The 69,786-nt window shown below is 49.0% G+C and overlaps 3 protein-coding genes across 5 annotated transcripts in view; 2 read left to right on the top strand and 1 right to left on the bottom strand.

Moving 5' to 3' along the window:
• The window catches only part of GNG2 (G protein subunit gamma 2), a 31,468-nt gene extending 12,945 nt beyond the window's left edge, over positions 1-18,523 (top strand). Inside the window, exons 1-4 of one of the 3 annotated variants that reach the window (XM_058806486.1) lie at positions 6,040-6,159; positions 14,280-14,347; positions 15,800-15,915; positions 17,379-18,523. In XM_058806486.1, coding sequence (XP_058662469.1) covers positions 15,829-15,915; positions 17,379-17,507 — 216 coding nt within the window. In that variant the 5' untranslated portion in view covers positions 6,040-6,159; positions 14,280-14,347; positions 15,800-15,828 and the 3' untranslated portion in view covers positions 17,508-18,523. Of the gene's footprint in view, positions 1-6,039; positions 6,160-14,279; positions 14,348-15,751; positions 15,916-17,378 lie in introns of those variants that run through there. The other 2 variants (XM_058806487.1, XM_058806485.1) reach the window with 2 other exon arrangements.
• A 7,320-nt stretch (positions 18,524-25,843) lies between these two features.
• RTRAF (RNA transcription, translation and transport factor) lies at positions 25,844-45,130 on the top strand. The gene is made up of 8 exons (XM_058807366.1): positions 25,844-26,046; positions 28,508-28,632; positions 32,177-32,276; positions 36,076-36,162; positions 37,031-37,119; positions 40,641-40,709; positions 43,272-43,320; positions 44,812-45,130. Exons 1-8 carry the CDS (start codon positions 25,986-25,988, stop codon positions 44,964-44,966), a joined length of 735 nt encoding a protein of 244 aa, XP_058663349.1. The 5' UTR covers positions 25,844-25,985; the 3' UTR covers positions 44,967-45,130.
• A 209-nt stretch (positions 45,131-45,339) lies between these two features.
• NID2 (nidogen 2) lies at positions 45,340-68,701 on the bottom strand. The gene is made up of 22 exons (XM_058807002.1): positions 68,513-68,701; positions 67,461-67,769; positions 62,036-62,268; positions 61,445-61,794; positions 60,738-60,887; positions 60,413-60,658; positions 60,013-60,213; positions 59,676-59,894; positions 58,438-58,581; positions 57,642-57,770; positions 57,417-57,560; positions 57,216-57,335; positions 56,525-56,758; positions 55,617-55,853; positions 55,303-55,524; positions 55,040-55,209; positions 53,925-54,054; positions 50,528-50,699; positions 47,626-47,783; positions 46,951-47,074; positions 46,200-46,312; positions 45,340-46,108 (listed from the first exon to the last, which is right to left on the bottom strand). The coding sequence occupies exons 1-22, from the start codon at positions 68,699-68,701 to the stop codon at positions 46,098-46,100; spliced, it is 4,005 nt and encodes a 1,334-aa protein (XP_058662985.1). The 3' UTR covers positions 45,340-46,097.
• Between the last annotated feature and the right edge of the window lie 1,085 nt (positions 68,702-69,786).

Below are 69,786 nucleotides of genomic sequence, written 5' to 3'. Positions count from 1 at the left end.
CACATCCCTGTATCCCTGCCTACACCTCTTTCTCCATCCCTGCCCTCATCCCCCTCAGCTTGGGGAACCCCTCTCACAGCCTCAGCTTTGCCAGGCTGTGAAATGTCAGAGCCAGCACAAGCCACAGTAAATTATTTTTCAAAATTATGGATTGTGGAAATACAGAATGCACAGGGAAAAATTTTAATTTTTTCCTTCTTTTTGCCCCACTTTTCCCCTCCTTTTCTGCTTTTTTTTTCTCTTTTTCCTCTTTTTATTTCTCTTTTTTCTCTCCTTTTATACCCATTTTTCCTCTCCTTTTCCTCTTTTTTCCCCCCTCACAAACCTGCTAAACCCTGCCCTGTTCCACGTGGATTCTCCCCCTGCCCATTGTGCTGTGGCCCTCAGCAGATGCTTTACTCACTTTACTGCTCCTCTCAGGGATGTGAAACCCCCACAGCCCCAAGATAACTGTGATAATTTTGGGGGATTTGGTGTGTTTTACCCCACAACCCACACCTAAAACACACCAAATCCCCCAAAATTATCCCAGAACTCCCATCTCCATGTGGTGCAGTCACTATTGGAGTAGTTCTGAAGGCAGCAGCTGTGGAAAATCTGAAAACCCTGAATAGTTTGGGTTGGAGGAGACCTTGAAATCACCCAGTCCCACCCCCTGCCATGGACAGGGACAATTCCCACTATCCCAGGTTGCTCCAAACCCTGTCCAACACTTCCCAGGATGGAAGGAAAATTAATACAAAAAAAAAAAAAAAAAAAAAAAAAAGGGTAAAAAAAATATTCCCAGCCTTGTTCTTTCCATGACAAGGATGGGAAGAGAAATACCAGGCAGGAGCCCTGGGAGTTCTGTCTACACTCTCAGCTGGGCTGTGACCTGTTTGCTGTATTTGAAGCTTGAAATAGAGCCTTATGAGTAATGTGGTTCAGGTGCTTATCACCAATTAATTAATTCTTTTGCACGCTGGATACCTAATTAAAGCAGTCTCAGGTAATTCCTGAGGGGAGAGGGGCTCAGATTAATGGGGCTGCTTAACGGGGTTGTTTCTGTGCTGATGTCACTTGTTGGGTGATTCCCAGAGGCTGGAAAGGGTCATTGGGCTCCCTGTGAGTGTTACTTAAAATAAAATTCTAATAAAGGTTTGATGGGGGTGAAATCATCGGGGGATGATTCCTCATCACGAGGATTTCTGCAGCCCAAGGCTTTGCCTGCTGCAGGAGAGTTTTTTTGGGGAAAATGATGAGGCTCTAGCAAAAAAAAAAAAAGAGATCTAGGGTTTATTTGAGCTGAAAATTGATTTGCAGAGGGCTGGGCCCAGCAGCGTGGCAAAATTCACATTTTCCTCCCCATTTTCTGTGGTCACATAGAGGGTGACCCTAAAATAAAATCTTTTAACTAAATCAGGGCAAGGTCTCGTCCCAGTTCCTCCAGGGTGGCTGTGACCCCACACCAATAAGCGGGGATTGGGAAATCATGGAATAATTTAGGTTGGAGAAAATCCCTGAGATAATGGAGTCAAACCATTCCCCAGCCTTGAATTTGGGGTGATTTGCAGTAATGCATGCTGCAGAAAATTCCTTTTCAGAGTTATGGATTGTGGAAATAGAGAATGCACAGGGGACAATTTTTTTTGCCTTTTTTCACCTCTTTTTTTCCTCTCTTTTTCCCTTTTTATTTCTCTTTTTCTCCCTCCTTTTATACCATTTTTCCTCTTTTTTTTCTCTTTTTTTTCCTCTTTTGTTTTCTCTTTATTTCTCTCTTATTTATCTTTTTTCTCCTTTTTCCTCTTTTTTTTCTCTTTTTCCTCTTTTTTTCTCTTTTTTTTTCTTTTTTTCTCCTTTTTTCTCCTTTTTTTTCTCCTTTTTTTTCTCTTTTTTTTTCTCTTTTTTTTTTTTTTCTCATTTTTTCCCTCTTTTTTTCCCTCTTTTTTTCCCTCTTTTTTTTTTTCCTCTTTTTTTTCCCCTTCTCTTTTTCCCTTTTTTCCCCTCTTTTCCACCCATTCCAAGGTGGATTTGTCCTTTTCCAAATCCTCTTGGAAATGTGATGCTGGGAGGAACAACTCCATTTGCAGCTCTCCCTTCATCTTCCCTTCCCTTTCAATCCTCATTTCCCATCTTCCCATCAAGATCCTTATCTTCACCCTGGCCAATACTTAAGAGCAGGATGTTAAAAACCTGAAACCCATGGCTGGATATGTTAATTAACATGAAATAATAGCTCTTGCCTGCTTGCCTTAATTAAGGGTCAGGAGTTCAGAGCTGGATGAGCATATAAGGGAGAAATTCCTGACTGGGAGGGTGGTGAGGCCCTGGCACTGAATGCCCAGAGAAGCTGTGGATTCCCAATCTGTGGAAAAGTTCAGTGCCAGGCTGGATGAGCAGCCTGGGATGGTGGAAGGGGGTTGGAATGGGGTGAGCTTGGAGGCTGGAATGGGGTGAGCTTGGGGGTTGGAATGGGACGAGCTTGGAGGCTGGAATGGGATGAGCTTCAAGGCTGGAATGGGATGAGCTTGGAGGCTGGAATGGGATGAGCTTGGAGGCTGGAATGGGGTGAGCTTGAAGGTTGGAGTGGGATCAGCTTGAAGGCTGAAATGGAATGAACTTGGAGGCTGGAATGCGGTGAGCTTGGGGGTTGGGATGGGACGAGCTTGAAGGTTGGAATGGGGTGAGCTTGAAGGCTGGAGTGGGATGAGCTTGGGGGTTGGAATGGGACGAGCTTCAAGGCTGGAATGGGATGAGCTTGGAGACTGGAATAGGATGAGCTTGGGGGTTGGAATGGGATGAGCTTGGGGTTTGGAGTGGGATGAGCTTGGAGGGTGGAATGGGATGAGCTTGAAGGTTGGAATGGGATCATCTTGGGGGTTGGAATGGGACGAGCTTGGAGGCTGGAATGGGATGAGCTTGGAGGGTGGAATGCGATGAGCTTGGGGGTTGGAATGGGATGAGCTTGAAGGTTGGAATGGGACGAGCTTGGGGCTTGGGATGGGATGAGCTTGGGGTTTGGAGTGGGATGAGCTTGAAGGCTGGAATGGGATGAGCTTCAAGGCTGGAATGGGATGAGCTTGGGGGTTGGGATGGGACGAGCTTGGGGGTTGGAATGGGATGAGCTTGGGGGCTGGAATGGGATGAGCTTGGGGGCTGGAATGGGATGAGCTTGGGGGTTGGAATGGGATGAGCTTGGGGGCTGGAATGGGATGAGCTTGGGGGTTGGAATGGGATGAGCTTGGGGGCTGGAATGGGATGAGCTTGGGGGTTGGAATGGGATGAGCTTGGGGGTTGGGATGGGATGAGCTTGGAGGGTGGAATGGGATGAGCTTGGGGGTTGCGATGGGATGAGCTTGGGGGTTGGGATGGGATGAGCTTGGGGGTTGGGATGGGATGAGCTTGGAGGGTGGAATGGGACGAGCTTGGGGGTTGGAGTGGGATGAGCTTGAGTGTTGAAATATGATGAGCTTGAAGGCTGGAATGGGACGAGCTTCAAGGCTGGAATGGGATGATCTTTAAGGTTTCTTCCAACCCAGAGCACTCTGGGATTCTGTGATCTGTGTGCTGGAGATACTCTGGTCCATCCATGGATTTTGGGGAATTTCTCAAGCTGTATGTTCTCCTCTCCTTCACTCCTGTGCTGCAGCAGCCTTCTGGTGACCTCTGGGTGTTGTTTAACATTTTATTAAACCTTAAAAACCCAACCCAACCCCCCAAAAATCCCCATGAAACCTTAAGGCATTTTCATTTTCACTCAAGTGCAGCCTGACAGGGCTGAGCCCTGGTGGGGAGCAGGGGTTGGGGTTGGAGGTGATGTGACAGGATGTGTGCCCTTATCTGCCCTGCTGGGGTGTCACAGCATGTGACAGCCTGGCCCCTTCCCTTCTGAGTCACAGCAGGACGAGATGTCAGCCTTGCTCCCCATAGCTGGGAGTCCTAATTCCCCAGTACCTGGGCATCCCAATTCCGTGGTGTTTTGGCATTCTTATTCCTGAAAATTTGGACATCCTTATTCCCCAAAATTTGGACATCTTTATTGTGGGATTCACATTATCTGAACCTGAGGAAGAGAATTGTCTCTCTCTGTTCAGAGAATGTGAATCCCACATCTTCTTCCTCAGGATCTGGGAATCCTTATTCCTCAGGATCTGGACATCCTTATTCCCCAAAATTTGGGTGTCCTTATTCCCCAAAATTTGGCCATCTTTTTTTTTTCCCAGTGTCTGGGCATCCATATTCCCTGGTATTTGGACACTCTTATTTCTCAGGATCTGGATGTCCTTATTTCCCCAAAATTTGGACATCCTTATTCATCAGGATCTGTACATCTTTATTCCCCCAAATTTGGGCATCCTTATTCCTCAGTATTTGGGCATTTTATTTTCCAGTATCTGGGCCTGGTTATTTGGGCATCCATATTCCTCAGGATCTGTATGTCCTTATTCCCCAAAATTTGAGAATCCTTATTCCTCAGGATTTGGGCATTCTTATTCCCCAAAATTTGGACATCCTTATTCCTCAGTATTTGGGCATTTTATTTTCCAGTATCTGGGCATCTTTATTTTCCAGTATCTGGGCATCCTTATTCCCTGGTATTTAGGCATTCTTATTCCTCAGGATCTGGGAATCCTTACTCCTCAGGATTTGGACATCCTTGTTCCCTGGTATTTAGGCATTCTTATTCCTCAGGATCTGGGAATCCTTACTCCTCAGGATTTGGACATCCTTGTTCCCTGGTATTTGGGCATCCTTATTCCCCAAAACTTGAACATCCTTATTCCTCAGTATTTGGGCATTTTATCTTCCAGTAGCTGGGCATCTCTGTTTTCCTCTATCTGGGCATCCTTATTCCCTGGTATCTGGGCATCTTTAACATTCAGTATTTGAACATTCTTATTCCTCAAAATTTGGACATCCTTGTTACCAAGTATTTGGGGATCCTTATTTCCCAAATATCTGGGAATCCATATTTCCCTCTGTATGGGTTTTCTTATCCCTCAGTATCTGGGCATCCTTATTCCCTGTTATTTCAGCAGCCTTGAATTCCCCAATATTTGGCCATTCTTATTCCCTGATATTTGGTCAACCCTGCTCTCCAGTATTTGGACATCCTTATTTCCTAGTATGTTGAAATCCTTATTCCTCAGAATTTGGGCATTTTTGTTCCCCAAGTATCTGGGAATAATTTTTTCCTTTATATGGGTATCCTTATTCCTCAGGATTTGGGTATCCCTGAATTCCCCAGGATTTGGGTGTCCATGTTCCCCAGTATCTGGACATCATTATTCCTCAATATTTCAGCATTTTTATTCCCCAAGTAGGTGGGAATTCTTTATTCCCTCTTTATGGGCATCCTTATTCCTCGGCCTTTGGCCATCATTATTCCCCAGGCATCTGGGAATTCCTTATTTCTCATTTCCCATATGTGGGCATTTGTATTCCTTGGTATTTGGGCACCCTGAATTCCCCAGTAGCTGGGCATTGCTCAATATTTGGGCATCCTTGTTCCCTTGTATTTGGGCATGTTATTCCATCTTGTCCTCAGAATTTGGGCATCCTTTTTCCCTGGTATTTGGGCATATTTGTTCCCTGGTATTTGGGCATGTTATTCCATCTTATCCCTCAGAATTTGGGCATCCTTATTCCTCAGTATTTGGCCAAGGTGAGGGAACACCCAGAGCCTGATCTGCTCTCACCACTGGCATTATCCCTTGTGCACCAGCACTTTTTCCCAGGATTTTCCCCCAGATAACAACCCTAAAGCAGCCTGGGGGTTTGCTCAACTACCAGTGCATTCCCTAGTGGCATTCCCATGGCTCTGAATACCTTTTCCCACCCTGGAGCAGGTCTGTGGCACTGAGGTGGAGAGAGCCAAAACCTTGTAGGAACGGTGGCAGGAGGGACCAGAGCTGCTGATCTTTCACCTGAGCAATATATTAAAAAAAAAAAAAAAAAAAAAAAAACAACCAAAAAACCACAAAACCCCTAAAAAAACAAAAAAAGGAAGTTGAGGTTGGTTCCTGTTTGCTTCAGTTTGAGCCTTCAGTTGGGGCCTGAGAGAAAACAAAAGCAGCTGAGGTTGCCCTGCACGCGATGCCCACGGGCTGCTCCAGGGAGAGGGGGCACAGCAGGAATGTGAGGCTGGAGCCTCCTGACTCCATCTGAGCTTCCCACAAGGTGAGTGAAGGGCACACCCCATCTCTGACAGAGCCAATCCCAGTGCTCAGCTCTGCAAAAATTAGGGAAGAGCAAAATGTGCTTTTGTCTTGGCTTGATAATTCCCATCCTTAAAATTGCTCTGGGAGAGCTGGGGGTGCTCACCTGGAGAAGGGAAGGATCCAGAGAGAGCTCAGAGCCCCTTGCAGGGCCTGAAGGAACCTTCTAAAGGAGGACAGGTTTTTATAGGGCCTGGAGGGACAGCAAAAAGGGTTTTAATCCTAAAGAGAGTTGATTCAGGCACAGATATAAGAAATAATGTTTTTATGGGAGGGTGGTGAAGGAAGGAAGCTGTGGCTGCCCCTGGATCCCTGGAAGTGCCCAAGTCCAGGCTGGATGGGGCTTGGAGCAGCCTGGGATGGTGGAAGGGATCCCTGTGAATGGCAGAGGTGGAACTGGATGATTTTTAAGGTCCTTTCCATCCCAAACCGTTCTGGGATCAGCAATTGGGGCTGAACCAGGTGCCCATCCCAGCTCTCCTGTCTGGGTTTGCCAGGAGGGATGGGATGCAGCCAAAGGGATAAGGAAGCTGTTGCCATGGAAACAAGCTCGGTTTTTCCACTCCCTTGTCTTTTAATTTATTTATTTATTTATCTGCCAGCATCATCTCTGACCTGCAAGCTGCCTCCCAGGGATTTAAACACTGGATTGGACATCCAGGATAAAAAATGACTGGGAAAAGGAATAAAATCCCTGTGGAGAGGGGCTGGGAGCTGGGGATGGAAGCAGCACTCAGGATTAAGGTTTTTTTTGCTCCATGGAACAAATCAAGCTCAGATAATTTTCTTTCCCTAAGGAAAAAGTGAAACATTTGGAATTTGGGTGTATTAAGTCTCCTTTCCCAGCCAGATCTGCAACTCCTGTTGGGATGAGTGGGACTATCCCATCTCTCACCCCCTGGAAAACGTGGCTCTGCTATTTTCTATTTTGCCTGTTGTATTTTTATACTTTTCTGGATATATTTAGCAATTTTTTTTTCAGCTGAGCCACCTATTTTTAGCCATGGCTTTTAGCAAAAGCCACAAGATGCCTGGCAAAAGCATCCAGCCCCTCACGAGGAATTCCCACACTCCAGCCAGACAGTGACCCTGTTCCCAGTTATCCCTTCTGGATCTGCATCCTCGCTGCTTTTGGGGAGAAAAAGGCAGTTTTTGGGAGATCCTGCTTGTCTCAATGGGGATTCAGCAACCTGGGCTGGGCTCAGCTCTTGGGAAGCACAAGGACAGGGAGAAATCCCAGAGTGAATGAGATTTGGGACTAATTTCTTCGTTATAATACCCAGCATGGCCCCTTTTTTGTCCAAAAAAATCCTTTTTTGTCAAAAAAACCTCTTTTCTGTCCAAAAATCCCCTCTTTTCTGGCTCAAACCCCACATGGGTGATGCCTGCCTGGTAGGAACAACCCTGATCCCTGCTCTCCCCAAAATCCTTCCTGTCCCAGTGGGGTTCACCCACTTTGCTATAAATGAGTGGAAAATGCATCAGGATGGAAAATATGACTTTTTTTGCAGGCAAGGAGCAGGGAAGCTGCTGCTTTCACCCCAAAAAGGAGCTGGTTTCGGGGTGGGTGATGCTGCTTTCAGTCTTTGTGGTGAGGGAAGGGAGAGGTTTCAGCCTGGCCAGTGTCAGCACTTTCTGTTTCATTCCTGCTTTTCCTTTTGGTTCAGAGGGGAGAGATGGATATTATGGAAAGCAGAGAAAAAGCTTGCTGGGAGGTGAAAAAAATCTGGAAAATTGAAGCATGGAATCATCCAGGTTGGAAAAGGTTATTCCGCCATAAATGATGGAATGGTTTGGGTTGGAAGGGATCTTCAAGCTCATCTTTTTCCATGCCCTGCCATGGGCTGGGACACCTTCTGCTATCCCAGGTTGCTCCAAGCTCCATCCAACTTGGCCTTGGACACTTCCAGGGATGGGAAAATGCCATTTTCAAAAACATTTAGGAGAATTCCAATCTCCACCCACGCACAACTTGAGCTAAAACCCAACCAAAAGAGGCGAAAAAACTTCTGGAGGTGGTTCAGCTCCGATGCCATGGGTTTGGAGCTGGAGCTGGGGATGGATCCAGCACCAGGCACCCAAATCCAGGATCCTCTGTGCTCCACAGCCTGTGAGCTCAGTGCAGAGCAGGCAGCAGCTGCTGCTGACGAGGAGCTGGCAAATGAAGCTTAATTACTCCTGCAAGCAGAGCTGGCATCTCTGGGGTGCCAGAGCCCCACAGGAGCCCGGGCTGGGAGGGAGGGATGGCATGGCAGCTTAGCAGGAGGGCTCAGCATCAAGAAATGCTCCTTTTGCAGTGCCTGCTTTGGGTTGGATGTGCCATTTGGTGTGGAAATGCTTCCAGGAATCCAGGAGGGTGGGATGGAGGAGGGCTGCTTGGCCCAGAGCAGTGGTGGCTTTTAGCTCAGAGCATTTTAAATCTCAATCTCAGCACATCAAGCTGCTCCACATCCACGTTTGTTGCTCCACATCACAGATAAGAGGTGAAGATTTTGGTGGAGATTCCTCAGGGTTTGGACATCCTTATTCCCTGGTATTTGGGCATCCTTATTTCCCAAAATTTGGACATCCTTATTCCTCAGAATTTGGGCATTCTTATTCCCTAGGTATCTGAGAATAATTTTTTCCTTTATATGGGAATCCTTATTCCTCAGGATTTGGGTATCCCTGAATTGCCCAGGATTTGGGTGTCCATGTTCCCCAGGATTTGGACACTCTAATTCCTCAGTATTTGGGCATTTTATTTTCCAGAATCTGGACATCCTGTTCCCTGATATTTGGACATCCTTATTCCTCAGAATTTGGATATCCCTGAATTCCCCAGGATTTGGGTGTCCATGTTTCTCAGTATTTGGACATCCTTATTCCTCAGTATTTCAACATTTTATTTTCCAGTATCTGGGCATCCTTATTCCCTCATACTTGGACATCCTTTTTCTTCAGTATTTGAGCATCTTTATTTTCCAGTATCTGGGCATTCTTATTCCCTGATGTTTGGGCATCTTTATCTTTCAGTATTTGAACATTCTTATTCCTCAAAATCTGGACATCTTTGTTCCCAAGTATTTGGAAATAAGTATCTTTATTTCCTAAATATCTGAGTTTCTGTATTTCTCCCTGTATGGGCTTTCTTATCCTTCAGTATCTGGGCATCCTTATTCCCTGATATTTGGACATCCTTATTCCTCAGTCTTTGGATATCCCTGAATTCCCCAGGATTTGGACACCCTAATTCCTCAGAATTTGGGCATCTTTATTTTCCAGTATTTGGACATCCTTATTCTGCAGTATCGGGCATCCTTATCCTTCAGTATTTTAACATTCTTATTCCTCAAAATTTGGATATCCTTGTTCCCAAGTATTTAGGCATCCTTATTTCCCAAATATCTGGGAATCTGTGTTTCCCTCTGCATGGGCTTTCTTATGCCTCAGTATCTGGGCACCCTTATCCTTCAGTATTTGAACATCCTTATTCCTCAAAATTTAGATATCTTTGTTCCCAAGTATTTGGGCATTTGTATTTCCCAAATATCCGTCAATCTGTATTTCCCTCTGTCTGGATTTTCTTATCCCTCAGTTTCTGGGCATCTTTATTCCCTGATATTTGGGCAGTCCTGAATTTTCCAATATTTGGCCATTCTTTGGGAAATTTTTGGGAAAGCTAAAATGAGCAGAGCTGCACCAGGGATCAGGGATGTGCCTCACTGTTTGTTCACCTAAATCCCAATTTTTGGTGCCTGTTCAGTCTGGGTGCTGCTGGTGACAGAAAAAAAAATGTCATTCAAATGTACCCAAAGCTCTTCATTCAGCAGGGAGCAACAAATGAGGTGGGTTTGGAGCTTAGCAAAAACCAGCAGCAAAATTTTTATGTCCAGACATTTTTTGCCAGCATTTTTCATGGAATCCCAGAATATTTTGAGTTGGAAGAGACCTTAGAGCCCATCCCACTCCACCCCTGCCATGGCAGGGACACCTTCCACCATCCCAGGTTGCTCCAAGCCCTGTCCATAACTTTATATATATATATAAAATTATGTTTTTATACAAAATAGATTTTATATATATATATATATACATATATATAAATATATATAATATATATATAATATATAAAATATATATAATATATATAATATAAAAATATAATTTTATATTTATATTATTTTTATATATTATAAATAAATATATAAAATATATTTAATTTTTACATTTTCATTTTAATATTCTTTTTATTTTATAATTTCCTTTATTATATCTATAAATTTATTTATATTTACAGTTATAGTTCTATTTATAGGTTTTGTTTTAGGATAATTTTAATTTTAGTTATTTATTTATTTTAATTTTTATTTCCTGGTCTTCCCATTATCACAGGGCTGCTCTCACATCCCCTGCTATTGTGTTGAGCTTGTTTTTATTTTTAAATTTTTTAAAATTTTAATTTAATTTTTAAATTTTTTTCTTCATTTTCTGGTCTTCCTATTATCACAGGGCTGCTCTCACACCTTCTGCTGTTGTGCTGAGCTTACTATTATTTTAAAAAAATTAAATTTTATTTTTATTTTTAAATTTTTTAAAAATTTATTTTTATTTATTTTTATTTAATTTCCTTGCCTTCCCATTATCACAGGGCTGCTTTCACACCCCCTGCTGTTGTGCTGAGCTTGTTTTTGTGTTTAAATTTAAAAAATTTTTATTTTAATTTTTATTTATTTTTGTTTCATTTCCTGGTCTTCCCATTATCACAGGGCTGCTCTCACACCCTCTGCTGTTGTGCTGAACTCATTTCCATTTTTAAATTTTTTTAAATTTTATTTTTATTTTTTAACTTCTTTTAATTTAATATTTTATTTTTATTTATTCATATTTCATTTCCTGGTCTTCCCATTATCACAGGGCTGCTCTCACACCTTCTGCTGTTGTGCTGAGCTTATTTTTATTTTAAATTTTTTTTTTTTTAATTATTTTTATTTATTTTTATTTCATTTCCTGGTCTTCCTATTATCACAGGGCTGCTCTCACACCCACTCGTGCTGTTGTGCTGAGCTTTGCCTGCAATGAGAGGAGTTTTATGGCCCTCCCAAGGGAATTCAGGCAGTGCCTTATTTCCCTCACTTCATGGCACGTGTGTGCCTGGATAATGGGATTCCTGCCTTGGAGCCCACGGGTTAATGAGCCCTTCCTCGTTATTTTCATGCTAATGATGTTTTACAGGGCCAGGACATGGATAGTGTCTCTTTTGGGCTCTGCGCTGTAATTACAGCTCGGGATCTTGCCAGCTTGTTTTGATGTTTGTCTGTAGTGCAGACAAACTACAGAGGGGCCTTGGGTTATTTATTGTGTGTGGAAAGGGCTGGGATTGTTCTGAGGGGTGCAAAAAGCTGGAGAGGGACTTGGGACAAGGGATGGAGGGACAGGACGCAGGGAATGGCAGAGTTGGATGGGATTTTGGGAAGGAATATGAGGGTGGGCAGGCCCTGGCACAGGGTGCCCAGAGCAGCTGTGGCTGCCCCTGGATCCCTGGCAGTGCCCAAGGCCAGGTTGGACGGGGCTTGGAGCACCTGGGACAGTGGAAGGTGTCCCTGCCATGGCAGAGGTGGGATGAGATGGGATTTAAGGTTCTTCCAACCCAACCCATCCCATCTCTCTATGATAAATCCAATCCAAACTGCCCCTGGATCCCTGGCAGTGCCCAAAGCCAGGCTGGACAGGGCTTGGAGTACCCTGGGACAGTGGAAGGTGTCCCTCCCGTGGCAGGGGTGGGATGAGATGGGATTTAAGGTCCTTTCCAACCCATTCCATTCCATCTCTCTATGATAAATCCAATCCAAACCAAAAAACCCATGGAATTTTGGGGTTCCACGCCTTCCCAAGGGCACAGTGGGGTCTCCTCTCTCTGGGGTTTAAGAGCTGCTTTACTGCTGGAGCAGCTCCACAGGGCTGTTGTCCAGGGTGGGACATTCACCAGCTCATTTTGAAGTGTCACCTGCTGCTTTTTTTGTTATTTGTGGTGGAGGAAACACCCCGGGTTTCCCCAGGGGTGGAAGTGCTCTAAACCCATCACTGGCCCCAAAATGCAAAATGTTTCTAATTGAAGCACCTGCAGAGTGGCTGAGCAGGGCCCAGGGTGTGGTGGCTCCTGGGAGGCTCCTCTGAGTTGCCCCAACATTGTCCCAACAGGCCTGTGCTCCTCTCAGGAGGGTCCCACCCTTCCCTCACCTTATTTTTGGGGCTGTTTTCCCCATTTTAGTGTCCCTAGGGCTGGCTGTAGTAAGAGCAAGGGAGGGTTTCCTTGCAGGAGCGTGGCAGCGGGGTTGGATATGTGGAATTATTTAAAATATCAGAGCTGTAACAGGCATACAGATGCTCTCAGCTGCCCTCCCTGCTCCTATGGATCCTAAACAGAAGTCCCTGAAGTGATTCCCTGCCACTGGAGCAGGTCCTTCCACAGAATTCACAGAATCCCTGGGTTGGAAGAGACCTTCAGGATCATGGAGTCCAGTCCAGCCCCCACAGCTCAGCTCACCCCTGGCACCCAGTGCCACACCCAGGCTTTGTTAAACACACCCAGGGATGGGGACTGCACCACCTCCCTGGGCAGCCATTCCAGAACTCTATCACCCTTTCTGGAAAAAACCTTTTTCCTGATATCCAACTAAAATTTCCCTTAGTCCAGCTTAAGACACAATATGAAAGGGCACAACATGGAATTGTTTAGGTTGGAAAAGCCCTCTAAAATTGAGCCCTCATCACTGCCAATCCCACCACTAATCCGTGTCCCCAAGTGCCACAGTCACACACTTTTGGAGCCCTGCCAGGGGTGACATTTGCTGCCTTGGGAAAGTCTCTGTGGCACCCAAGCCAGTCTTGGTTGAACCTGCTGCTATGCCAGAACACAACACATTCCATGGTGTGGGGAATACTGAAGATAAGAAAGAAAGTTGGGAAAGCAGATTTTAAAAATAGAAAGAATAGAGAAATTAGAATTAGTTGTAAAGTGTGAAGGTAGGAAAAAGTTACAATATTATAGTAAGTAAAGTTAATAGTAAATAAGGACCTGAAACAATAGCTTGAGTTTTAGGTTTGGTTAAGATAGACTTTAAGACTGTAGGAAAAAATATATTTACTAACATAGTAGAAGGTTTTAAGCTTAATAATGGTGTATTGTGCATTGTTAATAGAAGTAAGTTCTATTAAGTAAGAAGTATTTCTTACTTAGAAATAAGTAAGTGTTGTGTGAAGTATGTGTACCTCTAGTGATTGGTTAGAACAATTGTTTGTAACTTTAGCGATATGCTATTGGCTAGAAAATTTTTTAAATGTTCTGTAACAAAGAAATCTTTGGCTGCTGCTGGCAAGATGTGAGCTTTTGCTATTTCTCTATTGTCTCAGCTATCTAATGTTGAGAAAATGAGGCTGATGTTGTAATAAAATTTCAAGGAACGTCTCTTGCTAATCTCGCTCTGTTTGTGAAAGACAAAAAGCTTCCCCAACACAAATGGTGCCCTGTGAAGCAAAAGATTCATTTCAGAATCCTTTGTAACCATTCAGTCATCAGTGTTGAGCCCCAGATTAAGCAAATTGAAAGAAGAGGGAAATCGAAAGGAGAGGGAAATCGAAAGAGAGCTGTGCTCTGCTCTGCTGCTCAAACCCTTCCCCAGCCACCAAAAACGAGGGGAGAGGTGAGATAAACACAATGCAGGGGCTGAGCTGAACCTCCAGCCACGGCCTGGGGAGCAGATCCAGGCAGGAGCTGGGCTGGAGCATTTTGGCAGCACTCCCCAGGAGATGGATGCTCCTTCTGTGCACCAGACCTTCAACCCATGCCCTGTGCGCCCTCCAGCCTGCTCGGGGCTGCCAGCAGCCCTGGGCTGCTTGCCCATGACTGGAACCTCTTCCTGTGCTGAAAACCTCGCTGAATGCAAACAAAAAGTGTCCCTGGGGGCTGGGCTGGCACTGCACAGGGCAGGGGGACGCACGGCGGGGACCTGGGGATGTGGCACCCGGCGTCTGTGGGATCCCTGGTGCCAGAAATTATCGTCCCACAGAGCTGAGTTTCATTTTCTGTTCTCTTTATTTAAGGGCAGTGAAGGGCCAAGAGGAGCAGAGCTTCCCTTAGAGGCACAGATCAGCGGAGAGATCAGCTTCTGGTAAAGAACAACCCCTCCCTGCGCTCCCCTCCTCATCCTCAAACACGGCTGGCCCTGGCTGCAAGCACAGGCACCAGTGCCAGGTTGATTCCTCTAGAAATCCCACAGATTTGAGTGGGATCCCATATAAATCCCCTAAACCCCCACAAAAATATATAGTAAATATGATATGATATGATATGATATGATATGATATGATATGATATGATGATATTATATGATATAATAGAATAGAATATATGTCATTAATAGAATATATCATTAATATATCATTAATATATCATTAATATAATATAAATTACACAATATATAATATTATATATTATGTAATTTATATTATAATTACAATGATAATGTTATAATATATAACATTATATATTATAATAATGTTATATAATATTATTATAATATATATAACAACATAATATAATATAATATAAACTACATAATATATAATGTTATATATTATAACATTATTATAATATATAATGTTATATATTATTGTTATATAACATATAATAATGTCAGAATATATAACATTATGTAGTTTCTATTCTATTCTATTCTATTCTATTCTATTCTATTTGTAATCTATATTGTCTAATATAATATCAGTTATCTAATATATAATATCTATTATCTGATATTGATTATATTTATATTATAGATTACATTGATTATATATATATAATTATAATATATAATTTTTTAAAATGTATATATATTTTTTTTTAAATCCCATGAAAAACCCATTTTGGAGCTGGCAGGCAGCCCCAGTCAGCCTCAGCACTGCTGGAAAGCCCTTGCTGCTGCAGGAGCTGGATGCTGGGATTCTGCTGCCTCTGCCAGAGCTCACTGCTGGTAGAAAGTGCTGGAACAACATCCGGGATCCAGCCTGGAGTGACCTTAATGAGCATCCCCCGCCTGCCTGGGGTAGAAATCTCCAGAAACAGGAAACTCCAGCATCCTGTTTAGCATCTCAATGTGCAAATTGGCAGCAGGGACAAAGGCAGGGAGGCTGAGGGACACTGGACACACACTGGGCACCAGCAGGGGCTGGAGGAAGGACAGGGAATGAGCCTGGCACAGAAATCCTGTTCCCTGGTTTTTGTTGCTGTCAGAGGCTGGTGTGGAACAGCAAACAGCAAAGCACAGATCAGCTGGGCTCCTGCTGCTGCAGGCTGGGCTCTGGACAGTCCCAGTGCCACCCAGCTCTGGGGACAGCACTGGCAGCATGTCCCTGCCCTGGGTTGGCATCTGCCATCCTCACCCCCTCATTTTGATGGCTCTAACCCTCCACACAAGCAACCCCAGCCCATCCCTTGGGGGCTGGCATATATAATATGATCTATATTTTATATTTTTTTTTTTTTTTTTAAATCCCCTAAAAAACCCATTTTGGAGCTGGCAGGAGCAGCTCAGAAGCTGATCCCCGTGTGTTCCTGCCCACAGCCCATCCCAAGAGCCCTCCTGGCCTGCCCATGGCTAGCAACAACACTGCTAGCATAGCACAGGCCCGCAAGCTGGTGGAGCAGCTGAAGATGGAGGCCAACATCGACAGGATAAAGGTAGGGGTTCTTGGGAGAGGCCTCTGGGAAGGCTGGGAGGTGGTGGCTGCTGCCCAAAGCTCGTGGAGGGAGCTGGGAGGTGGAGCCAGGTGGTGTTTGTGGGGGACGCTCTTGTTTTAAGTAGACCATTCAGTCATCAGTGTTACGAGCACCAGATTAAGGAAATCAAAAGAAGAGGGAAATCAAAAGAGGGCTGTGCTTTGCTGCTCAAACCTTTCTCCAGCCACCACAAAAAGAAGGGAGAGGTGAGATAAGCAATGCACGGGCTGAGCCGAACCTCCAGCCACGGCCCTGGGGGAGCAGATCCAGGGAGATGGGACTGTAGAATCTGGGAATGGTTTGGGTTGGAGTGGACCTTTAAAGCCCTTTTTGTTCCAACCCCCTGCCAGGGACACCTTCCACCATCCCAGCTTGCTCCAAGCGCTATCCAGCCTGGCACTCCCAGGGGTGAGAGGCAGCTGGAAGCATCCCCTGGAGCCCTGTGGGGTGGTGGGAAGGAGTGACTGTCCCCAAGGCATCTCAGCTCCTTGCTAAGAGCTTAAATCCAGGGAGAGAAGTGCTCCAGGGCTGGGATGAGCTCGGGTGGCTCGGGAGCTGCTGCCATGTCTGGAATAAAGAGTGAGGCTGGTGGGTGAGGGCAGGAAATCTGCTGTGGATGTTCCTGCCAAGGGATGCGTGGGAGAGCCAGCAGGGATGCTGTAGTCAGTCCTTGTCAGGTGAAGGATGGGAATGGGGGAAGGCTGGGAAAGCTGGGAATGGGAATTCAGGCTGACAGAGCAGCTCAGAGCCCACAGGTGAAGAACCAGCCCAGAATCAGCCCCAGCAGGGACGTGCTGCTGCACTGTCAGTCAGGTTCTCATATCAAATCTGATATTCCCTGCCCAAGGATGCTGCCAGCCTGGTGGCACCTCTCCAGGTGGGATGTCCCCAGCACAGCCATGTCACAGACATCTTTTATGAAAAATCCTTTCCTTAGGATTTTTCCTCCTGAGAAGCTGAGAGGCCTCAGGAGCAAAATGTAAATATTGATTATCTGCTGCTGTGGAATGCAACAGGTGCATCTGGGATTGGTCTCATGTGGATGTTTCTAATTAATGGCCAATCACAGTCAGCTGGCTCAGAGAGTCCGAGACAGAGCCTTTGTTATCATTCTTTCTTTTTCTATTCTTAGCTAGCCTTCTGATGAAATCCTTTCTTCTATTCTTTTAGTATAGTTTTAATGTAATATATATAATAAAATAGTAAATCAAGACTTCTGAAACATGGAGTCAGATCCTCGTCTCTTCCCTCAGCCTGATTCCCCTGTGAACACCATCACACAGCCTGTCCCTGACCCAGGGCTCCTCCTTTTGCAGGTGTCCAAAGGGCTCCCTGCCCAGGGATGCTGCCAGCCTGGTGGCACCTCTCCAGGTGGGACATCCCCAGCACAGCCTGTCCCTAACCCAGGGCTCCTCCTTTTGCAGGTGTCCAAAGCAGCAGCAGACCTGATGGCGTACTGTGAAGCCCACGCCAAGGAGGACCCTCTATTGACCCCCGTCCCGGCCTCAGAAAACCCCTTTAGAGAGAAGAAGTTCTTCTGTGTGATCCTGTAAACCCAGGAGGAGCCTGACGGGCACTCAGGCCACCCTGAACACTGATGTAGAGTTTTTAGGAATGGGGACGACCTGCTGGTCCGCAGAATTTAAACAAAAATAAGTAAAAAACACGGCCTGGAAGCTACAGAGATGTGCATGTTTAAAGAACCTGGCCACCTTTGGGGGAATCAGATGATCTGCATTGCAAGGCAAAAGATCTGAAGTCTGTAGAGTTGCCTAGAAAGAGAAAAACAAACAAAAAAAAACCCATGTAAAGAATAAATCTGTGTCACTTTTCTGCTCACAAAATTGTTCGATTGTTCCATATTTAAAGCACCAGAGCTGTGCTGAGCAAAGTTAACTGCTAAGGATGTGTATAACCTTCTTGGAATGATATTGCTGGTTTCTTTCCAAGCTAATATTTTTGATTTAAGTTGTCAGATATATAGCAGACAGGTTAGGTGGCTGTGCTGTTACTCAATGTTTGGTCTTGTGCTTTTTCATTTCTGGCCGTAGCGTAGCAGGGGTGGGTCCAGGGAACACCAGCAGCTCTGTGTCCCCAGCAAACCCCACTTTTTACCATTCTCTCTATGGTTAGCTTTGGTTCTGCAAGTAAAAGTGGTTCCTGTGTCGTGCTTGGTGCTTCCTAGCCCTGTGATGACATTCAGTGGTAGTGCATGAGAGTTTAATTCCGTTCATCCGCTCCAGACTTTTCTTTTCCAGCGTTTGGCACCACGTGCTGGTGGAAGAAGCCGTAGGGAGGGAACAGAGGCGATTCTGAAAGCAAAGAGAGCTCCTGAGATGCCTTAGACGTGCCTGAAATGCCTCCTGCCACAGGGCAGGTGCCAGCCCGGGTGCAGGGCGAGCCAGAAATCCGAAAATCAAAGTCGACCGCTTCTTTCTGGGTCTTTCCTTCCTCCTACACCTCTGTGCCTCTGCTCTCCTCGCTTGGTCCTGCTCTTTTCCCAGTTCCTGGTAGCACTTCCTTCCCTCGGGGCTGGTCTGGAATGTTGCTGGGATGCTGCTCAGTGGTGGGATGCTGCTTCAGGGTGGGATTCTGCTCCGTGGTGGGATGCTGCTCCTCCATGGAATGCTGCTCCATGGTGGGATACAGCCCCATGGTGGAGTGCTACTCCAAAATGGGATGCTGCTTCTCCATGGACTGCTGCTCCATGGTGGGATTCTGCTCCGTGGTGGAATGCTACTCCAGAATGGGATGCCACCTCCTCCATGGTGGGATACAGCCCCACAGTGGAATGCTGCTCCAAAATGGGATTCTGCTCCATGGTGGGATGCTGCTCCTCCATGGGATGCTGCTCCACCATGGAATGTTGCTCCTCCATGGACTGCTTCTCCATGGTGGGATGCTGCTCCTCCATGAAATGCTACTCCATGGTGAGATTCTGCTTCATGGTGGGATGCTGCTCCTCCATGGAATGTTGCTCCTCCATGGGATGCTGCTCCATGGTGGGATGCTGCTCCTCCATGGGATGCTGCTCCACCATGGGATGCTTCTCCTTCATGGGATGCTGCTCCATGGTGGGATGCTCCTCCTCCATGGGATGCTGTCCCACCATGGAATGCTGCCCTACATTGGGATGTTCCTGCCCCTTCCTGCCCCCACCTCCCCTCCCATTCTCACTGTCCCCTCCCCACGTTGGGAAGGGCCAGAGGAGCAGCCCCGGGAGCTGTGGAGCTGCCCCTTCCCAGAGGTGCCTGATTCCCTGTTTACACACAGCCTGGGCTCCTGCCAGGCTGGGCAGTGATTCCCAGGTCTGCTTCATCTGCTCCCAGCTCTCGGGGGACACACGCCACCTTTCTGGGCTCCTCCTCGGGCCCATGCTTCTGTGGATGTGGCTTGTCTCTCCTTTCTGCTGCTAAACACCTCCTGGCTTTCCCCTGTTCATCTGTCCTTTGGGAAACTTTGGGAACCATCCCTTTGGGAACCATCCCTTTGGGAACCATCACTTTGGGAACCATCCCTTTGGGAACCATCACTTTGGGAGCCATCCCTTTGGGAACCATCTCTTTGGGAGCCATCTCTTTGGGAATCATCCCTTTGGGAACCATCTCTTTGGGAACCATCACTTTGGGAATCATCCCTTTGGGAACCATCTCTTTGGGAACCATCACTTTGGGAGCCATCCCTTTGGGAATCATCCCTTTGGGAACCATCACTTTGGGAATCATCCCTTTGGGAACCATCCCTTTGGGAACCATCCCTTTGGGAACCATCACTTTGGGAACCATCACTTTGGGAATCATCCCTTTGGCAACCATCCCTTTGGGAACCATCTCTTTGGGAATCATCCCTTTGGGAACCATCACTTTGGGAATCATTATGTGGGGATTTATGTACAAAATGAGCCGGGGGTCACAAAGGGGTTTTTAGGGGTCTGTGGTGACCCTGCTGAAGCAGTTCTGAATCAGGTGTGAGAGCTTTTAAAAATTCCTGTGGATCTGGGAGGGGAAAAGTCTTTAGGTACCTTTTGGTAACTCTTTCTAGCCCATAAAAAGAAGTGCTTTTTGGTTTTTCTACCTTTTCATACTCTTTTTCTAGTTCTTCTACAGAGAAGGCCAGTTCTTCTCACACTGGACTCCAAACTTTTGGCACCTGGGAATGTTTGTAAGCCACAAGTAACCTAGATGGTCCCAGCCCCCCCTAATTCCCCCAATTTTGATCTTTTTACTACAGCTCCCGTAGCTTTTGGATGAAGGGTGGATGAAGTGGTTTGCTCTGCAGCTGGTTTCACTCTTGGTGTTACCAGGCAGAGATGTAAAAACCCCATCCTGAGTTTTGTCTTTTCTTCTTAATCTGATTTATTGTCACAGAGAGTGAAGTGCAGCCGGTCTGACCCGGGGCTCCCACCCCACCCTTTCTCAAACATTGTCACAAAAGTGGTTTGTAATAATTTTTTTAACGACTTGCCTCTTTTACAACTCGAATTCTTAATACCTTAGAGGACAAAATAAACCTGCATGAATATGGGGGAGCGGGGAGGGGGAGATTTTGAATTAACCCAAACTATTCATTGAAGGTGTTTTATGTTGCTGGGCTTGATTTTTCTGTTGGTTGTAGTGTTGCCATTGGTGTGCTGCCAGGTATTTCACCCCAGTATTTCTATTTACACAGATCTGCCTTTGTTAGCCAAGCAGAGATCTCCTGCCAAGGTTGTTTCCCCTCCTCACAACAAAAATCCCACCCATCCCTCCATCCCCATGCTGGATTTCCAGCCTGGCCTCAAACAACATTCCACTACCCCCAGGCTTTTAAAGAAAAAAAAAATATCTGGAGTACTGAAAAAAGGACTTTTATTGTCTGCAAAGGTTGCTGGTGGCAATTCTGTCCATGGGTTGTCACCCTGCCAGCAGCAGGATTTTGGGGAGGGGGTGGCTGTAGGGCGAAAGCCGGTCGTGGTGTAGCGCATCCCCATCCCACATGGTCTGTGTACTCGTTGGAAATAAACTTTTGGATTTGTTTCAAGCCTTTGGAGATGCTGCTCTGTGCTCCCTGGGAAGGTGGGATCCCGTCCTGGTTGTGGTTGCATGCAGTTCCCAAGGGGTTCTCCCTGTCAGGGAGGGTTTAGCAGGAGTTTTGGGCCTGGGGTTTCAGCAGCTCCACAGGATGGGGCAGGTCAGGGGAGAACGGACTTGTTCAGGGTGGGACATTGCTCCTTGAAATTGAGAGACACCTAAAATTCCCAATTTCATTGTCCATCCTTCTCCCCTCTCCTTCCATCTTCTCCCAGCCCTGGCACTCAGCACAGGAGCAAATCCAGAGGAGGCCATGGAGCTGCTCCAGGGGTTGGAGAAGCTCCGGGAGAGCTGGGGGCGCTCACCTGGAGAAAGGAAGGATCCAGGGAAACTTCAGAGCCCCTTGCAGGGCCTGAAGGAACCTTCTACAGAAGGACAGATTTCTATAGGGCCTGGAGGGACAGCAAAAAGGGTTTTAATCTAAAAGAGGGTTGGTTCAGGCTCAGAAATAAGGAAGAATTTTTTAATGGGAGGGTGGGGAGGCCCTGGCACAGCTGTGGCTGCCTCTGGATCCCTGGCAGTGCCCAAGGCCAGGCTAGACAGGGCTTGGAGCATCCTGGGACAGTGGAAAGTGTCCCTGTGAATGCCAGGGAGTGGGACTGGATGATTTTTAAGGTCCCTTCCAACCCAAACCACTCCAGGATTCTGTGATTCCATCATTCTTACTCTGGACTACCAAAACACCTCCTGATCACATACTCTGCTCCTACCAAATCCCCCACATCCTGAATTTTCCCTCCAGTTTCACAGGACCCTCAGAGGTGAGTGTTTGCCCACACATTTTGAGCCTGCTCGGTCTCAGCTCATTTCTGGGATCTGCTTTGAAGCTGCTCTGATGAGAGAGCAGAAAAGGATGGAGGGGCTGGGAGTTGATCTTGGTGCTTGGAAAAACTGGAATATGAGCACAGATCTGCTCTGGGCTGGGTGCTGGTGGTTTTATGTCAGAACCTATGGCGTTATTTCAGAACCTTACTTGGATCAGCCTGGGATAGCAGAAGGTGTCCCTGTGAATGACAGGGGGGAGAACGGGATGGCTTTTAAGGCCCCTTCCAACCCAAACCATTCCAGGATTTTGTGATTCCATGATTCTTACTCTGCACTACCAAAACATCTGATCATAGAATCAAACACTCACCCCTGAGGTCCTGTGAAACTGGAGGGAAAATTCAGGATGTGGGGAATTTGGCAGGAGCATAGTATGTTTGATTCTGTGATCAGGAGGTGTTTTGGTGGTCCAGAGTAAGAATGATGGACTCACAGAATCCTGGAATGGTTTGGGTTGGAAGGGACCTTAAAAATCATCCAGTCCCACCCCCTGTCATTCACAGGGACACCTTCCACTATCCCAGGCAGCTCCAAGCAAGGTATCCCCATAGGTTCTGAAATAAAACCACCAAAACAGAGCCCAGCACGGATCTGTGCTGATATTCCAGTTTTTCCAAGCATCAAGCTCAACTCCCAGCCCCTCCATCCTTTTCTGTGTCCATCACAGCAGCTCCAAAGCAAAATGGTGTTGCTGGGGAGGAAGGAGCCAAGTCTATCCTGGCCTGCCAGGCAGCTCAGCTGTTCCACGGCTCCCTGGCTCCCCTCCAGCTCCAACACTCTCTCCCTTCCATCCTCACATCCAGGATTTGGCTCTGGAGCAGCATCTGCCAAGCAGGAGGAGGTGAGGAGCTTCCATGGAGAGCGTGGGCGAGGCGCTGCTCCACACGCAGGCCGCAGCCAGGCCCGGCTCCCTAATGAGAATAAACCCATCTGCACTAATTGCATTCATTAGCTGCAGCGGGGAGAGGAGAAGCACAACTCATCTCCTGGGGATGTGTTTGTGCTCCTGCAGGAAGGGTTGGAGCCACCGGGGAATGGGGGAAGGGCTGCTCTGAGGGCGAGGATGGCAGGAGGGGTGGAGAGCGGAGGTGTCACTGCCTCCATAATTGTCACTCTTGGTGGCATGAACAGTGTGTGACACTCGTGTGGCTGAGGGCACTGTGGGGATGAGCTTGAGCTCTTTTTCTCCATGCTGGAGTTGTTGTGCCTGACCTGCTCGCCTCAGTGTCACTGCTTGTCACTCTTGGTGGCATGGACAGTGTGTGGCTGACGGCACCATGGGGATGGGCGTGAGCTCCTTTTGTCCATGCTGGAGTTGTTGTGCCTGGCTTCAATGACACTGCTTGTCACTCTTGGTGGCACGGACAGCGTGTGACACTCGTGTGGCTGAGGGCACCGTGGGCCCAAGCTCCTTTTCTCCAAAAAGCTGGAGTTGTTGTGCCTGTCCTGCTGGCTTCAGTGTCACTGCTTGTCACTTTTGGTGGCATGGACTCATGTGGCTGAGGACACCATGGGGAAGAGCTCGAGCTCCTTTTCTCCATGCTGGAGTTGTGCCTGTCCTGATGGCTTCAATGTCACTGCTTGTCACTCTTGGTGGCACGGACAGCGTGTGACACTCGTGTGGCTGAGGACACTGTGGGCATGGGCCCAAGCTCCTTTTCTCCAAAAAGCTGGAGTTGTTGTGCCTGTCCTGCTGGCTTCAATGTCACTGCTGGCTCCAGCTGTGGGGTGGGAAAGAGACACTCCCTCAGGAACTGCAGCCACAGGACAGGTTCAGACTGAAAGAGTGGAAGTTTAGGTTGGATTTGTGGAATTCTTGGCTGGGAGGGTGGTGGCACAGGGTGCCCAGAGGCTGCTCCTGGATCCCAAGGCCAGGCTGGACAGGGCTTGGAACACCACAGGACAGTGGAAGGTGTCCCTGCCATGGCAGGAGTGGAACTGGATGGGTTTTAATGTCCCTTCAAACCCAAACCATTCTGGAATTCTGGAATTCCAGAAAAGCTGAAGGAGGCTGAGGTGCCAGGGAGCCCCTGCCCTGCTGACGCCACTCCAGGAAGGAGCTGGAGGAGATCCAGTGGACGGGAGGGGAATGTCCTGAAGGGAAAGGGAGGCAGAGCCCCCTGGATCCCGCTGAGGCCATGGCGGGGGCTGGCTCTTCCCGCTGCCATCCTGCAGCCGGTGCCAGCTGGGAAGGGAAGGGCTGGCACGGAGGAAATGTCAGCATGAATATTGCAGTGGCTCGTCACGCTGTCACCGCCTGGCTGCCTGCAAAGTGCCACCCCAGCCATGCGGGAGGGGGGGACACGAGGGACGGGGGTGGCCTCGCTCCCAGCCGGAGCTCATCCCTTCCTTCCCCAGGGAAAAAACCTTCAACTGGAGCCTTCCCAGCGCTGCCCAGCGCAGATCTCTGCTCCCCAGTGCAGATCACTGCTCCCCAGTACACATTACTGCTGCCCAGGGCTCCCCAGTGCAGATCACTGCTCCCCAGTACAGATCACTGCTCCCCAGTGCAGATCACTGCTCCCCAGTACAGATCACTGCTCCCCAGTACACATTACTGCTGCCCAGGGCTCCCCAGTGCAGATCACTGCTCCCCAGTACAGATCACTGCTCCCCAGTACAGATCACTGCTCCCCAGTGCAGATCACTGCTCCCCAGTACAGATCACTGCTCCCCAGTGCAGATCACTGCTCCCCAGTACAGATCACTGCTCCCCAGTACAGATCACTGCTCCCCAGTGCAGATCACGGCTCCCCAGTGCAGATCACTGCTCCCCAGTACACATTACTGCTGCCCAGTGCTGCCCAGTGCAGATCACTGCTCCCCAGTACAGATCACTGCTCCCCAGTACAGATCACGGCTCCCCAGTACAGATCACTGCTCCCCAGTGCAGATCACTGCTCCCCAGTGCAGATCACTGCTCCCCAGTACACATTACTGCTGCCCAGTGCTGCCCAGTGCAGATCACTGCTCCCCAGTACAGATCACTGCTCCCCAGTACAGATCACGGCTCCCCAGTACAGATCACTGCTCCCCAGTGCAGATCACTGCTCCCCAGTGCAGATCACTGCTCCCCAGCGCAGATCTCTGCTCCCCAGCGCAGATCTCTGCTCCCCAGTACAGATCACTGCTCCCCAGTACACATTACTGCTGCCCAGTGCTGCCCAGTGCAGATCACGGCTCCCCAGTGCAGATCACTGCTCCCCAGTGCTGCCCAGTATAGATCACTGCTCCCCAGTGCTCCCCAGTTCAGATCTCAGGGCTCCCAGTGCAGTGCAATGCTCCCAGTACTCTCCAGTACAGCTCAATTCTCCCAGCACAGCTCCCCAGTACAGCTCCCAGAGCTCCCAGCATAGCTCAGTGCTCCCAGGAAAGCACTTCCACTACTCCCAGTACAGCTGCCAGTGCTGCCAATACAGCTCCCAGAGCTCCCAGTACAGATCAGTGCTCCCAGTATTCCCGGAACAGCTCTCAGACATTCCAGTACAGCTCCCAGCGCTCCCAGTAGCCCCCAGTATAGCTCCCAGCTATACGCCGGCTCCCAGTACTTCCAGTACAGCTCCCAGTGTTCCAAGTGCATCTCAGTGCTCCCAGTACCTCCACAATACAGCTCCTAGCTCTCCCAGTACAGCTCCCAGCGCTCCCAGTACAGCTCAGTACTCCCAGTACCCCCAACACAGCTCCCAGTACAGCGCAGCGCACGCCCCACTTCCCCACTGGGCGGACACCGCGCCAAAGCCCCGCCCCCATACAGACCCCGCCCCACACAGACCCCGCCCCTCTCGCGGACCCCGCCCTCTCGCTGACTCCGCCCCTTCACACTGACCCCGCCCGTTACACGCCAAACAGGCCCCGCCCCCTCCGCCGCCGCGTCCATACCCTAGGCAGAGCATCCACTTCCCCTCCCGGCAGCCCATTCCGCTCTTTGATTGGTGGAGATGACCGCCGCTCAGCGCGCTGACCAATGAGCGAGCAGAACGCGGAGCAGGGGGCGGGCGTTCTCCTCCTTCCGGTCCGTGCGGTGCCGTCGGCGCGGCCTGAGCGGGGGAGGCGGCGCCGGCACCGGGATCGGGATCCGGGATCCGGGTCGGGATCGGGATCGGGATCGGGGCCGGCTCCGGCTCCGTGACCGGGACCATGTTCCGCCGCAAGCTCTCGGCGCTCGACTATCACAACCCCGCCGGCTTCAACTGCAGGGGTGAGGGGGCTGCGGGGAACCGGGGGAGGCTGGACGGGGATTGGGATGGGATCCATGGGATGGGATGGGACGGGATTGGGATGGGATGAGAAGGGATGGGATGCATGGGATTCATGGGATGGCATTGGGATGGCATCCATGGGATAAGATAGGATGGGATGGGATAGGATGGGATGGGACTGGGACAGGACAAGATTGGGATTGGGATGGGATCCATGAGATGGGATGGGAGGGGATTGGGATGGGATCCGTGGGATGGGATCCATGGAATGGGATTGGGATTGGGATGGGATGAGATCGTGATGGGATGAGATGGGATGGGATGGGATGCGGTTGATGGGATGGGATCCATGAGATGGGATTGGGATTGGGATGGGATCCATGAGATGGGATGGGATGGGATCCATGGGATGTGGTTGATGGGATGGGATCCATGAGATGGGATGGGATCCATGGGATGGGATGGGGTGGGATCCATGGGATGTGGTTGATGGGATGGGATCCATGGGATGGGATGGGATGGGATCCATGAGATGGGATGGGATGGGATCCATGGGATGGGATGGGGTGGGATCCATGGGATGGGATTGGGATGGGATCCATGAGATGGGATGGGATGGGATCCATGGGATGGGATTGGATGGGATCCATGGGATGCGGTTGATGGGATGGGATCCATGGGATGCGGTTGATGGGATGGGATCCATGGGATGGGATCCATGGGATGGGATCCATGGGATGCGGTTGATGGGATGGGATCCATGGGATGGGATCCATGGGATGCGGTTGATGGGATGGGATCGATGGGATTTGGTTTGGAATGGGATCCATGGGATGGGCTGGCATTGGGATGGGATGGAAGAGGTCCCTTCCCCCCCAGCCATTCCATGGCTGAAGCTCACCCAGAGCCAGCACGGCCCAGCTGGGCTTTGGGCAGCGGTGACACCGCAGAGCTGTCACCTCCCGTGTCACCCAGCCTGGACATCCCTGTGTGCCACAGCCTGGGAAGTGTGGGATTCCAGCCCCCAAAAATCGGGATTTGGGGTCAAGAGGAGTCAGCAGTGAATGGAAAAATGTGCAGCCATGATATTTATGCTGTTTTTTGAGAGGAGCTGGGGATTAGTGCTGCATGTGTCGTGTGTGTGTGCTGAAAACAGAGTTAGAAACTCAAATTCTCTGCTGTTTTTTCACCTTTCCCTCTGTGCTCCATAAGTTATAATTATATTCCCAATAAAAAGAATCTGCTGGCTGATGCCTTTAATGAGGACAGTCAGCTGAAAAATGAGAAACACTCAGGGTTGATTTTTGATCAGAGAATGCACAATTTAAGTGGGGTTTTATATATATTATATACAGTGGGGTTTTATATATAAATATGTATATTTATAACCCACTAATACATATTTATAAATACATGCTAACTAAAATAAATATATAATATATATTTAAATATATATATAAAGACATAGATAAGAAATATTTAAATATATACTAACTGAAATAAATATACACTAACTAAATTGTAAATATATATTATAGATATATAAGTATATACTAACTAAAATAAATATATACCAACTAAATATACAGATAAATAAATATACAAGTAATAATTTACATAAATTCTATAATTTTGTACATTATATAAAATATAGAATATATAATTATGTATTATTTATATATCATTCCTATAATTTATGAATAACAATTTATTATATATAAATATGTACTAACTAAATGCATAAATAAAAGTGTATAGTAACATATATAATAAATATACTAACAAAAATAAATATATACTAAATATATAAATAAATATATATTATAGATATAGAAATCTATACTAACAAAAATAAACATACTAGCAAAATATGTAAGTAAATATATATTATAAATGTATAAATATATACTAACTAAAATATGTACTAACTAAACACATAAATAAATATATTTTCTAAATATATAAACATATACTGACTAAATAAATATATACTAAGTATATAAATATATACTAACTAAAATAAATATATACCTGCTAAATGTATAGATTAATATATATTCTCAATATATACATATATACTGACTAAAATAAATATATACCAACTGAATATATAAATAAATATATATTATAGACATATAAATACATACTAGCTAAAATAAATATATACTAACTAAATATATAAATTAATATATATTTTAAATATATAAATATATGCTGACTGAATTATATATTAACTACATAAGTAAATATTTATTATAAATATATATTAACTAGTAAATATATATTAACTAAATATATATATTTGTCACCCACTAAATACCTCTTTAGTGGGTTTTCTATATGTTTGTATATGTGTGTTGTTTTTAATGGGAAAAGTGCTCAGAGGCATCAAGATTTGTATGAATCAGATGAAAACTTGAGATATTTTTGAATTCCTGCTCTGTTTGCTCCTCCCCACAGATGAAACAGAGTTCAGGAATTTCATTGTCTGGCTGGAGGACCAGAAAATCCGACACTACAAGATCGAGGACCGAGGGAATCTGAGGAACATCCACAGTGAGGACTGGCCCAAGTCCTTTGAGAAGGTATTTCCTTGCTCCAGACATTGCTGTCCATGATATTTCACAGCTGCTGTGGCTGTGCAGCACAAATAAATAACTGAATATTTGTCCTGTTACATTTCTAGGAATTTAAATGTATTATTGGAGCCAAACTGGGGGAGTTTATGACAATGGGGGAATTTTGTGCATAGTTTTCCCTCAGCTTTGTTTGTTTAATAGGTGGAGTGTCCATCCCAAACTGGTTTTTGTCTTTTTTTTTCTTTTTTTTTTGCCTGATTTGATTCAGCTCTTGAAGCAGAAGCAAGACTGCAAATAAACAAATTTTTTCTGCATTAATGCTCCTTTTGTCCCAAAAGGAGGTGGATGAGGCTCCTGCAGGCCTTGCCAGCATGTGGGGGAAGCTCATCCCTGCACCTCCTGCCATTCCTGGTAGATTTTTCTGGTTCCAGATGGATTTTTCTGGTTCCAGATGGATTTTGCTGGACCTAGGTGGATCTTTTTTCTGGACCCAGATGGATTTTTCTGGACCCAGGTGGATTTTTCTGCATCCAGGTAGATTTCTGGACCCAGATGGATTTCTTTTCTAGTTCTAGATGGAATTTTTTTCTGGACCCAGATGGATTTTTTCTGGTTCCAGATGGATTTTCTAGACCCAGATGAATTTTTTTTTCCCCCTGGTTCCAGATGGATTTTTTGTCTAGACCCAGATGGATTTTTTTTTTTTTTCTGGATTTCCTGAGCTGGAAATGTGATGGATTTTCTGGTTCCAGGTGGATTTTTCTGGTTCCAGGTGGATTTTTTTTTTCTGGACCCAGTTGGATTTTTCTAGACCCAGATGGATTTTTGTGCATCCAGGTAGATTTCTGGACCCAGATGGATTTTTTTTTTTTCTGGTTCCAGATGGATTATTTTGTCTAGACCCAGATGGAATTTTTTTTTCTGGATTTCCTGAGCTGGAAATGTGATGGATTTTCTGGTTCCACATGGATTTTTCTGGTTCCACATGGATTTTTCTGGACCCAGGTGGATCTTTTTTCTGGACCCAGTTGGATTTTTCTGCATCCAGGTAGATTTCTGGACCCAGATGGATTTCTTTTCTGGTTCTAGATGGAATTTTTTTCTGGACCCAGATGGATTTTTTCTGGTTCCAGATGGATTTTCTAGACCCAGATGAATTTTTTTTTCCCCCTGGTTCCAGATGGATTTTTTGTCTAGACCCAGATGGATTTTTTTTTTTTTTCTGGATTTCCTGAGCTGGAAATGTGATGGATTTTCTGGTTCCAGGTGGATTTTTCTGGTTCCAGGTGGATTTTTTTTTTTCTGGACCCAGTTGGATTTTTCTAGACCCAGATGGATTTTTGTGCATCCAGGTAGATTTCTGGACCCAGATGGATTTTTTTCTCATTCCAGATGGATTTTCTAGACCCAGATGGATTTTTTTTTTTTTTTTTGGTTCCAGATGGATTTTTTTGTCTAGACCCAGATGGAATTTTTTTTCTGGATTTCCTGAGCTGGAAATGTGATGGATTTTCTGGTTCCACATGGATTTTTCTGGTTCCACATGGATTTTTCTGGACCCAGGTGGATCTTTTTTCTGGACCCAGTTGGATTTTTCTGCATCCAGGTAGATTTCTGGACCCAGATGGATTTCTTTTCTGGTTCTAGATGGAATTTTTTTTCTGGACCCAGATGGATTTTCTAGACCCAGATGGATTTTTTTTCCCCTGGTTCCAGATGGATTTTTTTGTCTAGACCCAGATGGATTTTTTTTTCTGGATTTCCTGAGCTGGAAATGTGATGGATTTTCTGGTTCCACATGGATTTTTCTGGTTCCAGGTGGATTTTTCTGGACCCAGTTGGTTTTTGTTCTGGACCCAGTTGGATTTTTCTGGACCCAGATGGATTTTTGTGCATCCAGGTACATTTCTGGACCCAGATGGATTTCTTTTCTGGTTCTAGATGGAATTTTTTTTTGGACCCAGATGGATTTTTTCTGGTTCCAGATGGATTTTCTAGACCCAGATGGATTTTTTTTTTTCTGGTTCCAGATGGATTTTTTTGTCTAGACCCAGATGGAATTTTTTTTCTGGATTTCCTGAGCTGGAAATGTGATGGATTTTCTGGTTCCACATGGATTTTTCTGGTTCCAGGTGGATTTTTCTGGACCCAGTTGGTTTTTGTTCTGGACCCAGTTGGATTTTTCTGGACCCAGATGGATTTTTGTGCATCCAGGTACATTTCTGGACCCAGATGGATTTCTTTTCTGGTTCTAGATGGAATATTTTTCTGGACCCAGATGGATTTTTTCTGGTTCCAGATGGATTTTCTAGACCCAGATGGATTTTTTTTTCCCTGGTTCCAGATGGATTTTTTTGTCTAGACCCAGATGGATTTTTTTTTCTGGATTTCCTGAGCGGGAAATGTGATGGATTTTCTGGTTCCACATGGATTTTTCTGGTTCCAGGTGGATTTTTCTGGACCCAGGTGGATTTTTGTGCATCCAGGTAGATTTCTGGACCCAGATGGATTTTTTTCTCGTTCCAGATGGATTTTCTAGACCCAGATGGATTTTTTTTTCTGGTTCCAGATGGATTTTTTTTGTCTGGACCCAGATGGATTTTTTTGTCTAGACCCAGATGGAGGTTTTTTTTTCTGGATTTCCTCAGCTGGAAATGTGATGGATTTTCTGGTTCCAGATGGATTTTTCTGGTTCCAGATGGATTTTCTGCATCCAAATGGACTCTGGGTGATCTCTGTGCTCCTGAGCATTTGCAGCCCCCCAAAGCTCTTGAGCTTTTCCTCTTGCTCCCATTTCCCTGCTCTGTAATTCCCAATGCCCATCCATCCCAATTTTTTTCCCCTCCTGGAAACTCTTGCTTTGCTCAGTGAATTATTCCAATATCTTGGAGGTGAAATGGGAATATCTGGAATTCCAGGCTTGTGGTGCCTTTCCTGGCTTGGTGACAATGTCCTCTCCATAATTCCCAAGGAATTCCTGTTTTCCAGCCCCTGGAAAGCAGAAATTCCTTTTCCCAGTTGTGTGGCACTCCTGTCCCTGCAGCAAAGGGACATGACAGGATGTCACCATGTCCTGGTTTTTGGGTCTCGTGGTCTGGGACAGAACCTCAGCCTGGTTTTGTCCTCTCTTGTTGTACAAAATCCCCAAAAAAGGAAAATTTTACTTCTGCTGCTGCAGGGAATGCTCTGGTGTGGGGAAGCCTTAGGTGGTTTCATTCCAGGTGGGAAAGCTTTGTTCCAACTTGTTCCCCCTTCCCTTGTTCCATGTGCTCTGTGACATGAGCAGAGAGCTAAGCAAGGGCATTTTGGTACAGTCTGGCAATAAAAAACATTCATTAAAAATAAAATTCCATTCTCAGGTGTCAGACTTGAGCTGGGGGTGCTTTGGGACACTCCAACACGGATCAGATGCCACAGCAGGAATTTCACAGTGACACCTCTTGTTAATTAATATTTTCTGTGAGGCCTGTGGGAAAGTGACAACAGTTCTGTGCTCCCAACTGATTCATCCACTAAAATCCAGTTTTTTCTCTTTTTTTTTGCTGCCCAGTACATGAAAGATGTGAACTGTCCCTTCAAAATACAGGAACGACAGGAAACTGTGGATTGGCTGCTTGGCTTGGCTGTGAGGCTGGAGTATGGAGATAATGGTATGAGGAAATCTATTTGATATCTCAAAATGGATGGGGAGTGGGGGATTCTGATTCATTTCACACAATCCTGTGTGAAATTCACATGGTTTGGGTTGGAAGGGACCTCAAGGATCCATGGGCAGGGACACCTTCTACTACCCCAGGCTGCTCCAAACCCCATCCAGCCTGGCCTTGGGCACTTCCAGAGATCCAGGAGCAGCCACAGCTTCTCTGGGAATTCTGTCTCAGCCAGGAATTCCTTCCCTTTGATTTGGAGGAACTTTGGTTTGGAGGAACTTTGCAGCATTCCCTGTGAGGTCACTCCCTGTGTTCCTTGCATCCATTCCATGTTCCATTTACCTTGGAGACAATTTCACCTGAAACCTTTATTGCAAAGCTGTGCTGTCCCTGTGCTTTGGGACAGCTCCATCCACTGCCCAGCTTTCCTGGGATCCTTGCTACAGCTGGGAATTCACGGGCAAACAGCCAAGTGTGTCTTCTCCTCCTCCTCGAAGCCCTCCTGCATATTCCTGCTGGTTTTTCTGGAGAATCACAGAGAGATTTGGATTGAAAGGAAGCTGTAAAGACCTTCCAGTCTAACCCCCCCTGGGCAGGGCCATTTCCAGGCAGGCCAGGTTGCTCCCAGCCCCATCCAGCCATACCTGGAACACTTCCACAAAGGATGTCCTGCACCTCTGCAGGTGCTTCAGGTAGAGCTTTAGCAAGTCAGGATCTTCCTTCAGCTTGGAGAGCAGCTTGGAGGTCTTGCAGGAGCATCCAGGCTTCCTGCCACATCTCTGGAAGGGACAGGGACAGAGGCACCTCAGGGCTGTCCCAGGGAGCAGCTTGTGTGGGAATCATGGAATGCTGTGGCTTGGAAGGTTCCTTAAACCCCACCTCATTCCAGTCCCCAGGAATGTTGAGCCTGTCCTGGTTTTCTCCACAGGGGCTGGGCACATTCTGGGAAGTCCCTTCCTTGTCCCCATGGGCTCCTGGCCTGTGGCACCAGCCCTCCCTCACCTTCCTCCAGTAGGTCCTGCTGAGGAAAAGCAGCAGGAGCAGCAGGCACAGGGCTGGGATGCTCCAGCAAAGCACCTCTGCCATGGTGGTGCCCTTGGGGGCAGTGCCCTTCTCCAGCTGGGGCACATCCCACACCAGGGTGGCCCAGGAGGGTGGGCACGAGCGGGAGGTGCTGCTGGGGTAGAAACAGCTGAACCCAAAGGCCACCAGCAGGAGCTCCTCCAGGCTGGGCATCCCTCTGGGGTCCTGCTCAGGCCATCCCTGGGTGGCACCTGCAGCTCTGCACCTTGGGGACGGGAGTTGTCACCCCCACAGTGCCACCAAATGTGCTGTGATGTCACAGTGCCCTTGCACACGCCAGGTTCCACAGGCAGGGACACCTTCCCCTGCATGGTTTCAATTTTCATCAAAATCAGACAGTGTCAAAAGGATATTTCACTTCTTTAAAAGAATAAAACACAATTTTGTGTGTGTGTTTGCACCCCCTGCTGAGAGGAACTGTTTCTTTTCAGCTCCCATGGGATTGGAGCAGCATAATTGCATCTTTCCCCTTTCCTTTCCTTTCCTTTCCTTTCCTTTCCTTTCCTTTCCTTTCCTTTCCTTTCCTTTCCTTTCCTTTCCTTTCCTTTCCTTTCCTTTCCTTTCCTTTCCTTTCCTTTCCTTTCCTTTCCTTTCCTTTCCTTTCCTTCCCTTCCCTTCCCTTCCCTTCCCTTCCCTTCCCTTCCCTTCCCTTCCCTTCCCTTCCCTTCCCTTCCCTTCCCTTCCCTTCCCTTCCCTTCCCTTCCCTTCCCTTCCCTTCCCTTTCCTTATTTCTGGATAGAGCCAATCCCATTGTAGATATTTACCCCATTTCTCCCTGTGGGATTGCCTTGATGAGAACTTCCTCTGAAGGATATTAAGTGCATTATATTTAGTACTGAATTTATTCAGAGAAGTTATTCTTAGACCACTTTTTAAATTTTTTTTTTTTTTTTTTAACAAGGAGTGGATGTGGAAGCCTTGGGAACTAGGACAAAGTTCTGGAAAAGTGGAGTTAAATCTTCCCCAAGTCACAGCAGTTCCATTTCCTTATGGAGGGAGTGGGAATACAAATGTAATTACTGGTGGCAAAATAACAACAGCCAAAGTGCTGCTTTTCCATTTCCCGTAATTCCTGCAGGGATGGGATACAAATACCTGTGCTGTGATCCTCAGTCCCTCAGGATGGGCAAAATGAGCTGCCTATGCCTTGGGATTGTGTGAAAAAGGAGGAGTTCAGGAGATTCCATCTTCCAAAGGCTTGGAAATCCCCAGTGTGGGCTGTGAAACAAACAATGGATATGTTTTATTTTCTCATCAGGACCAACATCATTTCCCAATTCTTGATTCCCTGCTCAAGGCAGAGGATTTTAGAAGGGCAGATCTGGGAGATGCAGCTTTTTTGCTAAATTTTTGCTTCTTTTTTGCCAGGGATAGGATTAAATTGCAGGACAGTGATGCCTCAGGTTCAGCTTTTCTATTTTTCACATTCTGTGCTGCTTTAGTGTGAGGGTCTGGGCTCCATATCAGGGGATGGTTCTGATGAGGTGCAGTTCTGAGCTCTGTGCACAGAGCAGGGAGACAAAACAATTCCTGCTCCAGCTGGGCACCAAGGACAAATGACCCAAACCTCAGCCCAGGAGCACAAACCCCGTGGGCTGGAGAGAGAAAAACAAGCAGGGTGGGACTGCAGGGGCTAAAGCTGGAATGGGACAATGAACTGCAAGGTGCAAATGGAGCAGAACTTATAAAAGTGAGAGACCTGTGACCAGTTGTCCATTTTTGTGGCCATTTTGGGTTGTGCTGCCCAAGGTGGATCCATGGAGGAGATGCTTTGAATAAATCCCTGCTTTATTCTGGAGCTCCATCCAGCCTCTGCTCTAGGGCAGCCTGAACAAGGCATCATGATATTTCCTGTAGGGACTCAGATGTTTGTTAGTTCTTATCTCTGCCATAGTCTCACAAACCCTGAGTTTTGCAGCACTTCACTCTAACAAACTAAAAATGGAGCCCCAGCTCTCTCTACAAGGCCTGTTAAGGATAAACTTAATTCTTAAGTGTCCAGTTAATTTAGGTGTCCAGTTAAGAAATGACACCTCAGTTATTTTCACTTTTAACCCAATATCCAATCACTCATGGCTGCAACAGGGACTTTTTTATCCAATTACACAAAACCACCCAAACCCACGGAGAAGAAGGTGAAGAAGAAGGAGCAGCCTCACCCTAAAACCTCCATCTTGTTTTTATATGTTGCTATATTCTAAACCCTTGAACTCTGAGTTTCCCACCCTGTGATATCACACACTTCTATCCAAACCCCACACCCACAATCCCAGTTCTGCCATTCCATTCTGGAAGCTTCTCCAGGGCCTCAGGTCAGTGCAGTGTTCTCCCGGGGGTCAGAGCCTGGCAGCACAGAAAGTCTGAAATTCTCAGCAATTCCCAGGGTTCCAGAACTTGTTCAGCCTTCTGGGGTGAGGCTGTAATGAAGAGGATCCTGCCCTAAATGAAAGTCTGGAGCAGGCTCTGAGGCTGGGAGCTCCTGGAGAAGCTCACAGGAGTGGCAGCTTTTGGTATCATTAACGGGGAGCTCCAAAATCCCAGTTTATAAACCCAGAAACCTCAGTTTATAAATGCAGAAATCTCAGTTTATAATCCCACAAGCAACAACCAAACCCCAAAAATCCATCAGTAACACCACAGCTCCTCGCTAAACTTGGAGTTATTTCTTTTTGCCATTAATGCTGATGATTTTTGTGTTTGCCTCCTCATTTTGCAGCTGATAAATACAAGGATTCCACCCCTGATGGTGCTAAAAATGCAGACAACACAGCAAAAAATGCAGAGCCCCTGATTAACCTGGATGGTGAGTGTGCCACAAGCTCCTGGGTGGGGATGTGCTCCACGGCCTGGGTATTCCTCAGATGGTTACTCCTATGTTGTAGATTTTTTTTAAAGCTTTAGGAATGCAGATCTGAACATTTACATGAACAGCTCTGCTCTGTAAATCATAATTATTTATTTTAAGTGAGGGAGAAGTAGCAGGATGCCTTGAAAAGTAAAAATATCCAAGGAAACATGGTGGCAGGCTGGTTACTTCCATGCTGTCAGGGATTTCATGTTGGCTTTTTCTTCCCCAGCTGTTCTGTCATCATAATTTCAATTTCTTTTTTCCCTGCTAGGCACAGTCACAATAAATGGAAGTGGTGGGAAAGAGCTGCTAAAATCAATCCTAAATCTTCCAATATTCTTCCATTCCTCCATCTCCAAAAAGGCAGGGATTGATCCTGCCCTCACCAGCAGCAAGGATAAAAAGATACAAAACAATAAAAATGTACAAATAATGTACAGCAGACAATACCTGCCTGTCATTTATATTTTCAAACACTTTTCCTGGCTGTGCAGCCCAGTGCTAATTCCTCTGCAGCCAAATTGTTTCCTCACTGCTTGGAATTATGGAGTTAAGGTTGGAAAAGCCCTCTAAGATCACAGAGCCCAACAATGAACCCAGCACTGCCACATTCAGCACTAAATAATGTCCCCAGTGCCACATTCTTGTTTTTTGAACACTTCAGGGGTGTTGAGGAATTGCCCTTGTCCATCCTGAAGAGCAATCCAATGTCATGGAGTGAGGGAGACATTTCTGCCTGCTGGAATCAGTGAAACCAAAATAAATTATCATAATTTTTTAATGATAATCCTTATTTTTTTCCAATAATCCTTCTTTTTTCCAGTGAATAATCCTGATTTCAAGGCTGGAGTGATGGCTTTGGCTAATCTGCTTCAGATCCAGAGACATGATGATTACTTGGTGATGCTCAAGGTGAGTTTCACACTTTTTCCACCTCTATTTTTTCCTTCTTTTCCCCAGTGCCTGGTGTGTGTTCATAGCTTGAGGTGCAGTTACTGATAAATATGAATTTTTAGGCAAAGATAGGAAAAAAAAAACCATTTCTGTGTCTTTTCAAGTGGATAAGAAGACATTTCATGGAAATTCAGGGAGAATTATCCTGGTCAACAATTTTAGCTGAGTTCTTTAAGGAACATCCTCAAAGGAGAAAATTCTGTTCAGTGCTAAAAATCAGAGAAAGTTGAAAATTTAAAAGTTAATGATGCCAAAGATGTTTTAAAACAACATCCAAGGGAGAAGCCACTGTTAAAAATTTCCGTTTTCCTTTGGTCCTATGAACTGTTTACTCCTTTTCATTATTTAATTTAAATTTTGTAATTAATTAGTGCTTTTAAGTGCACTAAATAAGCTGATTAATTTTCTAAACCATCTTTTTTATGTCTTTAAGAAATTTTCTGATTTTCTGGTGGAACTTTATAGATTTGGGGTTAAAATAAACAATACATTATTGATGAGAGTATAAAATCCCAAGTTCCTACTTGATCATGTCATACTATGGGAATAAACTTTGTTTGGTTTGGAATAAAAAGAAAAGCATTTAACTTTAAAAGAAAACTCATAAAGTTCTGTTCATGGCAATAGTTGTGATATTTGCTAAAGTTATTTTGGAGAAACCAAAAGCTGTGGCTATTGAGGTTTATTTAGTGTTAGTCTGTAACTCTTGGAAATGATAATCTGGTTTTTGAAGGAATTCTCAGCCTGCAGTTATTCCATCCATTTTTTCCCTTTCTCTCCAGTATGGTTTCCTACTTTCCCTTCCCAAAATATTTTTCTTCAATCTTTAAGGAGCATGGAGATCTCATACCCCCCACCAAAAACCACTCAAACCCCCCCAAAAATCAGTGAAAAGGGAATCAGGTAGGGAGAGGAGACTCTGAGTGTGGTGATATTGAGGATTTGCAGCTTGAATGAGCTCAGCTCTTATCAAAATTCCTTCAGATCTTCTTTGAAAGAAACTTTAGAGAATTTATAATTCTGCTTAAATAAATTTATGTAGAATTATACACGAAGTAAAGCAAACTTTACTGGGTGTATAATTCTGCATAAATGTATTTGTATCATTCTGCATAAATGTATTTGTATTTCCACATCTTTTTTTTCAGACAGATTTGGGCAAAACCAGCCTGAATTTTCTTGCTTTTAATTCCAGCAAGAGTGGAATCCTGCAGTGAAAAATCCCCATTCCAGGAGCAATGCAAAGCTGCTTTTGGGGTTGAGATGATGATATTAGAAGGTGTCAAAATCTTAAATTCTCTCCCACCATAAGCAGGTTTGCAGGGAATTTCTGATCCCTGTCCAGGCTTGCACACTCAGGAGTGGATTTTAGGGAGAGCCAGAGGGTGCAGGCACAGCACAGACATCTGGGCAGAGATTTAGATCCCATTTAAACCTGGCAAGTGGATCAGAAAGCATCTGTGGGACACAGTTGGATATTTCCTAATGCCAAAAGCACTTGGAATTCTCTTCCACAAAGGTCTGGTTTCACTGCTGGAATGAAACTCCCCATCCAACCATTCCTTTGTCCAGGCCACTTCCTTCAGTGACAGATTGCTAGAAGTATTTAAGTGACAACTTTCTGGTATCAGTTCAACTTTAATCATGACCAAAACTGGGAGAAATCCTGGGGGAGAAACACAGAGCTGCTTCTGTCACTTTTGGCTGCTCATCAGGGAGAGTCTGAGCAATGTGTTTGACAGAGCCAGTTCTCCTTTCCTGTGGAAATCTGCCTGCATGGTGTCCCTGCAGTTATTTTTGGAGGCATTTGGAGCTGGAGGTATCAGTAACTGATAGCTCTGATAAGATTTCACCCCATGTGCTGGAGCCAGGGAAAACAGATGAGCACCAGGGTTGTCAAAGTCAAGGCTGCTCTTGTTCCCAAGGCTAAAATTGATTCCTTTCTGCTCTCAAAAATTGATTCCTTTCTGCTCTCAAAAATTGATTCCTTTCTGCTCTCAAAAATTGATTCCTTTCTGCTCTCAGTCTTTTCCTAGCCTGCCTGGGAAGCCTTGCTCTAGGTTGTTTTGCATGTGGGAGGAGGTTCACTACCTCCAAAAGATGCTGGCAGCAGGATTTCCTTCCCAAGGCAGCATTTCCATCCCAAGGCAAGATTTCCTTCCCAATTCATCATTTCCTTGCCAGGGCAGCGTTTCCTTCCCCAGGCAGCATTTCCTTCCCAATTTAGCATTTCCTTTCCAAGGCAGGATTTCCACCCCAAGGCAGCATTTTCTTCCTCAGGCAGCATTTCCTTCCTAAGACAGGATTTCTATCCCAATTCAGCATTTCCATCCCAATTCAGCATTTCCATCCCAATTCAACATTTCCATCCCAATTCAGCATTTCCTTCCCAAGGCAGCCTTTCCATCCCAAGGCAGGAATTTCATCTCAAGGCAACATTTCCTTTCCAAGGCAGCGTTTCCTTCCCAGGGCAACATTTCCTTCCCAAGGCAGGATTTCCATCCCAAGGCAGGATTTCCATCCCAAGGCAGGATTTCCTTCCCCAAGCAGGATTTCCTTCCTAATACAGGATTTCCTTCCCAATGCAGCATTTCCTTCCTAAGACAGGATTTCCTTCCTAAGACAGGATTTCCTTCTTAAGACAGGATTTCCTTCCTAAGGCAGCATTTCCTTCCTAAGGCAGCATTTCCATCCCAATTCAGCATTTCCATCCCAATTCAGCATTTCCTTTCCAAGGCAATATTTTTGTCCCAAGGCAGGATTTCCATCCCCAGGCAGCATTTCCTTCCCAGAGGAGCTGCATTGCTGCAGAGTTAAAGATGTGAGAACTCAGGAGAAGAAGATTGGTGCTGCTGCTTTGGGGCTGTGATCAGCTCATTTTGGAATCATGGAACTGTTTAGCTTGGAAAAAGACCTTTAAATCATTGAGCCCAACCATTGCCAGCACTGCCACGTGTCCCCAAGTGCCACATGCACACAGCTTTGAAATCCCTTCAGGGATGGGGATATCACCACTGTGAAACCCTTTCCAGTGCCTGTCCACCTTTCCCAGGAAGAAATTTTCCCTGATATCCAACCTAAACCTCCCCTGGCACAGCTTGAGGCCATTTCCTCTTGTCCTGTCTCTGTTCCCTGCCAGGAGATCCTGAACCCCCTCCTGTCACCCTCTTGAGCCTCCCTTGCTCCAGGCTAAAAATCCCAACATTTCCAGGCTGTTCCTTGTATTTTGCAGCTTCTGTCCCAGGAAGGGCAGGAATTAATGGTGTGAAATCAATGTCCTTGTCACTTCTGGTTCTGTCACCTGGGTGAGATCCTACATGCCACGATTATTCCGAAACGGAAAGGTTTAAGGGCTGGAAAAAATATTTTAAAAAAAACCTCGGTTTGAGGTTATAATTGTGGCTCTTTTTCCCTTGGAATTACTGAGAAATGCCTCAGGACATGAATTAATTCCTGTTCCCTTTCCATGTTTTTCCCAGGCAATTCGGATTCTGGTTCAGGAGCGCCTGACACAGGATGCCATAGCCAAAGCCAGCCAGTCCAAGGAGGTTTGTACCCATGGCCAGATTTAATTATCCATGCTAATTAATGAAGATAAAGCTCTGTCCCCCTCAGTCAAAACCATTTCTGTTCCAACACTTCATTTAGGAGGATGGTGGCAGCTTCATGTATCCCAACCATGCTGGTTCCAGCAGATCAGGGGATTGTGGAGGGCAGGACACAAAGCTGGGTTTGTTCCATGTCAATACAAACACACCTGTGTGAGAAATCATGGAAAAGCTCTTCCCTGAGTTATTTTCCACAGGATTATCCTGATTGTCCTATAGAGTGAGGGGAAATGCGTGGCCTGGCTTTTCCTTGGAATTAGGCACCATAAAGAAGTTAAATTTTCCTTGTTTGGAGTGATGTTTTTCATATGGACACCTCATATTTGTTCAAGGAATGGGATGTTGGACATCCAGCTCCTCCCTCCTCTCTTTCCCAAGAAAAAAAAAGGAGCAGTGAAGGAAATTTCTGGCCTTAAAGTCAGATTTTTGCAGAATTCTTTGCTAACCACGAGCTGGCTGTTGGGAAGATGTTCCAGGGGATGACTGTGGGTTTTTAGTTTGGGGTTTCCTCATCATTCCAGATCTCTCCAGAATTTGGGAAAGGCAGCCTCACCTGCCCTGCAGGTGTATGAGTGTCCCTGCTAAAGCAGCTGCATCTGCTCAAAGAACCCAAATTCTTTCATTTTTGTTGGCAGCTGCTCACAACAATCCATGATTTATTTATTTCTTTATTCATTAATCAAAGCTTTGGACCTGCAAATCCATAAAACTGTTCAAAGAGCAGGAAAATAGGAAAACAGCTGAGCCTGCTGTCTTCATTTTAAGGTTCTGTAATGTTAATAAAAAGCAGCTTTTAGTTGTTGTTTTCATAGCTGCACAGCTGGAATCAAAATGGGATTTTCTTTTTTTTTTTTTATCTCAGGGAATTGTTCATTTTTGATAGATCTCCAAAGCATCAGCAGGGCTGAGAGGTCTCTGCCTGGGAGATAACCTGGGAGTGTTTTTTCCTTAGGAATGCCACATTCCAAGGGGTGTGGAGAAAAGGGAGTGGTGAGAAGCACGAAAATCTGTGCAAGGAGGGACCATCAATATCTTAAAAAAAAAAAAAAAAAGTAAAATTAGATTTATTCTTCAGGTTTTGACTGATTTGTAAATGGCCACATTTTTGTGCAGCATTCATAAATCAGATTTGTAGGGAATGAGGCTGGAAGTGAAGTTGTGTGTGCAGTTCCTGATGTAAAAGTTGCTCTTTTTTTAGTTCATTCCCTGTTTGAAGGATCATGAGCTTGTTGTAGGATGGGCTGAGGGGATTCCAAAGGGAGTTCCCTAAAAAGGATCAGACTCCAAAGTGTGGGAAGAAGGGAGAGTAAAGAATTCCCTGCTAGCAGGTGACACTGGAGGAACCTTGGGGAATTTATCCACAAAGAACTGTGAGAGAAAAAAAAGACAAAAAATGACAATTTTTCCTCAGTACCCCCCAGGCTGGCAGGAACCTTAAGCACAAACCTCAATTCTTAAAAAAAAATCCTTGTAGGAAGTCTGATATTTCTGGAATCTTTCTGAAGTGGCTTTAGTGGCATTTTGATCACCAATTTTAACAGTGGAGATGGATTTTTAAGATTGCAGTAAAACATGGATTTTACTATAAAGGCCATGGAAAAACCCCACTTTTTGCAGATGAGTTGCAGCCACCAGTTTGTGTTTAATTTGTGTTTTGATCAGCTCAGATTCTTTTTTTTTTCCATGTGTATAAAAGCCTTTAAAGGAAATTTTCACTGTCTAAAAGCTTTACAGCCCCATCCCTGCAGAAATTAATGGTATTGAACTCTGATGTTTTTGTTGTGCAAAATGCAAGGCTTTTGGCAAATGTTGAAAAAAAAACAAACTTGCTGAGGGTGATAAAAGCAAATTCTGGCATTTGGAATGTTTAAATCTAATTTTAAGTGCATGTTGAAGCTCCCTGAGTAAAGATTTAGTGTGACCACTCCTCTGCAGCTGCACAAAGGAAACACAGCAATGCTCAGAAATCACCACTAATAAATTCTGCCTTGGAGTGTTTTAATAGATAAAATGTTCAGAAAATGGAATATTTCCCTTCATTCCTAAACTTAACACTTGAGCAGATGCTTGTGGGGATGTTGTGAGCTCAGCAAAAGTTGATTACAGAGAATTTCTGCAGCTCTTTGCAGTCAGCCCCTGCTGCAAGGCTGGCAGCTGTTGAAAGGCAGGAGTTTCTAAGAAAGCTCAGTTTTGTTTTCCTGGGGAGCTGCAGGGTTGGGTGATGGCTCCCAGTCCTGCTGTTGGCCTTTTAAGGATTGAATGCAGGCACTGTGTATCCACTGAGGGATTCTTAAGCAGCAAGATTTTTCTGTAATAACGCTCAGGGTTTGGTGTTTCAGGACACAAAGGGAGTTGTTTAATCAACTTTTCACACTTTTCAAACTTTTCACACATTTTTGTCTAAGCAAAACCCATATTTTTTCCCCAATACCTGCTGTAGTAGTTGATTTGATCTACTGACATTTAAATGACATTTTTAACACTTTTTTTTTCCTTTTCCAGGGTCTGCCTGTTGCTCTGGAAAAGCACATTCTTGGATTTGACACGGGAGGTGAGCACTGCCCCTAATGTGACTTTTAAATGGGAATATTTGCCTTTGACAGAGTTATTACTGTCAGATCCAGAGCTGATGTGGGCAGTAAAAAACCCTGCGGTGGAAAGAATTCCTCCCTCCCAGCTGGTTATTTATGAGCATCCCTGAGCATTTTGGGTTTGGAACAGCAAAGCCTCAATCCAGTCTGTTTGGAATCTGTTGAAATAACAGCTTTGAATGCATCCTGCTGTTGGTAAATCCTGCTGCTACCAGCAGAGGACAGCTGTGCTGCTCCATGCACTGCAGCTGCCTCCTCTTTCCTAAAATCCCACCCAGGCACCTCAGCTTGGCAGCACCTGATGGGTTATTGATAAACCTGATGGGTTATTGATAAACCTGATGGGTTATTGAAAAACCTGTGGGATTATTGATAAGGAACAGCCAGCCAGGTGACCTGGGACTCGACAGGATTCACTTGTGCTCCACATTACTTAAATCACTGCTTGGAACGTTTCACACCAGCCTTGGAGAGGGAGGTTGGAATGAGATGATCCTTAAGGTGCTTTCAGCCTTTTGTGTTTTTAATTTATTATTTTTATTAATTTTATTGTAATGTGAATGTATATAATTAATAAGTTGTTATTATATGTATATATTGTATTATACATTGCATTTTAAATTTATTATAATATATTATATTAAATTATAAATATTATATAATATATATATTACAAATTTATTATGCAATTTTAATAATTGAATTTTCAATTTATTTTATATAATTATATTTTTATATTATAAATTTCATTATAATATTTAGATTCTTATTTTATATAATTATATTTCTGTTTTATTATTTAAGTTTTTATTATTTTATTAGGATATCTTTTTATTTCTTTAATGTATATTTTTGTTTCTAATTATAGAAGTATACATTTATGATTTTTTAATTTGTTTGTATATTTTATTTTCATATTAATTTAAGTTTTTTAGGGGTTGTGAATTAAACTTTTTTGTGTTTATGGAAGGTTTTTGGGGGGGGTTGGTGGTTTTTTTGGTGGGTTTTTTTTGTTTGTTTTTTGTTTTGTTTGTTTGGGGGATTTTTTGGTTTGGTTTGGTTCGTTTTTTTGCAGTTTTTTGTTTGTTTGGGTGAGGTTTATTTGTGTTTTTTTGGGGTTTTGGGGGGTTTTTTTTGGTGTGGGTTTTTTCTTTGTTTGTTTGTTTTTGGTTTGGTTTGATTTTTGGGTTTTTTGTATTAAAAACCTTTAGTTTTATGATTCCCTCATTCCCTGCCCCTGGGCTGCAGGACGGTGGGGAAGCTTTGGAGGCCACCCCATCCCTCTCCAGCAGCACAGAAAATTGTTCCCTGCTTCCACCCTGGAAACCACCAGCAGCAACACCATGCAGGCCCCTAAAACTCCCTTAAATCCCTCCTGTGAGCTGAAAATGATGCATAAAAAGCTGAATAAAATTGTGGATAACTGCATTTCCTCTGTGTGCCCTCCCCAGACGCCGTTATCAACGAGGCTGCGCAGATCCTGCGCCTGCTGCACATCGAGGAGCTCCGCGAGCTGCAGACCAAGATCAACGAAGCCATCGTGGCCGTGCAGGCCATCATTGCTGACCCCAAGACTGACCACAGACTGGGCAAAGTGGGCAGATGAAGGGAGAAGAGCTTCCAGCCCCCCGTGTGTTAGTGCAATTAGGGACAGCTCCGCTCTGGCATGCAGCTTGGAACGGGATTAATTTGCCTGTTTGGGAAAGAAAATAGGAAGTTGAATTCTGACTTCTGATGAATTACCAGATTTTTTTCTTGAAATAAATGAAATCGAGGGAAACAGATTGTTCTGGTGAGCTCTGAGTTGGCAAATAGGACTTTTTTTCGTGTGTGTGTGTCTCTTTTTCATTGTGTTTGGCTTTGTGTGGAGGGGAATGTTACATAAAATCTTCTTTTCCTGAGGTCCTGCCCTAGGAACAGCTTGCTCCTGGCTGGCATGCTGAAATATTCCCCTACAACTGAAATAGTGAAAAACTGTATCCCAAGGGCAACTTAAAACCAACCTTTTTTATTCAATTATTGAAGTAACTTAGAAAAAGTGAAGCATTACAACGTAACTGGTATTTCTGAACATGTATTGGTCTACACTGGGTAGGTCTAGGAAGGCACTTGGAAGACCCAACAAGCATGAACAGATCAATTCTAGCATATTCTTCTAATATAAATACTAAAAGACATGCATGGAGGCAGTGGTGAAAACACAGAATCATCCTCTGGAAAATCTTCAATGCCTTTGCCACATCCCATCCCTGTTCTGCAGGATTTTGGAGCACACACAGTCTCTGTCTTCAGGGCTGTTTGTTAATTAGACCCAGTAATTAACTGCATCCACAGCTTCCCATAGGCACTTAATTTCTTATTTTTGGATAAAAAGACCTCTTGGTCAGATTGTCAAAACTATGAAAAATGAATCCATTCTTCCAATAAAATAAAATAAAACATTGGAGTAAAAAAAAAGCTACATTTTAAATCTTGCATAAGCAAGAGTTCAAGTCATGGCTTGAGCTTCCCAGGATGTTTTTTTTTGGTAATATCTCAACATTTTCCATTTGGTATAAAAATACAGTAGTAAAGTCTTGAGGTATAACTATAAAAAATACTTGAAAATCTTTTGCAGGAAAGCAGGGCACTTCATTGGCCTCGGTGAGGGACTTCTCCCCCTTGTATGCAGCGACAGTTCTCTGGGTCTGAAACTCCTCTGGGTGCAAAGATCCTCGTTCCCTTGAAAATGGAGTTACTATTTCCTGGCTGTGGGGAGAAATGGAGATTTTTAGTGTGAAGTGGAGATTTTTCAGGCTATCAGAATTCACAAGGGGATGGGGTTTGGGTGGGATTTTACCTCCAGGGCAGTAGGGATAAACTGCTGTGATTCCATAGAGGTGGGATCGCTGCTCTGGGAGATACTCATCAGTGAAGGAGCCTGTTTCTTTATTTACAGCTATCACCCCATCCCTGGTGAAAAAAAAAAAAAAAAAAGGGAAGAAGTGTTTTATTCACCTGTGAAACTTAAGGGTTTTTCCCATATTTAGAACAGGCAGCTGAAAATCTTGCTCTGAACACCTGCAGGACAAGTGGAAAGAAATTTGCTCCATAAAATCCTCCTCCAGCTCAGTCAGTGCATTTCTGTGTGGTGATGCAGCCACAGAAAAGAGCCTTCCAAGGAGAGATTATCTCCCTGAGAGTCTCCTCCAAGCGTGGCAAGCCCTTAAGTGTTTGTTGTAACCCAAGATTGGCTGGGAGCTGTGAGAGCTTCCAGCTGGAGTGGGAAGAGAGGCGAGTTCCTGCTGCTGGAGGGAACGGCTGAGGACAGGATCTTTCCTTGGACCTCATCTACATCCAGAGACTTCAGCCAAGTTTCAGTTTAAAAAAAAACCACCCAAACCACTGTTTCTATCCCTCCCAGGGAGCTGCGCTTGTGTCTAAACAACTCCTCCGTGCTGAGATTTACAAGCAGGTGCTGCTGAAGCCGCGCTCGGAGATCCAGGAGAGCTCTGGGGAGGCTCCAGGGTTTGGGAGCAGGCTGGGATTCCTCTCAGGGAGGGGAGCTGAGCATTCCCGGGCGTGCAGGGCGTGGGGTTTTCCCTGCTCACCGTCTCCAGTCCGTGTGGTAGAAGTGGTTGGCGTAGCTGACGATGCTGAAGGGGTAGTTGAGGTTGCTCTGGACGACGCGCCGGCCGGTGACGTCCGGGAATGTGCATTCCAGGTGCTTGGTGCCTGTTCCAACACAAAATATTCCCCATCCCACTGGAAATGCCACACTAAATATGTTCTTGGTATTTCACAGACTCACAAGGATCACAGCACACCCCAACAATCCCACCCTGGGCATCCCTGGCAGCTCCTGGAGCTGTGGCAGCCTCGGGGCTGTGCCCATTCCCTGGGGAGCCTGAGCAGGGCCAGCACCCTCTGAGGGAAGAGCCTTTCCTGATTTATTACATTTTGAAACAGCTTTTCAGCCTGAAGATGTAGCATCATAAAATTCAGGGTTGGAAAAACTCCCTAAGATCAAGTCCAGCCATTCCCAGCACTGCCAAAGCCACCACTGCTCCATGTCCCCATGTGCCACATCCACACAGCTTTTAAATCCCTCCAGCGCCAAGGACTCCATCATTGCCCTGAGCAACAACATTTTCTATGAAGAAATATTTCCTAAAATCCAATCTGGCACAACACTGGAGCCCACAGGTAGCACTGAGCTGAAGACACCCAGGATTTTCCTCTGAGATCCAGTGTGACCTTCTCTGATCCATCCTTGGGGACATTACCTGCGTCTGCCCAGCACAGCAGCTTGGAGAAGGGGTCAAAAGTCAGGCCATTGGGCAAACCAATGTCTGTGTGCACCAGAACCCTCCTGTTGGCTCCATTGACAGTGGAAGTTTCGATTTTGGGAGCTTCGCGATTCCAGTCCGTCCAGTAAAGGTTGCTTGGGAAATAATGCACAAACAGGGCACAAGAGTAAGGAGTGGTGGGAGATTATCCTGGTTCTTGCCAGGAGCAAGGCCTGGTTTTTCCCTTATCAGTGCCTGAACCATCTTTATTTGATTAGGAAAAAAACCTCTCCAAACAAAGCAGAACGATATCAGACATGTTTATGACCCAAACTGCGGCTCCTCGACGAGGGCGAGTCTGAGGAGCAGCACATTTTGTATCCCAACAGCACCCTGGAGGCACAGCTCTTCAAAATAATCTACATCCTGAATCTACTGGAACAGCAGCTTTATCCAGATCTCAAATAATTCAATAAAAAGAGGGGCTGGGGAGCAGAGCCAATCCCTCCTACAGGACAAGGTCAGGACGGGGCCTGCAGCAGGCTGAACTGCTGCTAACAGAGTCCAGGGTAAGGAAGCAAAAAGGAACTTTGCATAACATCCACAGATGTTCAATTCAGCACCGTGGTGAGATGATTCTGTCCCAGCACCCACACATGGAGAGTCTGAGTTTCTCTCTGCCCAGGGGCCTGGGGCAGTACAAAGATGAGGGCCAGGCAGGGAATAGGGAGGATGTGGAAACCCAGGGCACTGGAAATATTTCTCTGTCTGCTCTGGGGTGCTCTGACTCCCAGGGGAGCACTCACTTTGACCCTCATTCATGGAGAAAGTTTCCTACACTTCAAGGTAGACTGGAACCCACAAAAGTGTGAAATAGATTATGGAGAGTAGTGTAGGTGTGTCACTGGGTAAGAAATTGAGGTTTTGGGATTTTTAGTATGTTGGGGATGGAAGCAAGATGGAGGGCACAGGGTTTCTTCTTCATGATTCTTCTTCTTCCTTCTCCATGGGTTTGGGTGGCATTTTGTTACTGGGTGGAAAAATCCACGTTGTGGGCTCTGTGGGATCAGTTATTGGGTTAAAAGGGAAAATAATCCAGGTGTCAGCTCTTAATTGGGTGGTTTAGTCTTAAAAGACCTTGTAGCAAGAGATTGTTGGCCATTTTGTGCCTTCTAATGAAAAGCTGCTGAACTCACAGCAGTGAGACTGTTTTACTGATAAGAAACAATACCCCAAAACCCAGCCGCCGGCCACATCACTTCTTGTGTCTCCCAAAACCAGGGAATGCCCCCCCAGGGTGTCCACAGGAGCCTTGGCAAGGCCAAGTTCTGCACCTTTGTCCTGGATTGCCAAGCAAATTGTATTCTATTTGCCATCTGTATGGCAGTTGTCTTCTGTTCAGCAGGCAGTTCTACTTATCTCTTCAACAACTGGGGAGATGTCACGGACATATTTTATGAAAAAACTTTTTGCTAAGATTTTCCTCTTGAGAAGCTGAGAGACTTTAGAAACTAAATGTAAACAGTAATTATCTGCTGCTGTAGAATGTAACAAATGCATTTTTGATTTGTCTCATGTAGTTGTTTTTAATTAATGGCCAATCACAGTCAGCTGTCTCAGACTCTCTAGTCAGTCACAAGATTTTATCATTCCTTTCTATTCCTTGCTAGCCTTCTGATGAAATCCTTTCTTCTATTATTTTAGTATAGTTTTAAGATATCATTTTCTTTGAATATAATATATATCATAAAATAATAAATCTGCCTTCTGAAACATGGAGTCAAGATTCTTATCTCTTCCCTCATCCTGAGACCCCTACAAACACCACCACAGGGAGACACCTGCTGATAACAGCTCTTGAATGTCCCTGCATGACTGATAAGAACTACAGCATCCCATTGGCAGATGTGAGCCCAGAGGGAGGAGCCAAGCATTCCTGCCTGGATATAATCTGGAGATTCTGGAACACCAGCCAAGCATTCCTGCCTGGATATAATCTGGAGATTCTGGAACACCAGCCAAGCATTCCTGCCTGGATATAATCTGGAGATTCTGGAACACCAGCACGGCTTCTCCACTGGATTTCCCAGAGGATTTCCCTCTTCCCCTGGATCTCCAGAGGAAGACTGCACCCTTCTCCAGGATCCCTGCTCCAGCAGAACCAGCCCTGACGCTGCAGGAGGGCTGAGCCACAATTCCAATGGGACTGCTGCCAACACCCTGACCCACAGGGTGTCAGGTTGGGTTCTGACTCTGACAGTGTTGGTTTAGTTCACTGCATTGTTTATCTTTTTATTTTCTTCCCTATTCAAGAACTGCTATTTCCTGCTCCCATATTTTTTTCCCGAGAGCCCCTTAATTTAAAATTTATAGCAATTCGGAAAAAGGGGGGTGTAGCCAAGATTTTTTCTGAAAAATCCTTTCCTTAGGATTTTTCCTCCTGAGAAGCCAAGAGGCCTCAGGAACAAAATGTAAACACTGATTATCTGCTGATGTGAGATGCAACAGGTGCATCTGTGATTGGTCTCACGTGGTTGTTTCTAATTAATGGCCAATCACAGTCAGCTGGCTCAGACTCTCTGTCCAAGACACAAGCTTTTGTTATCATTCCTTCTTTTTCCATTCTTAGCCAGCCTTCTGATGAAATCCTTTCTTCTACTCTCTTAGTATAGTTTTAATATAATATATATAATAAAATAATAAATCAAACCTTCTGAAACATGGAGTCAGGATGAGGGAAGAGATGAGGGTCTAAGACCCCTGTGAACACCATCACAGGTCGGGGGTTTTACATTTTCCATTTCAGGGGAGCCTCCTGCCTTCCTTAGCAAACACCTGGCTTTCCAAACCAAGACAAAGCCCGAAGCCCAAGCTCCCTGTGGGGGATTTGTGTGCTCACCCTCGGACGGGGTCCACGGCGATGGCGCGGGGGTTGACGAGGTCGCTGTCGAAGAGCACGCGGCGCTCGGAGCCGTCCAGCCGCGCGCGCTCGATCCTGTCCAGCCCGCTGTCTGTCCAGAACATGGCCCGGCGCAGGTGGTCCACGGCCAGGCCCTCAGGGCTGATCAGCCCTGCTGGGAAATGGGGGGGAAATGCTCAGCGTGGGTAAACGCTGCTCTGGGAGCCCTCAGGCACCCCCAGCCCAAAGGTGGAGGATGGTGATGCCTTAAGGTTTTAACTTTTAAATGTTTCATGTACTTGTGTGACCATGTTCACAGGGGTCTCAGGTTGAGGGAAGAGATGAGGATCTGACTCCGTGTTACAGAAGGCTTGATTTATTATTTTATTATATATATTACATTAAAACTATACTAAAAGAATAGAATAAAGGATTTCATCAGAAGGCTAGTTAAGAATAGAATAGGAAAGAATGATAACAAAGGCTCTGTCTCAGACTCTGTCTGAGCCAGCTGGGCTGTGATTGGCCATTAATTAAAAACAACCACATGAGACCAATCACAGATGCACCTGTTGCATTCCACAGCAGCAGATAATCAATGTTTACATTTTGTTCCTGAGTCCTCTCAGCTTCTCTGGAGGAAAAATCTGAAGGAAAGGATTTTTCATAAAAGATGTCTGTGACACACTTGTAATCTTGTAATTCTTTGGTGTATAAACGACATATAAACTCTAAAATACATATACAGTGTGAGCTGCTGCTTTCCAATTTTGGTCAGACACAATTCCTCAAGGACACCTCACTGACTCAGGCCCCAAGAGATTTAAACAAAAGGGAGCTGGGGAGGGAGCAAACTTGGATGTCACGGACATATTTTATGAAAAATCCTTTCATAAGGATCTTTTCTCCTGAGAAGCTGAGAGGCTTCAGAAACTAAATGTAAACAATTATTATCTGCTGCTGTGGAATGCAACAGGTGCATCTTTGATTGGTCTCATGTGGTTGTGTTTTTAATTAATGGCCAAAGTCCAGCTGTCTCAGACTCTCTGGTCAGTCACAAGATTTTATTATCATTCCTTTCTATTCCTTGCTAGCAGGATGAAATCCTTTCTTCTATTCTTTTAGTATAGTTTTAATATATCATTTTCTTTTAAAATAATATCTATCATAAAATAATAAATCAGCCTTCTGAAACATGGAGTCAAGATTCTCATCTCTTCCCATGTCGGGGATGCCCACAAATTCAACACGTGAGGTAAATAATGAAATATGGGTCTCCTCAAGCCAGGTCTCATAAGCTTTTAGCGATCTATTTCACACCCAAGATAGCTCAGCTACCTTAGAAGGCATAAAATCAGCAGAATGGCTTCTGTTGCAGTGTTGGAAAAATAAAAGTTTCAAAAAAAGGCAAAATAACAAAGCTCTTTACAGAGAAAAAACAAGCCAGGTGCAAAAGGTCCTTGCTCCTGGTAAAACACTTCACAAAAGTGATTTGTTTCTTTGTTCTCTTCTTTTTCTAGTAAATTGCCCAGGGTGGACTTTTTGGCTTCTGTCCCATTAGCCATCCTTAAGTTTGAGGTGAAGTCCCCCAGGCCTATGAGATGTCTTCTCACCTCATTGAGGAGAGAAACTTATAGACTTATTTCCTTTTTAAGGTTTTGCCACTCCATCAACAAAGGGCACATTCCAATAAGTGACTTCAGTACCTGAAGCTGTAATTGGAAGATTAACCCCCAATATGCAAATGTACCAAACTTATAAAAGTGTGAAAACTGTCCATTTTTGGGTGTAGCCCCTGGATGGGCTTTGTCTGCCCGAAATGTACCTGAAGGCTCTTCAATAAATATAAATATAACTGCTTTTAATTGCCTAAATTTTGTCTGGGCTCTGTTTTTAGGTAGCCCAAAAAGGCACCAATGGGAGGAGTTTGGAGCTGGGATGGGAAGAGCAGACGTGGCTCAGGGCAGGTGACACTGGGTGAGACATAAACTTTAAGGAATTTAGAGATTTTAGAGGAGCTAAGATAAGCTTTATTGGAGTTAATTAAAATAAATGAAAATAAAAGGCCTTGATGAAGTTAAGAGTTAGTAGTTAACTAATAACTGATTGCTTGTCAGCACAATGTTTGGTGAGCTGGGTTTTAATGAAGAATATAGAAACTGATAAATTGCTTTTAGGAACATGAGACAATTGTGGCCTCCTCTGTTCTGAAACCAATTGAAGATGGGGAATGGGAGTTCTACCAAGGGTTCATTTGTCACATTTGCATTGAAAAGGCAGAAAGGTCAGAACGAGGAAGACTTCATTTACTTCCTCATTTTGGGACCCCTCCCCATGAAAGGGACAACCCACCCATTTCAAGGAACAAACTGTGCATGCTTAATGGCTTTTGAACTAATTACCATGCTTAATGGCTTTTGAACTAATTACCATACAGGGTGGGGAATGGGATGTACCAAAGTTATGAATATGGATTTGTATTTTGGGTGTTCAATACTCTTATATACCTATAGATACTCTTATATACTCTCATATACTTATAGATAGTCTTATATACTCTTGTATACTTATAGATAAAAGGGCTCTGGAATCATCTCTAAATTGGGGTGTGTATTTGGGAGCTATCCCACAATAAACACACATTTTTTAACTTCAAGCTGTTAGAGAGTTTTTTGATACTGGTATTAGATCAATATCCATATTGAGAATGGGATGTACCAAAGTTATGAATATGCATTTGTATTTTGGGTATTCAATACTCTTAAATACTTATAGATACTCTTATATACTTATAGATAAAAGGGCTCTGTGATCACCTGTGAATTGCAGTGTGTATTTGGGAGCTATCCCACAATAAACATACACTTTCTAACTCTAAACTGTAAGAGAGTTTTTGGGTATTGGTACTAGATTAATATCCATATTGGGAATGAGATGTACCAAATTTATGAATATGTATTTGTATTTTGAGTATTCAATACTCTTATATACTTGTAGATACTCTTATATAGATACTTTTATATACTTACAGATAAAAGGACTCTAGAATCACCTGTAAATTGCAGTGTATATTTGGGAGTTATCCCTCAATAAACACACACTTTACAACTCTAGACTGTTAGAGAGTTTTTGGATATCAGTACTAGATCAATATCCATACTGGGAATGAGATGTACCAAAGTTATGAATATGGATTTGTATTTTGGGTACTCAACACTTGTACAGATAAAAGGGCTCTGTAATCACCTGTGAATTGAGGTGTGTATTTGGGAGCTATCCCACAATGAACACACACTTTCTAACTCTAAACTGTTAAGAGTTTTTGTCCATCACAGTTGGATATCGGTCCTAGATCAACATCCATATTTTTTAACAAATCCTGGGGACAGGAGCCCACCTGAGCTGATGATAGTCTCTGGCTCTGAGCCTGGCTCCAGCCCAGCCCGGCTGATGCTCCGTCCGGCCACGTCAGTCCAGTAGATCATCCTGTCCCGGCAGTCATAGTCAATGCCCACCACGATGGAGCCCTGCCAGGGTCAGGAGAGGAGGGAAAAACGGGGTGAGATCCTGCCAGGAGGCTCAGGGAGGAACCTCAGCCCATCAGCTGGCACTGAGAGCTGCCTGGGACACGCTGAAAGTGGGAATGACACTCAAATCCCATTTCCCCAGCAAGACTCTGCTCTGTTCCCACTGCACCCTCCCAGCTGAATTCCTCAGCAGAGGATTTTAGCCAGCTCACATCCAGATGGATGTGAACCCTCTGCCTGAAGGAGAGGGTGCTCCAAGAGCGAAGCCAGCCTGGGGAATGACATTCAGGATGGGGAGAGGGAATACTTGGCAAAGTCCTTCACTTCCCCAGGGAGCAGGGAGGGTCCTGGCCCAGATTCCAGCATTCCACTGCCTTGGTCTGGCCTGGCTGGAGAGGCACATGGCCAGGCTCCAAGGGGAGTCCAAGGAAGGAAAAAGGCCAGCCCTGCAGCTGGAAATCCAGGCTGAAACCAACCCTGGGGAGCTCTGGGAGCATCTTTGTGAGCAGTCCCAGGTCTGGGACCTGTCTGAGACCTCTCTCTCTCTGCTGGGGATGGCTGGAGGGAGGTGAAAATAGAACCCATAGAATCCCAGAATGGCTTGTGTTGGAAGGGACCTTAAGAACATTCAGTTCCACCCCTGCCATGGGCAGGGACACCTTCCACTATTCCAGGCTGCTCCAACCAGGTCTTGGACACTTCCAGGGATTGGGGCAGCCACAGCTTCTCTGGGCAACCTCTGCCAGGGCCTCCCCACCCCCCAGTCAATAATTACATCCCAATAACCTCCGTCATTGGGAAGCCAAGCCTCCTCATCCTGTCACTCATCCAAAGTGCCACCAAGGCATCCAGCACAGCCAAGGTGCCCAGGAGGTGACCCCTCAAACCCTGACAAGCACTTCAGACAGAGGTGAAACCAGGGCCCCAGCCTGTCCCACCCCCCTGGGTGCTGCTGCACCCCCTGCCCACCCCACGGGTACCATACATGCAGGGACAGCAGGGTCTTGGCAGCCTCCTTGTGCAGCCGGGTGCCGTTCAGGGGCAGGTACCCGATCTGCTGGCCCTGCGCGTAGAGCAGGAACGTCCCCGAGGCCGGAGGGGACACGTCGGGCCGGGGCTCGGGCCGCACGCTGGGTGGGGCCACACTGGGCAGACCTGGCGTGTCAGAAGGGACACAGGTGGCTCAGCGTCACCCCCTCAGCTCCATGCCAGAGCTGGGGGTGCCCAGGGTGCCTTTGGGGCGCTTACAGGGCGGCGTGGTGCCGGGCTCGGAGCGCGTCCCCGGGATCTCGCGGCCGCTCTGCTCCACGCACCAGCAGTAGCCGCTGTCGCCGTGGCACTGCAGCGGGGCGAAGTCCCCGCTGGGCTCACACTGCGGCACGTACTGGTCCCCGCGGGGGCTGCCCCCGTAGTGCTCCAGCAGGCTCTGCCGCCAGCGCTCGCACATGCTGGGGGGCCGCTCCGTGGGCTCTGCAAAGGGACGGTGACAGTCACCGCGCTATTGGGGTGACTCAGGGCTGGGCAGAGCCCTGTGTCCCCTGTCCCCCCTGGGTGTCACTGACCTGGGCTCCCGCAGCGAGGTGGGGTGGTGCCCGGTGCCGTCCGGGTGCCGGCGATCTCCTGTCCGGCGGCGTCCACGCACCAGCAGTGCCCGGAGCTGCCGTGGCACTGCAGGGGCCGGTACTGGCCCTGCTCGTCACACTGGGGCACGTGGCCATCGCCCACGGGGGACGGCCCCGGTGGCACCTCCCGCGGGTACATCCGCGCGTGCTCGCACGGCGTCAGCTGCTGGATGGACTCTGCTGGTGGCAAATACCCCCAGACTGGCCTCAGGGGGTGCCACCAGCTCCTCTGGAGCCACGTGGCACCTTGGCATCACTTGTCCCCTGTCTACCAGCACCTGCCCCACTCCAGCCCCCTCAGTACCCCACAGCTGCTGCCTCCATCATAAGTTGACACAGGAGGTGACACAGTGGCCACAAACACTGTAACCTAATGGGCCAGGGCACCCTAAACACCCAGGAGCCCCTCAATGCACCCACTTGGCAGCACCCTGCCCACAGTGAAGCCCCAGCAGGGTGACTGGGCAGAGGGTCACAGAGTCACAGAATCCTTAGGGTTGGAAGGGACCTCTGGAGATCCTCCAGTCCAACCTGCCTGCCAAGGCAGAGTCACCTGGAGAAGGTGACACAGGAATGTGTCCAGGTGGGTTTGGAAAATCTCCAGAGAGGGATACTCCACACTCACCCTGGGCAGCTCTTCCAGGGCTCTGCCACCCTCAGCATTAGGAAATTCTCCCTCATGCTGAGACGAAACCTCTCAAGTTTTAGTTTATGGCTGTTTAGTTTATGACTCCCTTCCATCCACTGTGCCTCATTGTCCCCACACTGCTGGTGGCTGGGCCAAAGTGGGGAGCCACTGGGACACCACCCAGACGCCCAAGGACCCAGTCCCAGAGGGTGTCACTGACCTGGGCTCCCGCAGCGTGGTGGGGTGGTGCCCGGCGCTGTCCGGGTGCCGGCGATCTCCTGCCCTGCAGCATCCACACACCAGCAGTGCCCGGAGCTGCCGTGGCACTGCAGGGGCCGGTACCGGCCCTGCTCGTCACACTGGGGCACGTGGCCGTCGCCCAGGGGTAGCACCTCCCGCGGGTACATCCGCTCGTGCTGGCACGGCGTGAGGCGCTGCGGGTTCCCCTCTGCTGCTGGAAAGCCAGAAAAGGGGACAGTGAGGCTGGGGAAGCTGTGCCAGGCATGGAGGGCACGGGGCTGAGCAGGGAATGAGGCTGGGGAAGCTGTGCCAGGCAGAGAGGGCACAGGGCTGAGCGGGGAATGAGGCTGGGGAAGCTGTGCCAGGCAGGGAGGGCACGGGGCTGAGCGGGGAATGAGGCTGGGGAAGCTGTGCCAGGCAGGGAGGGCACGGGGCTGAGCAGGGAAGCTGTGCCAGGCAGAGAGGGCACAGGGCTGAGCGGGGAATGAGGCTGGGGAAGCTGTGCCAGGCAGGGAGGGCACGGGGCTGAGCAGGGAAGCTGTGCCAGGCAGGCAGGGCACAAGGCTGAGTGGGGAATGAGCTGGGGAAGCTGTGCCAGGCAGGGAGGGCACGGGGCTGAGTGGGGAAGCTGTGCCAGGCAGGGAGGGCACGGGGCTGGGCGGGCACCTCACCGTACGTGCACTGGAAGCCGTCGCCCGCGTAGCCGGGCCGGCAGCGGCAGGAGAAGGAGCCGGGGGTGTTGTAGCAGATGGCAGCCGGGTGACACGGGCTCTCAGCACACTCATCCACATCTGTGCAGGGGAAAACAGGATCAGCAGGGACAGGGACACCCCAACAGCTGCGCTGTGGGGTCCCTCCCGTGCCCGCCTTACCGGAGCAGTGGATGCCATCGCCGGTGTAGCCGGGCAGGCACTCGCAGGTGGCGCGGCCATCGCCACGGGACAGGCACCGCGCCCGGTCCCCCGGGGCACAGCGGTGCCGCCCGGCCTCGCAGGGGTCACTCGGCGGTGCCAGCGCTGTGGGGACACGGGAGGGGTGCTCAGGGCACTTCCATAGGGCACGGGAGTGGGGTACACCCCGGTGGGGTCAGCACTTACGCACACACGCCCGCCCGTCCCCCGCCGGCTGGTACCCGCCGCGGCACTCGCAGCGGTAACTGCCCGGCTCGTTCAGGCACACGGAGAAGGGCCCGCACTGGCTCAGGCCCTCGCTGCACTCATCCACATCTGGGGAAAAGAGGAGACACCAGGCACCCCGATGGTGGTGGGACACCCCCATCCTCATGGTCTGGCTGCCCGTGGTGTGACAGGGAATATCCTGCCCCACGCTGCCCATCCCATGTCTGTCACCAAACCTAATCAGCTACGGAATTAACTTTCTAATCAGCTCAAAATAGGAGGGAAAAAAAAGAGCAAGATCGCTTTTGGTGTATGGTTGTGACAAAGAAGCGTTTGTTCACGGCACACCAATGTTCTCAAGTATTTGTGGTTTAAAACTCGGTTTCCTTCTCCTGAAATGAGGTGATCAGATTGGTCACTTAACCTGGGATTTTAGGAGAGAGAAACCTATTCCTTATTGAAAGGCAGGATCCTCAAATTCCTTGCCATCATCACTATGCAGTGCAACTCACTGGCACTGGGCAGCTTCTTGTAGAAAGGGACTCTAAAATTGGAAGATAAATTTGCAGTGCAAAGCTTGGAGTGATAGGAAAGCAACAACAAAGCTGGCTGGATTTATGAAACGCAGGAATTATTTTTCAACTGGTTTTGCTTTTTTCCTGTATCTCCTTTCTTTCCCTTCTGTTTTTGTCTGCTCCTGGAGTGCTTCCCCAGGGACCTGTGGCTCTGTGGGCACCAGAGCTGCCCCCCAGCATCCAACCCCAGCCCTGCTGACCTCGGCAGCCCCGTCCATCTCCACGGTACCCAGCTGAGCACTCGCACGTGTACTCGGTGCCCGCGCCGGGCTGGCAGCGCGCCGGCTCCTCGCACGCGTGGCTGCCATCGTGGCACGGGCTCACCCCGGGATTCTCGGCATCGTCTGTGGGCACACGTTGGGGAAGATGAAACAGGAAAGCCTTATCAATATGATTGTCTGGCAAAAGATTTTGAGAATATAGAAGCTATAAGTGAGATTGAAATGAAAGCAAGCTTTGAGATCCCTCAGTTACTGAACAACTGGAAAACAACGGTGTGGCCAGCTGAAGGTGATCCCCTTGTGATGAAACATGATGAAACAAGACCCTCTGCTTGCAGACAGGCCCAAGGGTCAGAGCAGACCCTGCCAGCTTGGCAGAAGGGGTCCAAAGAGGAGGTTTTAGGGTTTAAAATGTAACACAGTATGGTGATGTAGTGATTCTTATAGGCTGTATGGAAATGCTATAGGATTTGTATATTGTACTGGATTGGTTAGTGAGAATCAGAATATTCAACACAGAAGATGATTTATTGTACTGTAACGGGAACTTTGCTCTCTTAGCTCTTGCCTTTTACTGTCTTACCTTTTTTACTCTCTTATGCTTTGGCTCTCTTGCCTCTTTTACATTCTCACCCTCTCATCCTCTCTATCCCTCTCTTCTCTTGGGCCTCCTCCAGCTGTGGCTGGCAGCTGCCAGCAGGGCCCTGCACCCAGGCCCTTTCCAATAAACCCCAAATCCCAGCAGGGCCCTGCACCCAGGCCCTGTGCAATGAACCCCAAATCCCAGCAGGGCCCTGCACCCAGGCCCTGTGCAATGAACCCCAAATCCCAGCAGGGCCCTGCACCCAGGCCCTTTGCAATAAACCCCAAGTTCCATGACCTGGCTCCAGAGATCTCCCATCTCCATCTGTCCTGACCGTGCAATCCCCTGGCACTCTTACAGGCACACAGGGATGTTGGGGGGATAAAAGACCTGGGAGACACAGGGAGTGACCACCCCCATTTACACCCCATGTGCTGCAGCACCGCTGTCCCATGCAGGGAACCATGGCCGTGCCACCCAGCGCCAGCAGCGCTGCCCTCAAACTGCTGGGAAAACTCTTCTTTTGGGCTGATTTTGGGCAAAGCCAGCACCGGAAGATGGCAGCACCCCTCTGAGGGCTGGCACCCTGGACTGGCACTCGGATTGGCACCCGGGGGTGGGTGCTGGAGCTCACCTGGTGCGGGGCCGATGCGGGCGGCCAGGGCGTAGCGCAGGACGTGCTCGTGGCTGTCGAAGAGGGCGAAGGCGCGCGCGACCGAGAGCCGCTGCCGCGCCGGCAGCCGCGCGTGCGGGCACCCCGCCACGGTGATGTTCTGGCGCAGGCGGTAGGACAGGGTCTGGTTGGCAGTGCCCGCCGCCACCACGTACTCCCGATGGCCTGAGGATGTCACGGCTGCCCGATGGCACGGAGAAGCCCAGGGATGTGGGAGAAACGGTGTCAGCATCGATGTGGCTCGGGTGGTTTTGGGTGTGTGTGCAGAGGGCTGAAGGCAGGTGGGCACAGGTCTTACCTGAGCTGGAGTAGGAGTAGAGCTCCTCGTAGGGAGTGATGTGGATGGTGACGTTGTCTGGCAGGAATGGCACCTCACCCTGGATGTGTGTCCTGAGGCTTAAATAATTGTCCGGCCCCAGGCCCTCGGCTGTCTGAGTGACCTGGACCGTCTCCCCGCCGGGATAAAACGTCACCTCCAGGTTCTGGGTGAATTCAGCACCTGGGCAGGAAAAGGGAACGGGCACCATTTGTAGGGACAACCCCAAATCCCAAACTAACCCCAAAGTGTCCTTCCCAGCTACTCCGGCATGGGGGGTCACAGCAAGAGGTGAGTGGGACTGGATAAACCACAGAGCTGCCCCGAACCTTGATCCCCCACCCACCCCAAGCAGCCACACACCTCCCAAATCCCCTCTCACCGGTGATGCTGAAGCCGTTCTCAGAGCCAGGCTCCTCCAGGGCGAAGAGCCAAGCAAAGAGCCCCCCGAGGGGCAGCAGGGGCAGCAGGGCGCGGGCAGCGGGCTGGGGCACGCCGCTGATGGCCGTGTAGGCTCTGCCATCGCTGCCCACGATGTAGGCGTGCAGATCCACGTCCTGGAAGCGGAGGGACGCCCGTCCCACCCTCAGGCTCCCGCTCACCTTGCCGTTGAGGCGATGCACGGCGCCTGGGTGGGGAGATGGGCACCCCTGGCAGCGGGCAGGTGGGCACAGGGGCCGCCCGTGCCCGCCGCCCGCCCCACGTACCTTCGGGCAGGCACTGCCGCCCGTTCCCGTAGAAGGAGGCCCGGCAGTGGCAGCAGAAGCCGGCGGCGTAGTCGGTGCAGAAGGCGTGAGGGGAGCACTGCCCGTGGTGCTGGGCACACGTCTCTCTGCTGGCTGCGCTGTAGGTGAACACTGGGGACAAGGGGAGAAGCTTGGGGACACGGTGACAAAGCCACCCTTCACACGGGGTGGGTGTTTTGCCTTCTTGGCCCCAAAAGCTGGGAAGGAGCCAGCTGGCGGTGGCGGCTCCCAAGGGAGTCACCGGGATGCAGAGGGGGTGAAGGGTTTGGAACCTGCCGCCTGATTTCAGACGGATCTGACAGAGGGCACGAGATCAAATTCCTGATGGTATTTTTGGGAGACAGTTGGCTGGGACAGGGCTCTGCTCCCCCAGGCACGTGCCATGGCGGCTCCACAGCTGGCTCGGTGGCGGGGAGGGTGGCAAGGCCAATTCTGGGACCTGTCCCCTGAGATTCCCACCCCATCCCAAGCTCCAGACCTCCCTCTTTCCCCTTGGCATGCCCAGCAGGCAGGGCTGTGTGGCTCCCTTGGCAGCAGGATGGGCCTCAGAGGAGCTGCAAGGGCAGCAGCTTTGCAGGAGCAGCACCAGCCCTTGGGACGGGGTGAAATTCCAGCCAGGGGCCTTTTTCAGGGGTCACTGTCCCCACTGGGTCATTGTCCCCACTCACCATCAGGGTTGAAATGCACGTCCTCCTCCACGCCCACACCGTGCTGGCCCGAGCTGTAGGAGGAGGGGTTGGCAGAGAAGCTCTGCCCGGTGCCACCGTCCCCTCCGGGCTCCTGGGTGTCCCTCCTGGCAGGGACAAAGCCCAGCAGCACCGGGCCACCGTGGCTGGGACGCTGGGCCATGGCAGTGTGGCTGGAGACACGGTGGGTGTAGCTGGCAGTGCCAGGGTTGGGGGGCTCAGGGGGGCTCTGAGGCACAGCAGGAGCAGCTCCCTGGCCACCCCCCGGCTCCACGTGCTCCGTGCTGCCCACGTGGAAAACCCACACGCCAGGGATCCCCGTGTTGCTCTCCCTGTGGACACAGCACACACAGAAATCACCACAGCCATGCTGGAAAAGCCACCCCAAAGGTGGCAGCACCCCTCCAGCACCCCAATACAGCCCCTGTGCACGTGGGGCTGAGCCCCTGGTGCAGCCCAGCACCCCAAGGTCACTCCCCAGGTTTTTCCAGAAAGGCTCTGAAAGGCTCCAGGGCTGGGGGAAGGTGATGCTGCTCCCCCTGCCCACAGCACGGCCCCCCAGGTTGCACCCACCTCTCCAGGCCCCTCAGAGCCCGCTCGCTGCTGGCCAGGCTGTGGAAGAGCCCGTCCCTCTTGGGGTCGTCGCTGTCCCCCCAGCTGAAGCCCACCCTGGCTGGCAGCTCCAGCTGGACGTTGTAGGACTCCTTGGGTCGTGTTCCCAGGAACTGGAGGCCACCCTCGGGGTACAGGAAGATGCTGTAGGTGTCCTCATCGTTGTAGGCTATGACTGCCTGGAAGGTGTTGAGCTGCCAAAGGGAGAGCAGATGGGTGGCACTGAGGGGCAGGAACAGAGCAGAGCAGTGAAGGAAGGGGAGCAGGGATGTGAGAGGCAGCCCCACACACACCACAGGGTGTGCAAACACCCCAAAAGGGCCCTGAGACAGAGAGCACCTCCATGGAGCCAGGCTGGGAGAGCTGGGAATGTTCATCTGGAGAGGAGAAGGCTCCAGGGAGAGCTGCAGAGGGACTGGGGACAAGGGATGGAGGGACAGGAGCCAGGGAATGGCTGCCAGTGCCAGAGGGCAGGGATGGATGGGAGATTGGGAAGGAAATCCTGGCTGTGAGGGTGGGCAGGCCCTGGCACAGGTGCCCAGAGCAGCTGTGGCTGCCCCTGGATCCCTGGCAGTGCCCAAGGCCAGGCTGGACAGGGCTGGGAGCACCTGGGATAGAGGAAGGTGTCCCTGCCATGGCAGGGGTGGCACTGGGTGTTCTTTAAGGCCCTTCCAACCCACTCCATGATCAAGCAGAGGCCTCCTGGGGAAGAGCAGGAGCTGGGGCTGCTCATGCCCAGCCAAACCCCAATGCCACATCCTGGGAAGGTGCTCAGCATCCTCCTAGGAGCCCATGGCACAGCCAGGCCATCCCTCAGGGCAAGGCTGTCCCAGGAGCATCCCCGGCCATGCAACCCCTGCACTGGGAGCCCCTCACTCCCGTCCTCCCACCCACACCCCCTGCTCCAGAGGAAAACCCACACCCCTGCTCGTCCCTGAGAACAATTTTAGCTCGGTTTCCTGCGGAAAAAACATCCCAGCTTCCCATACATCCCGCTATAGGCAGGCTGGCCGCCTGCCCTGCCAGCCCTGCGAGCCTTGGGGCCGTGCCAGGCAGGGGCACCGCGGGCACAGCCCTGGATGGGGCGGCTCCGGAGCCGGCACAGCCCTGCTGAGACACCCAGCATCCCATCCTGATCCAAAAACACCGGGAAAACAACCCCACAGAGCTCCTGCACAGCCCTGCTGAGCCACCCGGCATTCCAGTGTCCCAAAAACAATGAGAAGCCAATCCCACGACATCCCACCTGCCCCAAAAACACCAAAAAACCAAACTCACAAAGCTCCTGCTCCTCCTGCACAGCCCTAGTGAACCCCCCAACATCTCAGTCTCCCAAAAACACCGAGAACCTAACCCCTCAGAGCTCCTGCTTCTCCTGCACAGCCCTGGTGAACCCCCTGACATCCCAATCTCCCAAAATCACCAATAAACCAACCCCACAGAGTTCTGCTCCTGCACAGCCCTGCTGCGCCACCCAATATCCCAATCTCCCAAAAACCAACCCCACAGAGCTCCTGCTCCTGCACCACCCAGGTGAACCCCCTGTCATCCCAATCTCCCAAAATCACCAATAAACCAACCCCACGACATCCCACCCGTCCCAAAACCACCAAGAAACCAATCCCAAAGAGCTCCTGCTCCTCCTGCACCATCCTGCTGAGCCACCCAATATCCCAATGCACCAAAAACCAACCCCAAAGAGCTCCTGCTTCTCCTGCACCACCCTGGTGAACCCCCTGTCATCCCAATCTCCCAAAATCACCGAGAAAACAACCCCACAGAGCTCCTGCTCCTCCTGCACAGCCCTGGTCAACCCCATGACATTCCAATCTCCCAAAAACATGGAGAAACCAACCCCCAAAGAGCTCCTGCTCCTCCTGCACCACCCAGCATTCCAATCTTCCAAAATCACTGAGACACCAACCCCGCAGAGCTCCCGCTCCTCCTGCACAGCCCCGGTGAATTACCCGGCATCCCAATCTCCCAAAAACACCGAGAAACCAACTCCAGACAGCTCCTGCTCCTCCTGCACAGCCCTGCTGAGCCACCCCACATCCCAATCTCCCAAAAACACCGAGAAACCAACCCCAAAGAGTTCCTGCTCCTCCTGCGCCCAATCTCCTAAAAACACCGAGAAATGAACCCCAAAGAGCTCCTGCTGCACCCTGCTGAGCCACCCGGCATCCCCCTGCTCCAAAAACACCACAAAACCAACTCTACTACATCCCACCCACTCCAAAACCACCGAGAATCCAACCCCACAGAGCTCCTGCTCCTCCTGCACAGCCCTGGTCAACCCCATGACATCCCAATCTCCCAAAAACACCGAGAAACCAACCCAACACAGCTCCTGCTCCTCCTGCACAGCCGTGGTGAGCCCCCAGCATGCCAATCTCCCAAAATCACTGAGAAACCAACCCCAGACAGCTCCTGCTCCTCCTGCTGAGCCACCCAGCATCCCAATCTCCCAAAAACACCAAGACACCAATCCCACAGAGCCCCTGCTCCTCCTGCACCCAATCTCCCAAAAACACCGAGAATCCAACTCCACAGAGCTCCTGCTCCTCCTGCCTCATTCCTCCCGAGCCGCCCGGCATCCCAATCTCCCAAAAACCAACCCCACAGAGCTCCTGCTGCGAGCAGGGAGCAGCAGCCCTTCCCACCAGGAACGGTGCCCCAGCGAAGGAAAAGTGATTGAATTCCCTTAAATCCCCTGTTTCACCCCCTGGAGCAGAGGGAGGGAGTGAGGCTGGGGTCTCCCCCCACTTTGATTTTGGGGCGAAGGAAAAGTGACTGAATTCCCAGTTTCACCCCCTGGAGCAGAGGGAGGGAGGCAGGCTGGGGAGCTCCCCCCACTCTGATTTTGGGATGAAGGAAAAGTGACTGAATTCCCAGTTTCACCCCCGGAGAAGAGGGAGGGAGGCAGGCTGGGGGGCTCCCCCCCGTTCTGATTTTGGGGCAAAGGAAAAGTGACTGAATTCCCAGTTTTACCCTCCAGAGCAGACGGAGGGAGGCAGGCTGGGGAGCTCCCCCCACTTTGATTTTGGGGCGAAGGAAAAGTGACTGAATTCCCAGTTTCACCCCCAGAGCAGAGGGAGGGAGGCAGGCTGGGGGGCTCCCCCCACTCTGATTTTGGGGCCAAGAAAAAGTGATTGAATTCCCGGTTTCACCCCCCGGAGCAGAGACAGGCTGGGGGGCTCCCCCCCGTTCTGATTTTGGGGCAAAGGAAAAGTGACTGAATTTCCAGTTTTACCCTCCAGAGCAGATGGAGGGAGGGAGGCTGGGGGGCTCCCCCCGCTCTGATTTCGGGGCGCAGGGCCCCCGGAGCATCGCTGGGTTTCCCGGCGGCCCCGCGGGATATAAAGAGCCTTGTTGTGCCTGTCACACACTCGGGCATTGAGAGACCCCGAAAGGGGGGTGGAATAACCCCCCCGGGGCTGGATTCCTCCCCCACGCAGCCAAATCGCAGCAGCAGCAGCTGCAGGGCAGGGGTGGGTGGCAGGGGGGACACGCCGGGTGACATCCATGTGCTGGCACCGTGGGGTGAAGGGAAGGAGGGGGGGAAGCCCCCAGCAAAGAGCTGCAAAGGGCAAATTCCAGCCCAAAAGGGCAGGTTTTGATCCCACAGAAGCAGGGTCAGCCTTGTCCCGTTGTGCAGCCCGGGAAAATGTCACTGCAGGGAGCAGGAGAATGTCCCAAGGAGCTGGAGGGGACACGGCACTGCCACTTCCCAGCCAGGCAGGACCCCCAAAAAGGGGGTCTGGGGATCCTCTGCTCTCCACCCTAACCCAGTTTTCTACTTTTGGGGTTCAAAAAGTAGAGCTGTGACTTTCCAGGGCAGGGGGAAATGTTTTGGAGTCAGTCCTGGTGCTGAGCAGCAGGAGGGCAGCGTTTCCATAAACACCACATTTGGTCAGGGAAAAAAAAAATTAAAAAAAAAAAAAAACAAAAGTGGTGTTTGGGGAGATTTTTAGCAGTTTTGGTGAAGGGGGAGCTCAGCAAAGCACAGGCACAAGCTGCATTTCAGGAGCTTTCCCTGGAGCTCCTCGTTTCCAAACAAGACCGGTTTCATTTTAAAGCCCGATCCAAAACTTCTCAGAGGGGGGAAAAACCACAACGGGGAAGAGCAAAGAAGAGGAGGCTGCGTTTTCGATGGCCACGAGGTCGCTGTGAGGCCCCTGATGGCATCTCTTCAGCTGCTTTCCCAACTTTTAAATGAGAGGAAAAAATGTGCCTTGTCTCCTTCCAAACCTCAGCCTCTTGCCTTGCTTGGCTTTCCTCTCAGCGAGGCACTGCTGGAAGGCCCTGGATGGCTCCTGGTGGCTCTTGGGGACCTGGTGGCTGCTGCTGGGCTTTGGGGGAGAGCCCAGCACCCCTCACCCAGCTCTGGGTGCCCATCACCAGAGTTTTCCTAGTGCAGCTCATCCCTTTCAGCTCCTTGGAGTCCCTGCAGCTGGCAGAGCATCGCTGTCACCTCCTCAGCATGTCATCGGCCTGATGTGACAGGGACAGGCACTGTGTGCTGGAGGTCCACCCACGCAGGAGCCCTATCAGCCCCGTGGGTGGAGAGCACAGGCCGCCCCCCGAGCTGGCAGGCCACCTCTGAGCTTGTTTTCCAGGCACAAAACCAGCCCACAGTGGAAATTCCAGAGCCGGTTGCTCACCAGCAGCGCAATCAGCGCAGGGCAGGAGGAAAGACCAACCCTGAGCCACCAGTAAAGGTCAGGAGCACAATGGGCGACCTAAACCAGGGTGCCCCCAGCCACGCTCTGCCCTGCAAAGCCAGATTAGCCAGCACTGGAAAGCTGTGTCTGAAAAGAATCAGAATCATGGAATGGTTTGGGTTGAGATCTTGAAACTCATCTCATTCCACCCTCTGCCATGGCAGGGACACCTTCCACTGTCCCAGGCTGCTCCAAGCCCTGTCCAACCTGGCCTTGGACACTTCCAGGGGCAGCCACAGCTTCTCTGGGCACCCTGTGCCAGGGCCTGCCCACCCTCACAGCCAGGAATTCCTTCCTAACATCTGATCCAAGCAACGTGGAGCCATTCCCCCTTGTCCTGTCACTCCATGTCCTTGCTCAAGCACCTCCAGCCATGAAGGCAACCTCTAAACCTCTGCTGGCCAACAGCCCCACCACTGCCAGAGCTCTGAGCAGAGCTCCACGTTCCTCCTGGTGCTCACCCAAGGATGGATGCATGGATGGAGCCATCACGCAGCTGCTCAGAAAGAAATTTTGGGTGCCACGCAAGAGAAACTCATCCTCTCATGACACATAGGATGGGAACCAAGCTCAGCCCCTGGGCCTCACCTTCAGATGGGAACCAAGCTCAGCCCTTTGACCTCGCCTTCAGATGGGAACCAAGCTCAGGCCCTGGGCCTCACCTTTGTGGAGGGCTCGGTGTCCTGGGAGAGCTCCTGGTAGGCGCCCACCTCCTCCCAGGTGGCAATGAAGGCGTTGGTGGGCACGAAGGCGGCAGCAGAGCGGGGAAAGCCGGCCTGGATGTATCCCAGAGCCTGGTCCAGCACGTCCCTGGAGTCATCCTGGCGGTAGTAGATGTTCCCTCTGTCCCCAGAGGTGTCCAGGTCGGCCAGGAAGGGGGCGATGACCGGGAAGTCCGTGGGGAAATCGTCATCCACGTACTGGGTCTCCCTGGGGAAATCCTGGCTGGAGATGACCCCGTTGGTCCCCACCTGCAGGGAGAGCGGTGCAGGGCGCTCAGGAGCTGCAGAGGTGCCACCACTGCTGTCCCCTGGCCCTGTCATCCCTGCTCGGGGCAGGGAGAGCCCCGAGGCCGCGTGGCCCCATCCGGGCCGGGCAGAAAACAAAGACCTCGGGCTTCTGCATCCCCCAGGGAGCTGCGGCTCGGGGGCTGTCCCAGCTGCGGCCGGGGAACAGCTGCGGGGGAGAAAACTGAGGAGAAAGCCCTCTTGTTCCTCCGGAGACATCGGGCTGGAGACCGCGGGAAGGGGGAAATGGAGGGATAAACGGATGGATGGATGGATGGATGGATGGATGGATGGATGGATGGATGGATGGATGGATGGAGAAAACACGTGCGGCGGGACAGCGAAGGTGCACATGGAGGGGCAGGGGCGGGCAGGAGGAGGAGGAGGCGGGGGTGTAAAGGCAAGAGAGGAAGGGGGTGAGTGGGAAGAAGGATGGAAAGATGGAGGGGTGAAAAGCCAGAGGGAAGGAGGGACGGAGGGGAGCAGAGCGGGAAGACGGAGACAGACAGGGCTGGAAGGAGAGAGGGACACAGGGTGGAGAGATGGACGGAGTGAAGATGGAAGGACACAGGGTGGAGAGACGGACGGAGTGAAGACGGAGGGACAGGGGGAGATGCTGGAGAGGAGGAAGCGGGGCAGGGGCAGAGCGGCCGGGGGGAAGGAAGGAGGGCAGGGAAGGCGAGGGGAGCGGGGCCAGCGGCACTCACGTAGAGGCGGCGGGCGGCGCGGCCGTAGAGGCGCAGGGCGCGGCGGAGCAGCAGCCCCGGGGAGCTCTCGTCGTCGCCGGGCCGGAGCCGGGCATCGCCGCGGGCCGGGCCGTGCGGGAGCAGCCCCGGGCGGGGCAGGGCCGCCCCCAGCGCCAGCACCGCCGCCAGCAGCGCCGCCGCCGCCCGCATCCCCGCGGCGGCCACGGGAGCCCCGAGCGGGAGCAGCCGAGCGGGAGCAGCAGAGCGCAGCCGGACGGAGCGGACGGGGCGACCCCGGCCCCGCGGGGCGGGACAGCGAGCAGCCCGGGGGGCGGGGCCCAACAGCGGCCGGCCCCGGCCTGGGCCAATCAGATCTTACCCAAAATCCGGCCGGGGCTGAGGCCCCCACCGCCCTCCCCCGGTAACGGCATCCCGGGGGGAGCGGGGGTGTCCTGAGAGGGTATCCCGGGAATGAGGGGGGGGATCCCCTCCTGGAGACCCCCATCTTGGACCCCCCCCTCATCTTGGAGCCCCCCATCTTGGAGCCACTCCCTCTTGGAACCCCTCCCTCTTGGAGCCCCCCATCCTGGAGACGCCCCTCTTGGAGACCCCCCTCTTTAAGACCCCCCCATCTTGGAGCCCCCGCCTCTTGGAGACCCCCCTCTTGGAGACCCCCGCTCTTGCATCTCCCCCCATCTTGGAACCCCCCCCCATCTTGGAGCCCCTCCCTCTTGGAGCCTCCCCATCTTGGAGAGTCCCATTTGGAGCCCCCCATCTTGGAGACCCCCCCTCTTGGAGACTCCCCTATCTTGGAGCCCCCCACATCTTGGAGATCCTCCCCCATCTTGGAAACTCCCCCCCATCTTGGAACCCCTCTCTCTTGGAGACCCCCATCTTGCAGCCCCCTCCTCTTGGAGCCCCCATTCCCCCCGGTTCGCCCCAGCGCCCCCGCGTCCAGCCGGGGTCGGGGCGGGGGTCGCGGTTTGGGCGGGAGGCTCCGGCCGCTCCCCGCTTCCCGCTCGGATCCCGCTCCCCCGAGGCGGGCAGGAACGCGACCCTCATCCCCCGGGAGCCGCGGGGGGAACACTCGGCAGCCCCCGGCCAAAATCTGCGCTCGGCCGGGTCAGCGATCGGCCCCCACGCACGCAGGGTCAGCGCTGTTTATCCTTCCTCTGTGCCACCATCCATCATCTCCAGATCTGCAGCGATCCAGGAGAATTCCCAATTCCCTGCCTTCGGGCCGGGGTGGGAGCGCCCACGGTGGCGGTGGGGGGCAGGAAGAGCTCAAATCCCGC

This window comes from Ammospiza caudacuta, chromosome 6 (genome assembly GCF_027887145.1).
Source record: "Ammospiza caudacuta isolate bAmmCau1 chromosome 6, bAmmCau1.pri, whole genome shotgun sequence".
In the NCBI taxonomy this organism is placed as follows: Eukaryota; Metazoa; Chordata; class Aves; order Passeriformes; family Passerellidae; genus Ammospiza; species Ammospiza caudacuta.
This window is presented reverse-complemented; position numbering and strand designations above follow the sequence as displayed.

Bases quoted from the DNA above. Each gene is read 5' to 3' on its own strand.
- NID2 (XM_058807002.1), bottom strand. From the start codon at position 68,701: ATGCGGGCGGCGGCGGCGCTGCTGGCGGCGGTGCTGGCGCTGGGGGCG. The intron at 61,795-62,035 runs GTGGGTGCAACC...CTGTGTCCACAG, and splicing joins GCTCTGAGGGGCCTGGAGAG to GGAGAGCAACACGGGGATCC. The intron at 58,582-59,675 runs GTGAGCTCCAGC...GTGTGCCCACAG, and splicing joins CCGCATCGGCCCCGCACCAG to ACGATGCCGAGAATCCCGGG.
- RTRAF (XM_058807366.1), top strand. From the start codon at position 25,986: ATGTTCCGCCGCAAGCTCTCGGCGCTCGACTATCACAACCCCGCCGGC. The intron at 37,120-40,640 runs GTGAGTTTCACA...TGTTTTTCCCAG, and splicing joins ATTACTTGGTGATGCTCAAG to GCAATTCGGATTCTGGTTCA. The intron at 43,321-44,811 runs GTGAGCACTGCC...TGCCCTCCCCAG, and splicing joins TCTTGGATTTGACACGGGAG to ACGCCGTTATCAACGAGGCT.